Below are 72,089 nucleotides of genomic sequence, written 5' to 3'. Positions count from 1 at the left end.
TATCAGGTTGCTAATAAAAGCACAAGGGGAGGGCAATAAAAAAGATGGCATCCTTAACTTAGGCAAATGGGTCACAGTTGGAAGACCACTCCTTGATTCTTTTATTTACTAGGTGACCTTAAAGGTCATTCCAAAACTGTTTTCCTGCCATCACCACACTTGGTATCTCAATAGCAGAAGTAACAGTTCCACAGATTCAGAACTACCCCTGTGAGTGATTGGTAGCCAAGGTAAGACTGATAATGTCTTCACCTGCCACTAAAGGTTTCCAATGATCTTGAAGCCATCCTTGGATAGAAACACATAACAACCCTGTGGTGTAGGTTAAGCTGAGAGTAGATGACGTGCTCAAGGTCACCCTGTCTGCTTCATGGCTGAGGAGATTTGAACCCTAGTCTTCCAGGTCTTTGTCTGACACTCTAACCGCTACATCACCCCAGAGTAGCAATGCAGCAGACTATTGCACTGTAATTCTACCTATGAACATATGAAATGTGAGAGAGACTACACTTGGAAGACTTAGAAGTCACCAGCATTTATAAAGAAAAAAAATCAATTTGGCTAAATCATTCCGCCTGCCCCCTCCACTGCCTTTTCCTACTTGCCACCCCAAATGAATATGTAGATTAAGTTGGTCTATTTTTAGTGCTTCCTATTCATCACAAGCTGATTGCTCCTCCATTTCTCATTACTGTAATAAGGCTCTAAAAATCAAAGTCATCTCTCACTCCATGGAAGATAGTCCAGACCAGACAGCTGCTTCGTTCAAAGACTTTCTCTCTTCTTTCTCGCTTCAGCCTCCTCAGGGGATGCAGGGCTGTGTGGGGTACCAACTGTGAACTATTCATCATGGATCTTCTCTCTAAGGAGCCATCTACCTTGAACCATTTATTAACAGGGCAGTGTGTGTGTGTGTGTGTGTGTGTGTGTTGCTGTAGAAATAAATCTGCATGGGGGACACCAGATGCATCACATAGTTTGTGTTAATTTATTAAAGTGTGTTGGGAATTTGGGGGAGAGGGTTCAGCACAAATGAAGCTGTGAGAATGAAATTTCATAAATAAACATTAGAATAAGTGGCTAAGGGGCAAAGTAAAAGCAGACATGCCTAGGAAATCCAAAGCAATGGGGGATACAGTGTTTGTCTCTTACATTGCTATCCCATGCATCCTGACAATACGGAATTGTTAAAACAAAAAGGGGTAGTGAAGAGCTCCGAAAGGACCTCTCCCGAGAGAGTGAATGGGCAGTAAAATGGCAAATTCAATTATTGTAAGCAAGTGTAAAGTCAGGGCAGAAAAATCGTAATTTCACATGTACTTTCATGGGGTCTGTACTGGTATTGACTGGCCAGGAACAAGACTTTGGGGTCACAGTGGATAGCTCAAGGAAGATGTCAATGCAGTGTGAAGCAGCTGTGGAAAAGGCAAATTCCATGCTGGGGATCGTAAGGAAAACGATTGAAAATAAAACGGCTGATGTCATAAAGCCATTATACAAATCTATGGTGAGACCACACTGTTTACTCACCTTTAAAATGATATTCTAGACAAGGGTTCAGAAAGGGGCCACCAGGGTGATCAAGGGGTTGAAGCGACTCTCCTACAACATTTGGGACTTCCTAGTTAACAGAAAATGTGAGTAAGAGGCAATGTTATGTACTGTATGGAAAAAGTAGATACAGAAAATATTTCCTTCCTCTTACATAACACTAGAACTTGGGAACATTGAATGAATCTAAATCATGGAAGATTCAAGACAGATAAAAAGGAAGTACTTCTTCACAAAGCAGATAATTTCATTTCACAATGATGGCTATGTTCTACTTTCAGGGCTGGAGGCAGTACGCTTCTGAATACCAGTTGCTGGAAACTGCAGCAGGCTTCTTATAGGCATCTGGTGGACACTGTGAAAACAGGATGCTGGACTAGATGGGAACATTGGCCTGGTGCAAAACGTTTTTTCTTAAGTTCTGTTGCTTACTCAGACATAAGTCACACTGCATTCCATGGTGCTTACTCCAAGGGAAGTGTGTGTACAGTTGCAGCCACAATTAAAATGAGAAGCAAGATTTCCAGGAAAAAAATAGCAGGTATATAGGTTGGTGGTTTTGGGGGCTTGGATGATAGCTTGAAAACAAAACAAAACACTTGAGTTGTGATGCCACAGGACCCAGAAACCCAAGTTTTCCTTTCATATTAAGCTAAAGTTACACACTGTATGATTTTGAAAGTCTAACAAATGAAAAGCAGTTAGTCTGCCAACATAGAGAATTCATTTGCACAACTGCTTTGTCCAGCTGAAATTTGCCCAGTTTTGGTTCACGGAACCTGTGCTGACTTAGTATTTGGTTGTTTGCTCTTAAAGAGGCTGCCAAGTCCTGTGTTTACGCAGCAGTGGGCATTCCTGTGCCAAAAAAAAAAATACAAAATCCCATCTCTGTCCCTGGATTGTGGTGTTTCCTGCCCAGTAGTTTTGATTCAGACAAAATGCCTATCATGTGATCATTGGTCCAAGTGGGCCCACAAGTGAGCTGGCAAGAGCCCCCATCAAAGGAAGTGGAAAATGGCAGCAGCACATATCTGGACTGAGCCTTGTAGGGGCCAGAGGTAACAGTGCTCCTGAAATATGATCACGAGTGGTCTGAAAGATGGCAGTCCAGCCACCCTTTTGGAGGTGTTAATGCTGTGAACCCCTTTATCATGGACTCAGGTTGTATATACGTGTAAATAAACCAAATGTCATAATGACACCACAGACTCCGCTATGCCTCATTTCCACAGACCCCAAGTAAACGCCTGCAACCCCAGGAATCTCGCACCGCTCAGAGACTGGGGTGGCATGCAACACTCCATAATGAAAAGTGTAAGTTACTTTAGCCATACCTGCTGTTCTCGGTTTTCCTTGTTGAATTTCACTCTCATTCCTGACTCTGAAGTTTAAGGTGGCTAGGTGCAAAAGAGGACAGGGCTCCTGAACTTTTAATAGCTATGTAGTACAGTGGTACCTCGAGTTAAGTACTTAATTCATTCCGGAGGTCCGTTCTTAACCTGAAACTGTTCTTAACCTGAAGCACCACTTTAGCTAATGGGGCCTCCTGCTACCGCCACGCCGCCGGAGCACGATTTCTGTTCTCATCCTGAAGCAAAATTCTTAACCTGAAGCATTATTTCTGGGTTAGCGGAGTCTGTAACCTGAAGCATATGTAACCTGAAGCGTATGTAACCTGAGGTACCACTGTAGAGGTAATTGCTGCAAGTGTAACCTATCCTGTAAGATTCACCTGCTGAAATTCTCTCTTCTGTGGCCTATTAAATGTGCAGGAGCCCTGCCCTCTTTGCATCTGGCCACCCTCCTGGGTAGCCTTGTAATGTACATATGCCACAAGGAATGGGGAGCTTTCTGCAAGGTGCACAGTGCCGTAAAACCCCACTTGCACAAGCAACCCTACAAAGAGCTCAGCATTCTCTCACAGTTGAGGCTGTTGAAAGGGGTTTTTTTATGAGGTGTTGGCTGCAGTTTGATGCACACTTCCCTAAGAGTAAGTCTCACTGAAATCTGTGGGACTTACCTCTGAGTAAACATGCTTAGACAGGGGCTGCATGGATATTAGGCAATCCCTCTTGGCCATTGAGGAGGTTTGTTTGTTCTTCTAATAGAACCCAGATTCCAGCAGAGCGAGACCATTCTCTCCTGAAAGGCAAGCAAATAGCTGAGAAATGCTATAAATTGCAAGAATTCAACTTAAGGGCTCAAGAAAACATGATCTGCATTATAACTACCTTTCTGTCATGCACTACTTTCTTTGAGGAAAGTTCTCAGTGGGAGCTCAATCTTTTATCTCTGACTAAAGAAAAACGTATTTGGAGGGGGGGAAGGTTTGAATAAAGCAATTTCAGCTGGTTTTAATTTGCCCAGAAGGGAAAAGTGCATATTTCCCAATATAAACATGATTTTTTAAAAAAACAAAAAACTTGAGAAAGTACATGCTATGGAGAGTTTTATTTAGAATTATGTTTTACACACTGGTGCTGTGAGGTTTCTCCCACCCCGTCCCCCTGAAATATTTCCCCTCCAGGCTGTGAAGGAAGTTTGGCTCCAGTGGAAACTTTGTAAACCTGAAAAGAACGGCTCAGAACGAGCTGCTTCGATGCCAGCCCCCAAAAGACTTTGCCAACAGAAACCCCTTTCCGTTTACTAGGACTTCCCTGAGTGCAGCATTTTAACAATCAAGCTGATCCTTAGGAAAATCAAAATCATTATCAAACATTCTTTGTAAACAGTTTAAGGTTCAGCATGAGAGAAATTAGGCTGTCAGTTAACCAGTTATGTGGGACCTATATATTGTGCGATCCTCATAGGGTTGCCAGCTGGCCAGAAAAAATAGCAACCCCTCCGGAGCCTCCTCTGGTGCCTTTAAGGGCTGCCTGCACTCAAACATCAGCCAGGGTAAAACTTTTCACAGAATGGAGATGCCTGCTAATTATCAGCAGATTAAATTGTTTCTAAAGGTATTTGAGGGAAAAGGGGCTAAAAAGTTGACAACTCTGTCCAGTCCACAATTTCCATGTCCTCCCCAGTAGACCTGGTTGCCCACACTCCAGTTGGCACACAGGTGGCCACTTGCACATTGTCCCCAAAAAGTTCATACATCACTTAGGGGGCAGGACACAGGAAAAAGACACAAACTGTGTTCCATGTTGAAGGAAGGGCAGGGTGGGAAAGTGATTTAAGAAACAATGAAGCAATGAAAGCATTTTAAATTGCTGTTGAAACTTATGCTTTTAAAATTGGCTGAATTGAATTTACTGTGAGGAAGAAATAAAAACGCTAAAGTGGTTTAAGTGCTACAAAAAGGATTAAAAATTTGGGCTGTAACAAAGGGAGGTTTCCTTCTTTCATGGGAGAGACGATTACCCTTCTTGGGTAATTGGGGGCGGGGATCATGCAAAAAAAAAAAAGCAACTTCAGCCTGCAGCCAACTCAGATTGACTGTCATCCCATTTACTACACGATCCCTAATTATCTGGGAATGCCTATGTCACTCGCTACAAAATGGTGGCACAAGCAGCACACCAAGTTGGGGAAACTGTGGCAAACCATCATTGAACAAGGTAACGTCATATAATTTGATAGGAGGTTTTTTTTATAAGTGTTTCAGCTCTTTTGAAACCACTACCTTTGCCTTTAAAAAAGAGAGGAGCAACCTTATTAATGGTGGTGATGGTGACAGTGATGGATTAGTATAACTTAAGACCAAATCCCTCCCTGGCCATTAAATTCACACAATGGCCTTGGAAAATCACTATATCTTCAGAAGTACCTATATTTTCCAGACCCTGGAAGCCACGAGGACTGACACCCAAACATGCCAAACAGCCAGTGACAACACTATAACATTGGTTTTCTACCAAGTACACAATTTAGCTTTTGCAGGGCACTGCACACATCTTTAATTCCAGCATTGTGCCCAACGTTTAATTTGCAGTAAATTCTACACATGCTGCTAGATTCTCATTGCCACCTAATCAAAGGGCTGCTTGGGCTAGAAATCAGCCAGATTGCCTTATTTCCCCCACTCTAGCCAGCAGCTACCAGATGAATGACTGTGAGAATATGAACCATACCCTTGTGGTTAAAGAAAAAGAGAGCCATAAAGTGTTTTGTACACCAAAGCTTAAATAGAAATTTCACAGATAAAAGATGCCTGCCCTCAGGTGTGTTTACATAACAGACTCTGACTGGGTGCTGTTCTACAAGGATAAGAAGAGAATAGGGTATGTGGAAATAAGGCAAAGGAGGGGGTCCTTAAAGAAATCCACATATGTCCCATCCCATCACCTCCCATTTTCAGCCAAATTATGGTCATGCACTCCTAATATCCCTCAAAATACAGTTGTTATGGGAGCAATCACAAAAAGTAAAGGGTTGCTTCCCCTCTGGTAAGCCAAATACTAGAATGTGTTATAGGGAATTATGGATTTCGGAGAACAGTTCAGTGTGGGTTTCCAATACCTTTGAAATGAGCAGTGAATCTTATTAGCTTCTAGGGGCTTTTCAAAAGCCATGTGTCAGCCAAGCAATTATTCGCAAATTCTGTTGCCATTCCAAAGTTTTTGTGGAGTTGTGGGGAAATTATGTGCATATTTCTCTGAATTTTGTTTCCCTCGTCCCCCACCAGTTTTGAGTGTGTAGCTCAGTCATTAATTCTGGTAAAGAAAAGGATGAATGAGATGCCCTCTTCAAGGTCAGTAGTAAAAGGCTAGGCAGCCATAGTGCTCTTTTCAGGCACATTTTCTTTGGGGTTGAGGATGAACAATGTGTTAATGTCTCCAGCCCCACCCCCCAACCCGAACTTGTTAGCAAAACAGCAAACTGCTCAGCTGTAAAGGTCACCAGAATATTAATTCATTGGGCTGCCGACCCTTCTGATGCAGAGAAGGTGCTGTGTGAAGCAGAGCTAGCCATTTGCACTGCTGGGAACATAAACTGAAATATGGGCTATATATTCCTCTTGTTTTCATTGGAATTCTCTTCCAGCTCCTCCTCTATCACCTGGAGAAACATTTTCCAGTGCCCAATGAATTCACTGGAGGTAGTTTCAGCCAATGCCAACATTTTCTCAAGCAGCAGAGATTCCGTTTGCATGAGGCAAACTCCCACACCAACCTCCTTCCGAACATGGCCATACCGACACTATTTTTTTTAATAAGGCAGTGCCAATGAGTTCAGCTTCAAAACAAAGTTTGCAAAAAGGTAAAAGCACTCTATCCCACTTTTCCCTGATGTTGATGTTGACAAGTTCTGGGCAGCCAGATAAAAGGCTGTCTTTATACTAATATACTATTCAGATCAACATTACATCATCACCATCCACATGTAATAAAATCTAATTTGGAGTTTACCGGCAGAGTCCAGCTCTCCCACTGTGATTCTAGACTTATGTTTGGTCTCTAACCCTCTGGAGGCACTAACTATACTTTGACCTGTTTGCCGGATGGTACAGACCACAGTGTTGATGCATAACAGGAACATGCCTGCTGCTGCCACTGTTCTGTGTCATGGACGTTGAGGTAAGTTGGCATGCATAAAGTCAGATCCTGCTGCTTATCTGTTTTCAGGTCATAAATATTGCGGTGCTGATTCTAGCTATATTAATTTGCTTTGGACTTGCTGCAAGCGTTTCCTTCCTCATGTTCTTCTAGCACTCTTAGACAATTTGTCATAGCTCAGGATTTCTGTTATAACCCCACAGCCCTTCCAAAATAATTTACATCCTTTGGCAGGTGTAGGATTGGAGATACGTCTGACCTTCATAAAATGGGAACATTGCACGTGCCCCTTACTGAGGCCTGCCAAGCTGTTCAGAACCTATTAAAAGGTAAAGGTACCCCTGCCCGTACGGGCCAGTCTTGACAGACTCTGGGGTTGTGCGCCCATCTCACTTAAGAGGCTAGGGGCCACCGCTGTCCGGAGACACTTCCGGGTCACGTGGCCAGCGTGACATCGCTGCTCTGGCGAGCCAGAGCCGCACACGGAAACGCCGTTTACCTTCCCGCTGGTAAGTGGTCCCTATTTATCTACTTGCACCCGGAGGTGCTTTCGAACTGCTAGGTTGGCAGGCGCTGGGACCGAGCAGCGGGAGCGCACCCCGCCGCAGGGATTCGAACCGCCGACCTTTCGATCGGCAAGTCCTAGGCGCTGAGGCTTTAACCCACAGCGCCACCTGCGTCCTCAGAACCTATTAGCAGTATCCAAATATTAACTCACAGTTTTACAAAGCATCCCTGAGTCTTGTCCTGAAATTTTCAGAGGAATCAAAAGTCATGGGCAATACCTGCAGAAGGGCTCCTCCTGAGAGCAGCAGGGTTGGTGTGTTAATGGATGTGTCCACACTACAGTTTAGAGTGGATTTAATGCATTCCATGTATGCATGTTTTTCTCATTGTCCAGGATGTCAATTTTGGGTCTATCCATTTCTCATTTTTTTCCAGTCTTAAATTCTGTTCTCCACATTTCTGCCGCAATTTGAGAATTTTGTTTTCAAAAATCCTCACAAAAATTATTCTAATGAAATATCTCCTAATAAATATATTTGTTTGTAGTTTTGATTAATGTACACACTTTTACAATTTCTCCAAAGGTAAAGCATTATCATATGTTATTTTCACTAATATATTCATGCTGTGTACACTTTCCCCTAATCTATGCATCTTTGAAAACATCATTTGGTTGGCAAACTGCATTGCAAAATTCAGAGAGGTGAGAATTCTGAAGGCCAGCTGTGCTTCTGGTCTCATACTGTTTCGAAAAGTGCAAGTATGATAGAGCCAGATTTACACGTGAAATAAATTGTATTTCTTTTTTTTTTTATAATAATTTTTATTAGTTTTCCAATTTTAAAACAAAACAACAGCAACAACATAAAAACGTCAACAAATACAAACAAACACACAAATATAAGTTCTTAACCTCATTTTCATAAACCTCCTTTCTCGGACTTCCCCATACCTCACCCTTTTTGCATCCTTATTTTACAGTTTTTCAGCAACCCTTTTAGCCAATTAAATTTAAATTTATTAAATTTCTCAATTTCACTTTAAGTCATCAAACATTTTCAGCTGTAATTCTGCATCTTCCTTCCCCTTGACATTTTAACACTGATCAATATTGTAACAGTTCTTAAGATAAGCTTTAAACTTCTTCCAATCTTCCTCCACCGTCTCTTTCTCTTGGTCACGGATTCTGCCAGTCATTTCTGCCAATCCCATAAAGTCAATCACTTTCGTCTGCCATTCTTCCAGTGTGGGGAGTTCTTGTGTCTTCCAATACTTTGCTAGAAGGATCCTTGCTGCTGTAGTGGCGTACATAAATTTATTTCTTTATGAAATAAATTGTATTTCTCCGCCATCCCTAGCATGTACTTTCCTCCCATTATTCTTCAGATAATCAGATTAGGAAAAATAAGCCATTCCTCATCCACACACCACAGGGAAGCCAGTGTGGTGTAGTGGTTAAGAGCGGTGGACTCGTAATCTGGTGAACCGGGTTCGCGTCTCCTCTCCTCCACCTGCAGCTGCTGAGTGACCTTGGGCTAGTCAGACTTCTCTGAAGTCTCTCAGCCTCACTCACCTCACAGAGTGTTTGTTGTGGGGGAGGAAGGGAAAGGAGATTGTTAGTCGCTTTGAGACTCCTTAGGGTAGTGATAAAGTGGGATATCAAATCCAAACTCTTCTTCTTCTTCACAGTCACTGCTGGGTGGATGCTTCTTCAGAAATCTCTCATTGCCCAGAATCTTAATAGCAGGCCTGGTGTCATGAGTGGAAGACCCAGCAGAACCAGCACCAACCACCAGCAGGCTGAGAAGCAGCAACAGCCAACACTGGCAATGAAAAATGCCTCTCCAAGCTGTCATGGCCCTCCTTGAATGGGTAAACCCATCTTCTGTGCCACACTGCCATATCACCCAGATGGAGAGTCTGCTTCTTGCCATGGTCATTCAGTTGCTCACTCAAAAGACGTGAAGGAGGTAAAGGTGGGTTAGAACTTGGAGGATGAGGGCATAGGTGTGCCAAAACCCTTTTGCTGAGAGCCACCCCACCCTCCACCCCACAAATAGATCCAATCTGTCCTGTTTAATAGTAGGTTGTAGGGTTCACTTTTGATTGGAAAACCTGATTGGCCTTTCACCATATCGGCACTGAAATCTGGAACCAGATAAAATCCCTTTGTGTCTGTATGTGGTTTGTGTGAGCTGCTAACTGGCTGCCCCCCTGCAAAGTCAATGAATTCATCTCAATGCATGCCGAGTGGGACCTTTGAGACCTTTCAAGTGGTTTGTATCTGACCTTGCTGAGCAGGCCTGAGAACATCAGCCAGTGTTACTGAATGTGAAGTGTTCGCATGCATTTGTATGATGCCCTGGGAACAAGTTATTTGGATGATGTAGCTGTTCTTCTCAGAACATAAAACCCAAGGAGTTTGAAGAGAAGTTGAATTAATTTTTTTAAAAAACGTATACATTAAATCATGCCAGGGGCAGGGAGAATGAAAAGAGGCTATTTCTGGGTGGCTTGCTTCTGAGGTAGTTAATCCTTTGGCTGCTAAAAGAGCAATCCCCATGGTAAAGATAAGAATACTCTAAAGGCCATGAAGGCCCCAGAGGTCAAAAACATGAATCTCAAAAGCAGCTTAAAAGAAGGCTTATTTCATGGAAACAAGCTCAGCTAAAATGGCAAAGCCTAACAGAAACAGTGGTGTTAAGCATTGTGCATTGTTTGTAGGAGAATCAGATTGAAAGAAATGGTGCAGATCAAACTGGGGGGGGGGGTGGCAAATGAAGTTAGGTTGATTTGTAAAGCTCTCAGTTATTTTGGGTCATCAGCACGTCAAGCAACATTATGAATGTATTTTTGCAAAGAGTTTGATGGCACAATTACATTCCTAGCTGACTGACTGCTTGACGGAATGAAGCTGTGACATGTTATGGAAGATGCTTCACTATTTCAGTCATTGTTTTTAAATATCAGAGAAGGTTTGGTTTTCTTTTCAGATGGTCTTGTTAACCATCCTCTCTGTTCTGAACAAAAAGGAAATTCATTCTTCCTATAAAGGAGATGTCTTATTAGCTCTCAGGTTGTCATTCACAGCCATACTTCAGCCACACCATTCACTATTCTGTGAAAGTGGGGAAAGGATGGTGATACGCAGTTAAAGGGGACCCATAAATTCATCTGAATTTTTGTTGTTTAAAGGCTGCTATGCAATTCAAACTGTGTATTGACAAGGGCAGAGGAATTTGGGGTGTGCTTTCTCTCTGCCAATATATCTATCAGATATATGCAGTGGGGGGTGGGGCGCCTGCAATGAAAAGCAGAATGCACGCACCACAACAACCAGACCACCTGGGTCATGGAGAAGATGGAGGAGCTCCAGATGGGTCTGAAGAATTCGTTGTTATTTATACAGCCAGCATAAATGTTTTTCCCGAGATAACATTTCTCCTGGTATATTGGGACCACCAACAAAAGGAGGAGGGACTGAAATCTTGCCGCGTTAATAGCGGTGGTGTTTATGGCTTTGGCATTTATTAACTTGTGGGAGCTGTTTATTGGTCCATAAAATTTACTAATGGGGATATTATCTGTAAATTATATGCTTCCTCTACTGTTCAGGTTATTTATAGTGGCATGGTTATAGTTTATCACTATTTACCGGCATAAATCCCATAAGGGGACTTTAATTGCAAATTGCTTGTTTATGCTGTGAATAAACTAGAGCAGTAATGTACAATATGTTGAGCGTGCACATATACACTTCCTTACACAACTACCTCCCTCCACTTTATATTATACTTCTATAGTACAGTCACAAAAATCAACCTGGACCCTATGCAAACTCTTATCTTTATAAACAGTTGGCATTTAAGCCAGTACTTCAGTGAATTGCAGAAAGCAGGAGTGAATGTTTTCTGTAACAGCAGCAGACAGAATAGTCTGGCCCAAATTCAAAGCCCTCTGGAGAAATTGGTGTCATTTAAATTGAGCTTTGAAACTGGTCAATGCCCAAGTTTGGAACGTCTCATACACAAGATGTGATGACAGCTCATGAGGGCAATCTAGTGTGAGAGTCAGTGTGATGTAGCAACTGCAGCAGGACTGATGTAGTGTCTCCAGATGTGGTTGGAGTCCCAACTCCCATCAGCCATAGCAAGCACTGCCAACCATCAGGGATGATGGTAGTTGTAGTTCAGCAACATATGGAAAGCATCACATTGGCTAGTACCATAAAGCTCACCCTGGGTCAGCCAAATTCTCTCCTTAACCTATGTCACTGGCTTATTTGTTGTGATGTTATTTTATCACCTTTCCACTCTGAATATAATGCACTCAAGGTGGCTAATGTCATACTGAAGAACAATACATCTACAATGAAAAGAAAAAAAGAAAGCAAGTCCCATCCCTACAAAACAATGGTATAATGGTTTGTGTTTATGCCCTAGTTTGAAGCCCTTCAAGCTTCTGATCACAGTCCAATCAACTAGAGATGCATACAGTGTTTCTGAATTTGATTTAGCTGAGTAACCTGCTCGACCAAATGATTACAAACATTTGTGAGCTTCTCCTTAGGCTGTTTTACTCTAATTGTTCCACAAGTTTGCAGATGATAAACCAAGGACTGTAACCAGTGAATTTTTGTGATATTGGTTTATTGTTATTTGTGCTCTTCCTTTTAGTTTCCTGGACTTGTAACTTTATTTCCAAGCAAAATTCCATGTCGGCAAAACAGTCGCAATCAATAAAACTTTGAAGAGAGCAGATACAAGAACTCAAAGGCAAGGGATACAAAGCAAGACAAAAAGAAACACAAACAGCACCAGATGATTCTTAATATAAAGAAAGCAAAGCATAAAGGTACATTGTCAATTTTATGTTTCCAATAATGAATAAAAAGCCAAAATTCTCTAAATTTCTTGAATAATGGAAACCTTTCTTTAATTCGCTTGTATTTAGTGGTCTTCAAAAATCTGCCCACATTCCAAATTCCAGTTGTATATTCATAAATGCTTGGAACAGAAGTGCTTTTCCAGTTAGGAGCTATCATGACCCTTTCCTGGCTGCACAAACTATATATGAAAAATGACCAAATTGCAATTTTCCACCCCCACCCCCAATAAACCAGACAAGAAATTGGCCAATAGGTCAAAAGGAAACTTATAATTTGCAATATCCTTTCTACTTTCTATCATTTGCCCGCCTTGATGTTTCTTTGTTTTTGGATAATACCATAAATGTGTATCTTATCTGCCACAGTCTTACCACATCTCCAAGTTAGAGTTTCAAATGCCACTGAAATTATGTTTTAGATTTTTTTCTTCTATTACCATATAGATATTAATACTGAGAGAAAATTATGGTAGATCCACTGTTATATTTGTCGTGGGACTGCATAATTAAAATTTATTCCCAACTATGATAGAAGTCTGTTTGCAAAAACCTTTTTTCTTCTTTCAGAGGGAAGCATTCAAGCACACAAGCCCTTACCAGAATCTGAAGCTGCAGAACCAGAAAGTGTGCTTTCACTTCATCTGGCATTTGCTAAAACTAGATCATAATGGGGCAATTTGCAGCCCTTACAACCACAAAGTCAGATCACTCAGAACACTCAGATCTGTAAGCCGCTACTTGCAGATCTGGAATGATACTGCAAGGCACAAGATTGCCATCTGAGAGAGGACTAGGCCTGTGTCCAAGCTCAAAGTAACGTATCATGTTTTTATTATGAAAGCCATCCTACTGCAAAAGTGTCCGTATCTTTTCCAAGTTGCATAAAAGGCAAGAGTTTTGCCAGGCACATCTTTTCCGAGTGAAGATATGCAGTGATGGGAGGGTGGTCAAACTGTTTCTTCTATGCAGCTTTTAAAGGGTCAGGAGTCGTGTCAGGGTCTGGATCAGCATGGCCACTATCCCCAAGCAATTTGTAAGAAAACAGAAGGGCAGCAGAGTCTGGCTGTGTGCATGTGCATGTGGTGGTGGTGAGGGGTACGGTCCTTAGCTAGAAACTTCACAAAAACATTTGGAAACTCTTGAGTTACCCAGTGCTCACCGCACATATAACAACTGAGAGTAAAGGTAAATTTAAATGATTTTAATTGAGAAAGTGCATGTACAGTACAGTCTATTGAAGTTTGAAAGAATTACAAAAGTATCTAAATTATATTTCTACAATAAAGTAAAAAAACCAAAAACTTACATTTCCCCAAAAATCTATAACTGTGATTCTTTTATTTAAAAAAGCATGTACAGTAAGTCTCCAGAGAAAGGAAGTTGCAACATTTATCTGCAAGAGGTGCTAAGAATCTTCATTACCAAAGAGATCCACCATGAGAGGTAAGTATTGAACCTTCTTCACTGGAAGGGTGGGTGGCTCCCCTCTCCATTCATCTTCATACTAAAAATAATAGAATAAGTGGTCAAAACACATTTAGGGCTGAAATGGAAAGCAGCCAGAAATGGCACAAAACACAATGAAGCTGTGCTGTCCTCATTTCCGTCCATAAATCGTTATACAAACAGAACTGTGGTATTATAGAGCAACATTAACAAGAATATGTTTAAGCTTAAGAAATCAGGTGCAAGTTTCTAGAACAAATGGCCTTAAAACAGAGAAAGAGACAAGGAGAAACCTCAGCAGCATTAACACTCACCTGGGGAATACAAAATCACTCTAATCAGCCTTAATTTGAGGAGAATCAGTAACAGGAGACTAGCAAAATCTTAGAGGCTACTCTGAAGGCAGGATTGAATATTGATTCCCATGCTCAACCTAAAAATACACCACCACCACAAAAATCCACTGGTTACGTGCAACTAGTGAGGAGCTTGCTCTCCTCAGCCCACCTTGTAATCAACTTGGGTTTCCATACTTTCTTAGAGAACCTGCAGAAAAAGCTTGAGCTTTCCATGAGCTTTCCAAGAAAACTCAGAAAGATCAAACCCAAAGAAGCTCTCCACAGTGCTTCCTCCCTCCATGCTTTCCTAAAACTTACCACGATAAAAGGGTGTTGGTGCGAAAAACAGCTGAGCTCAGCAGTGGCAGAAGCCTCCTCTTTAAACCAGACCTGGATGTGCATAATTTCCCAGTGCCTCACAGAAAACTCCCCTTTCCCAGGCAGCATATAATGCTCCAAAGGCATGCCCAGGCCCATCTTAAGGATGAGATCTCTGTTGCTCCAGAAGCTCCCTGAACTATCTCTCTTTCCATTTGAGAATCAGGGCTATAAAAACAGAATACATTCAATATACTCCACTAACAATATATGACCCAGTTGACAGTTTGATGGCTGTCAGGGATGGGAGAAGACCTCATCTTTAAACCAGGCTTTGGAATTTTGGGACATAAATTGTTTAGTTTTTGCTAGAGATTAAGCTAGCTGGGGAATAGTGATCTTCAGTACAGCATTCTTGGAGAAGATATCAGGGCAGTAAACTGCATCTATGAAGCCATGGGACCAGCGAGGAGAAGATTTATTTCCTGGGACCTGTTAGCTTAGAAACTGGTAGACAGATTAAATAAAACTCTCTGGATTCAGTTAGTCAATGAGAGCGCAGCCTGAGGTTTCTGTGTGTCAGATATAATCATCAAGCACTCCAGAAATACTCAATCCTAAATCACAAGTGAGATGAAGATATAATGGATAAAGTTCAAAAATACAACAGGGGGATTCAAATTCCATTCCTTCCTTTAGTTTCCCTCAGGACCCCCTTTTCATTAAAATGTACTCATCAAAATTATCTTCAGCAATTTAAACAATTAAAACAAGGGGGGAAATACACCAAAAATACTTTGAGGCAAACTGAGCATAGATTTTTACTTTCAATCCAGATGTCATGCAGCAGCAGGAAACAGGTTAGAAATTTGATGTACTGAGACACCCAACATGTGGCTTATACCTCATCAGAACAACGTGCAACCTCAACAGTCAAGTAAGAAGTGGCCCTCGGAATATGAATATAAGCGTAGTGAAGTTTCAGATTCCACAAAATGTTTTGGATGTTTTGTTCTCATTTATTGCTAAGTACATTTTTTATTATTTGACTGCAATAATTTTTTGGACTTCCTTTGAAAGCTACAGTAGGAGGTTCTTGTTTGTGTAGGTCCATTAGTCAGAAATACTTTTGGCTTACCTGTAAAGGCATCAAGATGGTTTGGAAAACTGGAATTGGATGATCTCTCCAGTTTAGCCCATCGACTAGTTTCTTATAATTTACTTGCTCTTTGCAATCTTCACACCTAAAATCAGATTGGGAATGCACATATTCAGGAAGTGACTGGCTATTACTTTGCTTAACACAGCAATGATTTTTCATCCTTTACCTAGAAACTATCTTTTTGAACCCATAAGAACCAAATGGACATGAATTCATGATGTGTGTGCACGCGTGCGCGCAGAGGGGGAAAACATACCCTTTGTCACTCACTGACAGCCAATCCCTCAACGAAAGGTGGTGGGGCCAGTGGGGGGGGGGTATAGCATGTTTCATCTCCACAAAGTTGAATGCAGCTACAACAGTCATGATTCCATGGAACCCCTTTGCAACCAAGCTGTCTTGGTTATAGTTTTGAAACTATTTTTCATGCTGATTAACGTCTACATACCACCTTGTAAAAACAAAATCTACTGTGAATACTATCTGGACAGAACTAGAGAATTATATAGAATCCCTGGAATCCCTATATCCTACTGCAGTGTTTATCATTGCAGAGGATTTTAACACACGTATGGGAGCCAACGATGTTAATTTGTATACCCACTACAATCAGATTCTGGAACCAGATATCTACTTAGCCAGAGGTACCTCCCATTTGTCTAAAGATCATATTTACAGTAGCCGAAATTGTAAGGCGGATGGACTTGCTAATATTAAACGGTATGATAGAGGGAGATAGGCCCGGGGAATATACCCACTTTACAAAGCATGGAGGCAGTGCTACAGATTACAATCTCACAATCTGCATATAGGTTTGTCATGGTGTTTGAGGTGGGCCCTTTTCCCTTCAATATATATTACCTTTAAATAAAACCTTGTAAAAAATAATTTTATGATGATTTATTACAATAGTTAACTATTTCTGCTTTTTACCTCAAATGCAATGGATGGAATGTTTATTATTATTATTATTATTATTATTATTATTATTATTACTATTATTATTATTATTACTGTTATGATTATTATGACTACTTATTGAATTTATATACCGCCCTATGCCCAGAGGTCTCAAGGCAGTTCACATAAAAGGACCACAGTATATAAAATTAAAATAAAAGCAATAACTCAATAATATCCCCCAAAAAGAGCCACATTTTAAAAGGATATGGAATGTTGATCAGGTCAACCAAAGGCCTGGCTAAAAAAGGAGCGTTTTTGCCTGTTGCCTAAGGTACCCCTGCCCGTACGGGCCAGTCATGTCCGACTCTAGGGTTTTGCGCCCATCTCACTTAAGAGGCCGGGGGCCAGCGCTGTCTGGAGACACTTCCGGGTCACGTGGCCAGCGTGACAAAGCTGCTCTGGCGAGCCGGCACCAGCGCAGCACACGGAAACACCGTTTACCTTCCCGCTAGAACGCGGTACCTATTTATCTACTTGCACTTAGGGGTGCTTTCGAACTGCTAGGTGGGCAGGAGCTGGGACCGCAGACAGGAGCTCAAGCCGCCGCGGGGATTCGAACCGCCGACCATGCGATCGGCAAGCCCTAGGCGCTGAGGATTTACTCACAGCGCCACCTGCGTCCTGTTGCCTGTTGCCTAAAAAGGTAAAGGTAAAGGTACCCCTGCCCGTACGGGCCAGTCTTGACAGACTCTGGGGTTGTGCGCCCATCTCACTTAAGAGGCCAGGGGCCAGCGCTGTCCGGAGACACTTCCGGGTCACGTGGCCAGCGTGACATCGCTGCTCTGGCGAGCCAGAGCCGCACACGGAAACGCCGTTTACCTTCCCGCTGGTAAGCGGTCCCTATTTATCTACTTGCACCCGGAGGTGCTTTCGAACTGCTAGGTTGGCAGGCGCTGGGACCGAGCAGCGGGAGCGCACCCCGCCGCAGGGATTCGAACCGCCGACCTTTCGATCGGCAAGCCCTAGGCGCTGAGGCTTTAACCCACAGCGCCACCTGCGTCCCTGTTGCCTAAAGGTGTATAATAAAGATGCCAGGAAAACTTCCCTTGGCAGAGCATTCCATAGATTGGGAGCCACTGCAGAGAAGGCCTGTTCTCGTGTTGCCACCCTCCGGGCCTCTCGAGGAAGAGGCACACGAAGAAGGGCCTCAGAAGATGTTCTCAGGGTCGGGGTAGGTTCATATGGAACCTTACCACTGTAGGAGTACCAAATGAAAATTCCAAATGAAGTGGGAGTGCCAAATGAAACTGTTTAGGTGAGTCTAGTTTGAGCAACCTGCTATTATAAGAATTAACAAATGATGTAGAATAAAGTAAAATTAAGCTCTTCATTTATTTTGATTTCATATGCTTGGAGTAGACACTGAATTATATCTGGAATTCTCTTATGAAAAAAGGATGAACAGCTGGTTTGAACTGGTGTTCATGTTCCCTTCTCCTCTGTCTGGGAGGGTACGCAGTGAGGAGGGATGTGGCAGGAGTATTTTCTGAATATTGTGCTGGCCTGCTTATGTTTGCTTTCTCTTCCCCGGGCAATTCATGCCTTGATGCTACTAGCACAATTTAATGACAGGGATGTCGTGGTCCCTGTAGCTCCCATGCTTTAACTATCATAAGGGAATATTTCTTATAGGCCCGATTCCTATGGGACTCATTTCTGAATTTAGAAGCTGAATTCCATGAGGTCCGACCATCCTATGTGAAAATTTTAAAAACCTTTGTTTATCAGCAGTATGCAACTGGTTTAGGGATGTTCATTATGTTCCTGTGTTTGCTTGCTGATGGGGAATCTGGAAAATTGCCACAAATATGTTTTACATTATAATTTTTTCTTCTGGTTTGGGACAAGTAATCACTTATCACATAAAAATATTGAACCAATAAATAGCCAGAATTTTAGAGATTATATCCAAAATCCTGGATAATAATTATTCCCAATCCCTTATGTTTAAATAGCAAACACACCCAATAAAAGTCAACAGGCATTAAACCTGATTTACACTTCAGTCTAAGAATAAAGTGTATTCTTTCAGTAAGCTCTATGGCCCTTGTAATATATTTTGTGTCCTTTTTTTTTACAGCTACTACTACAAGCTTTCATCACAAAAGTATCTTTTGGGAAAACACTAGATGGCTACACTATGCTAACCTCCTGCAATTTTATTAATAAGTTTTTGCCATTCTCTGCTCACAGTATGCTTCTTTCGGCTGGCTTGGAAAAGACCAGAGAAAAATGGAAGAGATATAAGGTTCTAAGGAAGAAATGCTTGCAATGCATGTACAGTGTCTGATGAAAAACTTCAGAACTCAGGAAGGGACTTCTGGTGGTTAAGCAGAGGTAATGGTCCAATGCCCTGAAAAAGCCTTGTTCTTCTCCTCAAATAGCTACCATTCTCCAGCCTCTGTCCCACAGTCCACCTGTCTCCATTTTCCAGACCCTTCTCACCTTCCATTTCCAAATCATCACCCCAAAATGAATCAGTCAGTCAAAGTTAACCTGGCTACCTAGATCTCGGAATCAGAATCTATTATGCAAAGCAGCCATATGCAGATTTGCTTAATTTGTGTCGTGGGTTTTTGAATAGAAGGCAATTTTTAATACATATAAACCCAATTGTTTATTATTTTCCACTGGAGGGTATGCAATTTATTTTTTAAAACAAAAACAGAAAGCAGTATTTTTGACCCTGTGCTTCTCTTAACTACCGTACATTGAATTGTTGCTCCATGCATGCCTTTCCAAACAGAACCTCAGATTACCCCTTTCTGTTAACTTCAGGTGCTTTTGCACGCCCATCAAGTTTCTTCTTCTCCATCCACACTTCCTTTCCTAGTAACTGATTTGCAGTACAATCTATGAATGTTTACTCAGAAGTCTGTTCAATGGGATTTGCTCCCAGAAAAGTAGCAATCTAGCTGCTGGGTTCTGAACTTAAGTTTCTGAGCACTCTTCAAAGGAAACTCCCCAAAACACACCAAAATAGTCTAGACCGAAGGTTATCGGAGCACAGGTAACTGTGGCCAGGCTCGCTCTGTGCAGAATGGGATTGTGCCCTAAGAGACGGCGTAAAAATCTTTGAAATAAGTGAAATGGGGAGGGGAGATCAAAAGCAGGCGAGGGCCACAGGGACCAGTAGTGTCAAAACTACCTCAAACTGCACCTCCTGACTATGTTCCTAATCTTTAACAGGTAATGCAGCCCCTTGAAGATGGGGCTTCTACCTCCTTTTTCACTGTTCCTATCAAAGCCTGAGTTGTGTGTTAATGTGCTTGTGGAAAAAACAGTGCATGCTTTTTCTACCCCTGTAAAACTAGTACTGTATAACTCAAGAAATAGCTGGGGACATGCTCCAGTTTTCAAATTTGTTGGATCAAGTTTTCAAAGAATATTCTAACAAGTGTGGCACAGTAACATGGGAAACTATTCAAGCCCTTAGCCTTCATTGCTATCAAATAACCACAGCAAATTCAATTAATGTCTGTATTTTAGATAAGTAATGCATTCCTTTGCCCCATTTCATATTTCGCGATATGAAGCCCTGTAGTTTATTTTCAGATTAATACGCTGATTTTAAACACACTGTTCAGAGAAAGCAAATGTGGGCTTCTCTTTCAGATAACTGGTGCAATACAGTTCACTTTATGAAATACATTTAGGATCAGGGTACACATCACAAATACAGTTTCATATTATTGCTCGATGGTTTATAGATAACAAGGCCCCCATGTTTAATACTTATTACATTTATCATAGGTGATAGAACATAACTCTCTTTTCTGGTTGCATCTATTTAATTACTGCTTTCCAGAAGTAGGAGAGAATTCTTCATTTCACTCCTGGATTCTAGCTGTCCCAGAACAACTTTTGGCAGTTCAGGTTAGTGGGAGTTCTAAAAATGAATTATTTGACTCCCTTTGAGTAATGCTCATGAGCAGGTGTCAGAAATGATGAATGTGCAGCAAATTGCAAAAGTCATCCATCTGCCTACCGCAGGGAACTCCCTGAAAAGTTCTTGTTTTATCGAGGCACCAGATTTTTTAATAACTGTGCCTTATTTTTATTAGGCATTTCAGAAAAGAGGGAAAAGACAAAAGGTTACCTACTGCTGTCCTATGACAGGCCACAAAGGGCTTTAAAAGGTGAGGAACCATTTCACGTTCTGAGAGGTTTCACTTTTAACAAGGCAATACAAGGCAAGTCTGGCATTATATAGTCTTTTAATTCAATATCAAAGCCCTCAGCAAAACAGGAGATGAGGGGGGGAGAGGGGGCTGTTTGGTAAGGAGGAAGTGACCTGAGCAAGAAGCCTCATAGCTCCTGAGAGCCCAAGATGGGTTAGTTAGGAGGAGGAAAATCTGGGCATCAGCAAGGGATGACAACTTGGGTGGCCTTGGGCCAAGAGACGGCATGCTTCTCCTCCAGTGTACTGCTTTGACCCTTCCTTACACAGAGGCTTCCCTCGTGAGTTTCACAGCACATCTTGAGAAGCCCATGCCAAAACACAGTAAAACTGCAGGTTCATTCTCCCCCACCTCAATGCAAATATGGGAGCTATAAACCTTGTAATATTCCTAAAGTCACACAAGTTAAAGCAATAACCCTACACTCTCATTTTGCAAGCAGGTTGCTCAGTACAATAGATGCCCAGCGGAACTCTGACATCTGTGCCGTGTCGTTTTCAATCTGAGCAGCCCCACACCTCAATAACAAAGGCCCCTCTTTTCACTGAACGTTGTCAGATTCAGACCGCATTTGCAATCTGTGTATTATATATATATTTAAACCGTCACTATTGAAACAGCTGTCTGAACAGCACAGTTCCTAAACAATAATCCAGGCTGTTTCAGCATCTCTAAGACACTGAATCAGAGTGTAATGTACACACACAGAGCTCATGTGATCCATCTCGTTAATAAAAAGTTAAGAAGGGATCCACAGAAAGACTGTTTGCAATGAAGACAAAAATGAAACTCTCATGAATATGTGAAGCGATCAACGGGGAGAAGCACAACTTGGCAAACTGCTGACAGCTTGCCATTTTATTCAAGTCAGGCTAAAGATTCTGGCGACAATTTGAAGGTAGCTGTTTATTGTGGGTACACTCATCTCATTTTCACCTCAGATAAACAGGTTTCCCAGGTTTTCCCAACTGTTTCAAAAGTTTGCAACAGGAGGCAGTTCCCTCTGTATTCCCCAACAGCCTCAGATGGAGAGGGAAGGCTGTTTGCTTCAGCCTGAGTGAGCTGCTCCTCAATCCCTAGTCATGCAGGAATGCTTTGAAGTTGCACCAGGCATGCCTCCTCCTCAGCTGTCTCATGCAACCCTTTGACGTAGGGGTGAGGAACCTCTTGCCCCACCGGCAGGGCCAATTTGGCCCACAAGGCCATTTCCCCCAAACCACACCCATCTGTTAATCAGCTGACATCACTCTGATGGGGGAGTGGGGTTCAATAATATATAACTGGTGCATGCAGCCAAACCATCAGGATTTAACACCCCATCAATTCAGCAGCTGATGAGAGAACTGGCAAGCACAGCCAACACAGAATTGCACCCTACTCCCACTCAGATACATGGGTGGTTTGAATCCTGCTCAGAGCCTAGCAGAGAGCAAGACTGAAGTCACTATTCATCAGCTGGTGAGCAGAGAGTTCAATCCTGTTGGGTACTGCTTCACCAGAGTGTTTGTCCCCTGCAGAAAACAGGCTGGTGAAGCTGACTTCACATGTCAACTCTAGACAGATGGGCAGGGCCACAAAGCTAGCTGTCACCTGATGTTATCATGATGTCAGGTGATTGGCTGGTGGGTAGCCCTGGCCACCTGTCAAAGCTGGACTTCAGGGGAGAGGGAGAAAAGGTAAAGATCTGGACTGACTCATGCTTGAAGGAGAGTGCAGCAGACTCCCTTTTGCAGTATAGCTGGAATTTTAAGAGGGAACAGCACTTCTCTCACCGTGGCAAGATTGTTAGCTTCTACCATGGGTCATGGCCTATCACATTTCACTTGTTGACCCCAACAAAAACTGCTTTAGGGAACCCTGTACAGGATTAAAATCTTAATGTGTGAGACATCTTAGTGTATTTTTGGTCTTTGTGGAAGCCGCCCAGAGTGGCTGGGGAAACCCAGCCAGATGGGTGGGATACAAATAATAAATTAGTAGTAGTAGTAGTAGAAGATTGTTGAGGCACCCCTTGTTCTACTTCCGGATATCAGCAAATCCAGCCGCAGCAGTGAGACAAAAGAAACGTAGGTGTATGCCCCGGGAGGCTATGTCTCCTTCAAACCTCCTCAACTTGCTTAAAAACTGTTCCTGGTTTCCAGCATTCCTGACTCAACACACCATTTACATAAATTCATATAATCTTAGATTGAGACTTACGCAGCCAATATCGCTCGCAAAAGATCATCTGCTACTGGTAGCCTGAAGGACTTGCATATGGTCCTGCACTTGTCGCTGGCCAGCAGTCCGCATCTGCACAAACAGAAATGTTTCTCATGGAATTCATTTTTTAAATGAAAATAGAAAAATGCTTGGTTTAAGAGGTGTCAATATCTGCATTTTAAAAATAGTAACCTGGAAAAGATGGTGGGAAAGCTTTTGGAAAGGAAAGCTTCTTAAAATGCAGTCCAGTGACTGTTCCTTGCCTTCAAGCTGCTCCATTGTGTGGAGCTTTGAGTACCAGGGAAGACTAATACTCATGCCTACTTATTAGGGTCAAGGGCTGCAGCTCAGAGGTAGGACATCTGCTTTAGCTGCAGAAGGCTCCAGGTCACTCCCCAGCGCCTCCAGATCCTGCTCAAACTCAAAAGCTAGGTGGGCCATTGGTCTGACTTCCTGTTCCTTTTTCCTAAGCCACCAGTCAACCTGTCCATCTCAGTGCTTCTGCCAGGGCCTCCCCCTCATGCACCCTCAGAGAAGGACTGCAGCTCTCTGGCTCTTCTGGCAAAGGAGAGAAAAGTAAAAGAAGAAACCACCACTAGGCACCAGGCTCATCTGCCCACCCAAATGACACTCACGCCACGCCCCAGAAATCCCGCTTGCTCAAGCACTTTGCCTCCAGGATGCTAAAATGTGCTGAAGGCCAGTGGGAGACAGACGGATATATTCTCTTCCAAACCTGGAACTTTGAATTAACAGATTGCAGACCAAAACAATTAAGTCAATAGGATTTAAAAATCGTTTCCCTGTAGTAATTAGATTCAGACCATAACAGTGACACTGGATTCTCAAAAGGACAAGCCCTGCCCGACAAAGAAATGTACACAGTCATTCCTTACTTGCTCCGGTCGTTGTACACAAGCACTGCCAAGAGTTGACCAAAATTCTCAAAGCTATTTTTCTTAAGTTGTTCCTGGGCCACTGCTAGAAGATAGGTGGTATCCATTTCATTCTTATCTCTCAAGCTATAGTATCGCCCAAGGGTCATAATTTCATGTTCTGATAAATTTCTATCTGAGATATTCAACAGCAAATTTCTGAGGAAGAAAAAAAATGTATATTATAACTGCTTGCGTGAAGTGTACCTGAAAAGAGCAACAAATGTATACAGCATTTTCTGAAGTGGCCTTGCATTAGTACAAAACTGCGTTGGCACAAAACATACTGCTAATTTTTAACTAGCATCTACATTAAATCCGGGCAAATCTCCAGGGCCAGACGGGCTAACCTCCAAGAATTATAAGATATTAAAAGACCATTTGATTCAACCACTGATGGAGGTTAGCAATGAAATTATGGAGGGGAGGAGGGCGCCGGAATCGTGGAAGGAAGCTTTCATCACATTGATACCAAAATCGGAAGCTGAAAAGACACAACTTAAGAACTACCGTCCCATCTCCCTTTTAAATGTGGATTACAAAATCTTTGCAGATGTTTTGGCAAGTAGATTTAAAAAAGTTCTAAATGAAGTAATTCATAAAGATCAGGCAGGCTTTCTCCCAGGTAGACACATGTTTGCTAATACAAGGAACATTATTGACATTTTGGAACTTTTGCAAATTGATATAAATACAAAAGCAGTGTTAATCTTTATAGATGCGGAGAAGGCCTTTGATAATATCTCTTGGAAATTTATGAAGGGAAATTTAAAAGAAATGGGAGTGGGTCGGGGTTTTGAGAATGGGATTGATGCAATATATTCAGAACAAAAGGCTAAATTGATAGTAAACAATGTGGTCACTGAAGAGTTTAAAATTGAAAAAGGAACACGACAAGGCTGCCCGATTTCCCCTTTGTTATTTATATCAGTTCTGGAGGTGCTCTTGAATATGATTAGAGGGGACCGGTTGGTGGAAGGGATTCAGGTCGGAGTGAAACAATATAAACTTAAAGCTTTTGCAGATGACCTAGTTTTGACCCTGCAGGAGCCAGAATCTAGTACAAAAAGAGTATTACAACTGATTCAAGATTTTGGTCGGGTGGCAGGATTTAAACTAAATAAACAGAAAACTAAGGTGTTGGGGAAAAATCTGACAGATGTAGAGTCGGAACAGTTTCAGAGAGAAACGGAACTAACTGTGGTTAAAAAAGTAAAGTACCTAGGGGTAAACATAACAGCAAAAAATCTGAGTCTATTTAAGGATAATTATGAAAAATGTTGGTCTGAAATTAAGAGAGATTTGGATAGTTGGACAAAATTGAAGCTTTCTCTGTTAGGCCGAATCGCTGCTGTTAAGATGAATGTATTGCCAAAGATGTTGTTTTTGTTTCAAACATTGCAGATTGTGGACAAGACAGAGTGTTTCCGGAAGTGGCAGAGAGATATATCTAGATTTGTCTGGCAGGGCAAAAAGCCCAGAATTAAGTTCAAGATACTAACTGATGCGAAAGAAAGAGGGGGCTTTGCCCTGCCAGACCTAAAGTTGTATTATGAAGCCGCAGCCTTTTGCTGGCTAAAAGACTGGCTACTTCTTGAGGACACTGACGTATTGGACTTGGAAGGGTTTAATAATGCCTTTGGTTGGCATGCATATCTATGGTACGATAAGGTTAAGATTAATAAGGTCTTTAAGAACCATATTGTCAGGAAAGCAGTTTTTAAAGTCTGGACAAAATACAAAGACTTATTGGAAAATAAAACTCCGAGGTGGCTTTCACCTCTGGAAGCTAAGGCCCGAAAAAGACTCAATATGGAGGCCAACTGGCCAAAATATTGGGAAATATTAGAAAAAGATGGAGACAATTGGAAATTGCAGAGTTTGGAGAAAATGAAGGATAAAGTGCGAGACTGGTTACATTACGCTCAGATTAAAGAAGTTTTTAAAAATGACAAAAAGCTAGGGTTCCAGGTGGAGAAATCGAAGTTGGAAACAGAATTGTTAGAGCCAAAAACTAAGGTTTTATCAAGAATGTATAACTTGCTGCTGAAATGGAATACACAAGACGAAATGGTTAAATCGGTTATGATAAAGTGGGCTCAGGATATTGGGCATAATATTATGTTTGAGGACTGGGAAAGGTTGTGGACCACTGGGCTGAACTTCACTGCATGCAATGCTTTGAAGGAAAATGTAATGAAAATGATATATAGATGGTACATGACCCCAGTTAAACTTGCCAAAATATACCATTTGTCTGATAATAAATGTTGGAAATGTAAAGAACATGAAGGAACATTCTTTCACCTCTGGTGGACTTGCCCTAGAGTGAAGGCCTTCTGGGAAATGATTTATAATGAGTTGAAAAAGGTATTTAAGTATACCTTTACTAAGAAACCAGAGGCCTTCCTTCTGGGCATTGTCGGCCAGAAGGTGTTAAAGAAGGACCGAACATTTTTTATGTATGCAACAACGGCAGCAAGGATACTCATTGCCAAGAGCTGGAAAACTCAAGATCTACCCACACTGGAAGAATGGCAGATGCAGCTGATGGACTATGTGCAACTGGCCGAGATGACTGGCAGAGTCCGAGACCTGGGAGAAGAGAGGGTTGAAGAAGACTGGAAGAAATTCAAGATTTATCTACAAAAGTATTGTAATTTGGTTGAATGCTAAGAAGGATGCTAGATCATAAATAATTGCCTACCACTGAATTAGATTGAACTTGACGATAAGTGAGATTGAGGGAAACATAAACTTGTGGAGAATAGATTAAATTAACTGAATAAAATTTAAGAATATAAACAAGATGATAAATTGCTGGAAAAAATTTACAACGATGTAAGTGGAAGTGGGAGATGCGAGGGAGTCCAAAGAAGTTCTGAAAAATGTGTTATGATCCATGTTATATTGTTTATTATTTTTGCATTTTGTATTTTAAAAAATCTCAATAAATATTTATAAAAAAAAAAAATCTTATTTTTGTTGAGCTTCAACACAATGAAATGGAATGGAAATTAAAAAATGAAATGGAAAAATACATACAGGCATACATCATTTTATTTGTAGGCAGCCTTTTCATAGTTAAAACCATGCTCAAGGTGGCTTACAACATGAAAAAGAACATAATTACAAAAATATCAAAGGTAGTCATAAACAATGAATGAATCACAGCAAAAAGTACACAACCAAATCAAACAATTTCCACATAAATCATAAGATCTAAAAATAAAGATACAAAAAATTAATATCAATAACAGCAACAACCCCCCTAGCAAAAAAAATATTCCCTAAACAATACCCCAACTCCAAAATGTCGTAACTGCTCATAATTGTGCTTTTTGAAGCTGTTTTATCTACTCATCCAGCATAAACACTTTTTTGAATAGCTGCATATAGAAATAATGACTAATTCATATAACATGGAAACAAATATATTAATTTTTTTCCCCAACCCCCCCCCCAAAAAAAACCTTCAAAAGTTGTTATATTTAGGTGATGCACAATCTACTGATTTGGTAAAAATATTTTGTTGTTGTTGTTTTGCTTTCCAGTGTGTTCTGAAGTGTCTTTGCATTAAGAACAAAAAGTAAACTCAATCTGTGTCAAGGTAGGGGATTTTCTTAAAGCTATCGTGTTGGTAAACTGATTGCACTATGATTTGAAAGTGTTAGTTTGCAAAGTTCTCTTCAAGTTATTACACATGTTAAAAAGCACATTGCACAGGATGGGTTTAAGTCATAACAAAAGCCAAATATTTCAAAAAGATGTATGGATGCTTGCTCAAAATCAGTATGACTTTTCCTGATATAAGAAATTCTCAGAAATATAAAACCGCAATATGTGCATGGTACTTTGCCATTTGATTTTCATTTCAATACAAAGACACAACAATCATGCACATTACTTTAAACATCCAAACTGAGTCCCTGGATATGATAAAGATCCATCTGTGCTTACAAAACAGTGCCCAGTTGTAAAATATGTTTGTAGAAAATGGATCAAACCAGGCCATTAAAACATAATGCCAAATCATCAACTGGCGTTACGAGAACAAAATTTGGGGTCGCACTTTAGCTTTCAAGGAAAAAACAAACAAATCATCTGTTTCCAGGCTAGATGGAAAAGAAGATAAAGGGCAGGGGAGAGAGCACAGTAACTGGAAGCTTCAGAGCAGAGTATAATTTTTGCATATTTTCTGCCCAGATGAAAATGACTTGGAAGTGAGTTTGAAGATCCTAGTTTAAACATTTTTACTGTTTCAGGCCAGTGTCCTGCAAAACACAGATTTGCAGGAAAATACCCTTAATGAAAAGACAAGGAGAAAGTGAAAAAAGTTTGCGTTTCCACAGGGAGGTTTCGTGTTTACTTTGACAATATTTCTACACAGATCTGTAATTATTGCATGTATCAAGAAAAAGGCAAACACGTATGCATGTTTAGTGACAATTAAATGTGTTCGATGGGATTTATGTAAGTGTGCATAGGCTGCAGCCTTAAGGATTTCAAATGACAGAAATTGTTGTATAATGAAAGAACAGGACTGGAAATCAGGAATAGAATATAGGAACAATAAAGTGGGTTTGTCATCTGCTTCAATTTTGCACTCGTCAGTGAGGCATTTGTGTAAATTCCAACAAGAGCCTTAGGAACAGGGTGAGGTGTGCATCATCAGAACATGCCAGCAACCAGAGTCAGGTGTGTGGACCTAGGCTTGATACCTTACACTTCTTTTTAAAAAATGGATCTCAGGCAGCTGGAAAACCCTCTATCTGAATCTTTAGAGAGCAGCTTCTAATCAGAGTGGGAAACGCTGATTAACTGGATGGTCCAAAAGTGTGACTCCGTGTATGGCAGCTTCACACATCTGAGGCAGTATACACACCGTAGATTTAAAGCACACCGGCCCTCCCCATAGACTACAGTGGTACCTCAGGTTACAAACGCTTTGGGTTACAAACACTTCAGGTTGCAGACTCTGCTAACCCGGAAGTAGTACCTAGGGTTAAGAACTTTACCTCAGGATGAGAACAGAAATCATGCGCCAGCGGCACGGCAGCAGCAGGAGGTCCCATTAGCTAAAGTGGTACCTCAGGTTAAGAACAGTTTCAGGTTAAGAATGGACCTCCGGAATGAATTAAGTTCATAACCAGAGGTACCACTGTACTGGGAACTGTAGTTTATTAAATGTGCAGGGGGTGGGGTGAAAATGTGCTTTAAGAGTAGGGTGTGTATGCAGCCTGTGTGTATTCACTGCACCTATCATTTATAGCAATGAGACTGCCAAAACTCCACACAATATGTCCATCCTACCAAAAGATACAAATTCAGGTCAGAACAAGACTCCATAGGTGCTCCACAGGTACCACTGCTAAGGACCTTGTGTTAGTTAACCTGTTTGTGCTCTATGTAATAGAGAAAGCCAATATCCAACATTCTCGTAGAGTTTCTCTCTCTGTTATTGATGATAGGAACCTCACAGAAGATACCCTAAACTTAAACTGCCTTTTGTCTAGGCATTCAGAGACTTACCTAAATTCATCATAATCAATAGTGGTGGTGTGTTGAGGATCAGCAGCTGCAAAAATCTGCTTAATCTCTCTTGCTCGAGGTTCTCCTATCGCCTTCAGTTTGTCCAAAATTACGCAGATATTGGCCATAGGAAACTGTAAAGAAAGGGTCCAGGTGAGACTAACAGAACATATATTTAATACATACAAAGTACTAATGCACAGCAGCTTGAAAACTACAGTAGCTAGTTATTCATATCCTTTATGACAAAGACATGCATTAGTTGCATTATATTTGCATTATTTTTAAAACACCAGCAATGAATCCCTAAGTAGCTTTTATAAAAAGTTTTCAAAGTGATGCCAAGTTCAACCTGAGAAAATCAGTGCCAGTCAAAGACATTGTGCTGCATAAGATGTGGCACTCCCTCCACATACAGAAGCCAATTGGACTTGTTGCAGAATCTTACTTCAGCACCGGAAATAGAACAGCATTCACCATTTGGGGACCTTGCACAACAAATCAGAATGAATGTTCAATAAATAGTGGTTGGCATCTAATCTCCCTGCAAACTTTGCTCAAGCACATCAGGATGAACATTCAGTAATAGGTTGTCTGTAAGTGACCCTAATGCAACTTTATTGGAACATGGCTATTTCATTAGCATATGTTACGTAGTTACCCATAACATACAACTTTTTAAAAACAGTGCCCCTATGCTGTACTATCCTTTTTCAGGATCCTAATTTTATCCCTATTTGGTTGTTCCTTCTCCCAAGGGCTCTTGCACAACTCCTTTGTGGAGAAGGAACCATAACAACTATCAGATGTTCTTATGAATTTTGTTTGGTTAGCTTCGACTCCTTTATCTTTTGCACGGGAAAATTAACTGGTACAGTGCAGACTGTATCAGCAGTTCTCTTTTTTTGCTTTTGCTGATTTATTCTTCCAGGAACAAAGGCAGGATTAGGACATTATGAAAGTCAATCTGCGAGCCTGAATCATCGGGCACAAAGTGCACTCCATGACATTTACCAAAGACATTATTTGGTATGTATCTCGCAGAGAACAGGTTGAGAACATGGACCCGTTTTTCTCACCGGGTCATTTTCAAATGAGACAACGGTGGCTCTGTGTTGATCTTGGGGGTGAATAAACAGTGGTTTTCAGAGCCACCATTATTTAAGCAAGATAATAAAACTCCATATGCTTTAAAGGCCAAATAAGGATTGGAAAGCACAGCTTGCCTCATTTGCATGTTTCTCCATGTAGTTGAAAGCATACTCATCAGCATCCACCAAAAGAAAGACGTGTCCATGGAAACACACTTTAGCTCCGACATACAGATCCTTTGCTGTGTAGTACTCAGACAGTTCAGCCTTATATAGCTCTTGCCCAGGCTTCTTAACACGACCTCTTTCCAGGAATTTCCCACCAACTATCCCTGTAACAAGAGAACAATAAATAACAAGTTGTATATTTCAGAAAGAAACCAAAGAAACTACACCCTCAAATTTCCTATCAGCCAGCTGGCCATACCACAATATTTATTTCCACCTTTAAATGCAGATTCCTTGATATGGCCATTTCAGTGTCTGACAAAGGAGTTCACCCACAACAGCTAAGTGCGTCCTTCATGAAGTTTCTCCTGTGGGCTGGGAATGGTGTGGGATGTGGTGCAGGAGCCTGCCAGGGAGGAATACGAACGTGACCCACTGATTTCAATGGGTTGGATTCCACATTATGTTAACTTAAGGAATTCCTGGAAGTAGGGGAATGGGAAACTTTCCTTCCATCAATTTCTTTAAGTTATCTTATCACCCAAGCCTAGGGTGATTCCTATCAGTCTCCCACACCCCGTCACACATTGTTCAGGAGTGTCTCCAGCCCTCAGGAAAGGTTTTTCAAGGGGCTCCCGTGACTGAAAGGAGATGGGAAACTTTCCTAAATTAGTTTATCCTAGAATCCAAGTCATTGAAATCAATGGGGAAAGTTAGTTATCCCTGACCTTTGGGCCATGCAACCTGGGCCGATGAAAGCTCAGTTGAATAACATGTGGAGGTACCACCTGGTCAACCCCAGATTTACTAAGTACTTTTATTTTCTGCCATTTTCCATTGTGGAATGGAAGTCTTTATGCTCTCAGGGAGTCCACTATCGTGTCACCGACCCAACCAGAGACCCTCTTAGCTTCAACTAAGTGGCTGCTGTAGCATGTGCCCTCAGATCATGCCCTTGGACATATAATACTTTGGGCTGAACAAGCAGTACATGAACTCTGGTATGCCTGTGGTTCATTTCCTGCTTATATCTGCACTCCCAAACCAAAAGCCCCAAAGCATGCATTAGGCATCATAAAATGTTTCATATGTATTATTTGGTGATATAAGTGTCATAAAAAGGGATGGGCAATGCAATGAAATTCCATTTAGAGTCCAAATTGTAAGTAAATGCAGAACCTGTAATGCTTTATTCAACCTGAGTTTGGTTCAGAAATCTTTCTTTCACAATAAAACTGAAAGGTGAAAAATCCATTAAAGTAAAATTCAGGATCTGACTTAAGCCTGTAAAAGCATGAAAATTTAAGAGTCAAGAATAGAAGCCAGGTCACAACAGCTTCCTCCCATCTAGTTACTGATGCATATAAGACCATCAGTTTGAGCAGACAGCTGCATTATCTAGTCAACAAAAGCTTTTAATGCCATTATTGGTTCTGGGTTTCTTCACTTAGAGACATTTACTTTCTAACAACTATAAAATAATTTTTGCAAGGAAAAAATATATGGAAAAATAAAACCAATTATTCAGAAGGTACTGACAAAGACAGCAAAGCCCAAACTTCCCTCTCTCTCTCTCTCTCTCTCCCCCCCCCCCCCTCTCTCTCTCTCTCTTTCTCTTCCACTAGTGTAAGGATCTGGGAGGTTGGAGAAGGTGCGGTATTTTGCTTTCAGAAATACAGCACAACACAAAGTATACCATCTTGTTTACCCGAGCACAAACAGCACCTAGGAAAGAGTTTCTATCACTTCCTCTTGTTGCAATTCCCCAGAATGATGGAGTATACCAGACCCAGCCTTCTTGTATGAATTTTGATGGTGATGATAAACAAGTCTGTCCCCATTCCTATCGCCACTAGCTGAAGAAAGAATGGCTACTAGTCTTATCAGCTGTTATCACAGATGGGGAATTTGTGGCCTTCCATATGTTGGTCTTAGTCTGAACTCCCGTCATCCCCAACCAATGGCCATGCTGCCTGGGGCTGATGGGAGTTGGAGTCCAATAACAGCTGGAGGGGCACTGGCTCCTAATCCCTGTGCTATCCGATGGCAGTAAATGTCTCTGAACACCAATTGCTGGGAATCACAAGTTGGGGGGAGGAGTGTTGTGTTCAGGTCCCACTTTCAGGCTTCCCAAAAGGATTTGGTCAGCCAAGCACAAGAGTCTAAAAAAAGAGCCAGAAGCCAGCTCACAGGATTGCCATTTTCATTTCCAATGGAGCCTTCACCCTATTCTTCACACACCAGCAAACTACCCAACTTATTGTCAAGTCTCCCAACCCGTTGGCAGTACCCCCATCTCAAAAGATATGCACAACTGCCTCTGAGGCAACAGGAGCCACAAAGTGCACCAGATAATTATCATAAACACAGGGAGAGAAAAGGGTATAATCCCTTTCCATCACCCCGGCCCCACCCACCAACAATGAACCTTCATTCAAATCCAACAGATTCTACCACCTGCGATCCATTTAGGCCTGGGAACTGCAGTTGCATTGCGTAATCTCCTTAAAAGCTAAACTGCATTAAATTCTCAGACCACCAATACATTACTGAAGCATCAGAAAAGTGCACCTAAATTTGCTTTTCCCCGCCCCCCATACAGCATGCTGCATATTAAATGCCCATTCTAAATCAAGTACTCTTTTGCTACCGTGGAAAATGGTGGATTTCAGTTTAAATATCTCTATCCAGTTACGCAGTTTATGGCCAGAGACAGCAGGAGCTTTTATTGGTGATTAACACCTGAATAAGAACAAATTGGGGTGTGTGTGATCTAATTGGAGGAGGTGGCTACCACAATTACAAAGCACCCAGATACTAACCAGAGGACATGCAGCCTCTGAGGTTGTGATTTTACACAGCCTTGTATTTAAGGATTTGCCTGCTAGCCATAGGATATCTCCTCATCATAGAAACACCCTCCTTTCTTCCTCTGCTAGCCCCCAACAGACTAGCAAAACATTATTCTGCAGGGCAGGGACTTTTGTAGGCTTGTAGACAAGACTGAGTAGTAACCTATGTGTCCGGAGCATAGAAACATGCTACAACAATTTGGGTTTTTAGAAATAAGCATATGTTTAAAGCTTCCTGCACATTCAAGTCTTCACGCTCAAAGGAGTTTGGCCACTGCATCTCTGCATGATCCATTGTTATGATGGCACTAGTTCGTTCCAATCCAGCTCTGCTAGGGGTAAGTAATCCTGGGATGGTGCTACCATTTCTAATGCAACAGGTCTGTCTGCCTTCAAATGAATGTGTGTGCCTTGTGTGTCCTTGCACGAGTTATTTATTGCATTTATTTCCGCCCAACTGACAAAGGTTGTGATCCTTTAAAATAAATAAATAACTAAGGCCCTCTGCCCTTTTCACTAGAATTACCTAGAACTGAATCTGCCTCTCACCTGTATTTCGTTGGGGAGGCTCAAACACTTGAATGGTGTCATCACTCAGATAATAAGAAACAATGAACTTCCGGTCTTTGTCAATGGGATCAGTAGTAATAAATTGTGCAAGAAATCGCAGTAAATTACTTTCGAGGCCTTGCCTGTAATAGCAGAAGAGGTACAAAGTCAAGATTTGTCTCCTTTCCCTTTACATGGAGAAGTCCTGCCATTTGTTTAGTAAAACGAATAAAAAGTTAACAGTCTTTGGTCAACTTTTACATCAGTTTGAACCACTGAGAAGATTGCCATTACCCATGCCCAGGTTTTGCCTTTAATGAGTTTGTTTTTGTGTTTCCAAACACATTTTTGTTTGGGGGAGTGGGGCGGAATAACCAACCTAAGCTTAAGCAGTAGCAAAATATCAGAAGCTGTTTACCATTCTAAAAAGTGTTCACTCTGTGAGGTAGCTGATTAAAAAAGCAGCATACAATTTTACAAACTAAAACAATAAATTGTAAATGGCACTCCAATAACAATGTACTCTATACCACACCAGACAAGAAGCACATGATTTTATGGATCTGGAGTTACTTGGCAGGACACGACCACACACTACCCCCCGCCCCTGCTCAGGTGAGCTACCAATAAAGGAGACCATACAGTTGAATGGGATTAAATCAAGCCACAACCTTATTGCCTACAGATGAAATGGTTTGGCACAGGCACTGGGTAAGCATTTATTTCCGGGCTGCCTACTGGAAATGACATCAGGGCCAACCCAGCAGCAGGGATTCCTATGACTTACATCTAATAGGGGGATCCCCGCTTCTAAGAGTGCTGAGGCCCAAGCCCCCCATCTGAGCAAATGGTCAGAAGCAACTCCATCACGGATCCCTTTAACGGGATACCCTATTTCTGGAGGGGAAGGCGAGGTACAACCCCCCCCCCCCAACCAAGGCTAAAAATCCCCCGGGTCTTACGCTGAGCTTGAGCCAACTAAGCCCGGCAATTGTGATCCCACAAAGAAGAGCTGGGCATCAGGGGCTGGTGTGAGCTATTTTAAATCCCTCAGGAGTGGGCCTGAGGGAAGCCTGATTGTTCCCGAGAGCCTGCCCCCTGAGAGCCCAGCCCTCCACACCACTGGCCAATTTGGCAGGCTGACGCAGAGCAGGATTTCAAGCCAGCAGTGGGAGCTGAACCTGTGCAGGGATCAGACCCTGACACCCAGCCCTGCATCGTCAGCAAGAGGGGAGGCACTGGCTGTCCCACAAAGCTGCCGCACCACCAAAAAGGGGGTAAGCGGACATGTCTGGGCTCTCCCTCCATCATTCTGCTAATAAAAACTCCCAAGCAAACCACAGTAACACAGAAGCACTGATTCCAAAAAAAAGTTTAACAAAACCCAGAATCCCTTACAAAACTGATAAAGCATCACTAGGCAGCACAGCATGTGATTAGACAGTGGAAACAGGAAAAGTAATTGGGAAAACAAAGGAAGGAGAGAACAGCATCCCTCCCCCGTTACATACTGGACACTAGTGTGTCACTATTGTGGTTCTTGTTATCTCTTTTAGAGCTAAGCCTTTGAGATTAATGAAAACAGGCATGTATGGTAGGAACACGGACTCTAAATTCTGAAAATCTATTATCTGTTTGATTCATAAGAATTATGAATATTACAAAGCCCTTTTGTAAAATCGGTTGACATAAAAACGTTTAATGGTAATTTCCCTCCCCCTCTCACTTTCCATTTCAGGAATCGAGGGGAGGGGTAGGTTCCAAATATTGCCTTTGCTCAGGTACCTGTCTTTTTCCATGAATTTCTTGAAGTCTTTTTGGGGTGGTTTGGGAAGCAAGCCCGTGCAGGAGCAAAGGGAGTCCTCTTCAGAGCCAAATCCATGATACGGTGGGAACTTTCTTTCTACTTTCGGAGGAGGTGGCGCTTTGTACGGAATTGGAGTAAAGTCCTCTGTAACACAGAATTGGCAACTGACATTTTACTGTTCAGTTCCTGAATATGTTAAGAATGGCACTGCATTTCAAGATATGAGTTCTCAATCTAAGGAAACAAAATTGCTCTCCCCTTTTGGCAGATATATTACTGAAGAATAACGTGTGCATTTTAGAAAAGCAAATGTTTCTCCTAAACAGGAAAGCCCAATTTTGAAAATATTTTTCAAGTTGTTTCCTCTGGGAGCATACTGTGATTGATATTTTTCTCTGCTTTCTGTCAACTTCTCTCTATGGATGGGAAAAACCGAAATGTTTCCGTGAGCCTTGGGAGACTGCCAACAAACAATAGTCCTCCTTATCTTTGCAATGGGCTCAGCCTTTTCAAACCTGTCTTTTCCACTCTGTGTTCTTTTCTTAAATGCTGCCTTAATCCCAGTGAATTGATCTGCACTCATCTCATAAACATAATTTACTCGTTGACATCATTACCATAGTCAACAATGTGTAACTTGCATGGGAGCACCCAACCTTTTACATAGTGACTGCCGGGTTAAATAAAACTATTTGGGGGTTAAGCCAATTCATTTCCATTGAGTTCACTTGGTTTATATCAGTACATTTTTGCTGTTTAAAAATAATAATCATGGACAGACATCCACACATGGCGGTTGAAAAAAAACAAACAACCAGATCTGAGAAGGATGCGTGTGCAGAATTAGAAAGTAATGGTGGGCATGTGTCCTTTGAGAAGAAAGAAATGTAGCGTTTTCCAATGTATGGGTAGCCTGGTGCATCTGGGTTTCAGGGCTTGCATAACAAATACGACTCTGATTACAATCTCTCTTGCATACCAACAGTGCCATCTAGTGCAACGCTAGCAGATGCACTAAAAAGAACTTGCATGTTGAAATGGCGTCCCAAAGGAGGCCAAAAAGTGGATGGGCTGGGGAACAGCTTACTTTCCTCCTACAAGGCAGTTCACAGACTACACTGGCTTCAGTCTGAGATCAACAGGGATATATTGTTCAATGGGCCCTGAATTAAGAGAAGCTGCTTTCCTCCCCCACGAACATTTTTGCCACTTTGCTTGCTTGGGAGGTGGGTAGTGACAAAAGCCTTCCCCCCAAGCAGCCGCAGATTGCCTTTAGCTGAAGGATGCCAGGTAGAAACACCGAGGCAATGTTAGAGACAAGGAGGTATAAATCCTAGGAAAAGTTAACAACCTTTTAATACCACTTATCTGAATTATTTAGGGTGATGCTTAAATCTCCAACTGCATTCAATGATAATTAAAAGGGTTGAACTTTAACTGGATGAATCTGCTGTTTTCATTTTTCAGTCTTAAGTGCAGTATGCCCACACTTCCACATCAGTTTATGCTTTTTATTATTATTAAAGTGCTCCCCAAACTTCATATGCATTTTAGTGCACATTCCTCCTAATACAGAGATGCATAAAATCATGCATAGTGTGGTTACAGAGACAGATTTTCTCCCTCACTTGTAATATTAGAACTCGTGGACAGTGAAACTTAGTGTTGGAAGATTCAGAGCAGACATCAGGAGGTACTTATTTACACTTGTTGGCATCCATCTGTCAAACCACTGGAGTATCACAGCACCCATTGTGTTGTGGCTGCAGAGACCAGTAACTCATAACTGCTGCCTCCCACATTGTTTTTGCTGCTTTGGCAGCACTGAAGTTATCTCTCCGGGGCACAAGCCTGGGCAGAGTGTATGGAGGTCCTGGGCTGCCCAGACGACAATTCCCCCCTTTTGGCCTCGCTGATGTGGTCCAGTATGCCATCTACTTCCTCGCCTAAGTAATCAATGTTGAAACTTATGTCAATCTAATCCTGAAATAATTGCTGGGTTAACTTATATAAATAATTTACCACACATAGATAGGAGCAATCTAGGTAAAAGTAATTTATACTGCATAAGAAAAACTGCATTATATGCAGATTTAAGTATATTTACTCAGAAGTAAGTTTCATTGATTTCAATGAGACTTACATTCAAGGAATTATGTTTAGAACTGTAGTTCCAATCAGCAATATATTCAGAAACTGATTGGGGTGAAGTCAGCAGAGAAATACTTTTTCCCCTCAAACTGTAAAGTTATCCTGACATTTTCTAAAGTAATGAAAATATAACAGCAAATGACAACAGAAATGCCAGTAGATTTAGTGCAATCTGTGATAATTAGGATTTCACAATAGTACAATCAACTTGTTATTTTCTCTAAGCAGTGATGTTTTTAAAAGAATGTGACAGAGAACAGCTTTAAAAAGATTACTTAATATATATCTCTGTGCTGAACACATCTGTCGTCTTTTGGTGAGTGGAGAAATTTTCGTTTTTGAACTCAAGTAATTTCTTGTCAGAGAGATAATGCATGGCACTTTGCCAAAAAAACAAAGCAAAACTTCCAATATATCCATCATATGCAAATATATAAACACTGGCTTTAAAAGATTACTCCAATTTATAGTGCATTAAAAATAGAGTTGTTGGGAAATTATGCCTCGAGGGGAATCCACGCAGCCCCAGGTTTTGTGGGGAAATGTAATAACATCTGCCTAGAGTTCAGTTGTGTTCCAGAGGTTTCCCCTGTCACCTGGAATTCACTAGAATCCTCTAATCATGAGGGTGCATAGGAAGCTGCCTTGCGCTATTTGTAATCTAGCCCACTATTGTCTTCTTTGACTGGCAGAGGACTTTCCCATCGCCTTCTAACTGACCTTTTAACTAGAGATGACAGAGGTTAAACCTGGAACCTTCCGCATGCAAACCAGGTGCTCTAAAACTGGAACCATGGCCCCTTCCCATAACCCCGTGATGGGCTGATAATATAATTGACTATTTACATAGTATCTTTTGTACCCTGACATAATCTGTCCAGAGGTGAGCACAGTGCAGATTCTGCTCTTCCTCCTGTCCCCAATGAGTTATTTATTGCATATATTTATGATCCATCCTTCGCCAAATGGTCCCCCAGGGCAGGAACGTACACATAGCATTAAAGCTAAGTTTTATGTTGTTTCAAAGCTATCGATCGGGGCAGGCCCTATGTATTTGGTGCGGCCGACAGCAAGTGTGAAGGGCACAGATTGTCCTGCCCGAGCATAAGAACTGCTGTCTGCCCACAAAAGGCTTCGTTCAGAACAGAAGTCATAAATACGTAAGCTTGCTCAGATCAGTCACAAATGCCTGGCGTAAACAGATGGTTGAGAGTAGCAATCAGGTTAGAGAAGTGCCAAGGGGGGTGGTAAATGAAAAAGAGGTCATATATGTACAACTGATCTGCAGAGCAAGAAACTCTGGCTGGCGCTTCTGAGACCAAGAAAGCTCTCTTCTTTCCTCCTGTTACTCTGGCTCACACAAACAGAGCCCACATGTGAGCCGTTAACAACTTGGTCACCACAGGAAATAATGTATGAGGTGGCTATGATCCCTAAAACACACAGTCAGTTCAACATAATTAATATTTTTTCCCCTAGCATATTTTGTTGGTCCAAATTCTCTCTGTGTATGTTATTACTCAATACAGTGCCTCAATACAAGGACCTGGTCCAGATTCCAATGAAAGAAATGTAATACCACTGAGTGGAATTCAACTAGGTTTTACACAAAGTAGACCCGCTGAAATTAATGGACATGACCAAGTTAGGTCCATTCATTTCCATATGTCTACTCTGAGTAAAATGTTGTTGAATACCACTCACTGCTTTTAATGGTTCTGGATAGCATCCTTCTGATCTAATCTAGCAGTTGGTATCATCAGTGGTAAGACTAGTAAGGTCTTCTCCATCCGTTTAAATGGTGGACCCATATCTGCATTGTACAAGTGGAGCTGTTTCATTTGCTGAAGCAACTAAGGCAGCCAAAACTGCAGGAATTCCATTATTCCTTCACTGGGCATAATCTACATTTTTGTTTCTTACTAAATATATTGTTTACATAGATTTCAAACCTAAACCTGTCCTAGGAATACAAAACTACTCAAAAATATTTCTACCCAAAAAAAAGACACCCCCCCCCCAAAAAAATAGCCACTCCATGTAAATCCACAGTTCAAAATTAGTACATAAAAGTATCAGTACTGTTACTTACTGACTCCATACTTTGTCCTATAATATTCTTTGGTAAATTCATCACAATCGCAGAGAACTATCTTTCTTCCCCAAACATTGATTACTGACCCTATGCTCAGGTCACAGTCTTTATAAAATTCCTGGTGCACTGCTCCTGTCTAGCAATGGGAAAGAAAAATACAAAAGTCTGTATGAATCTCACATTGAAATGAAAGCTTTTTTTGGAAGTGGAAACTTGGCATAACATAAAAGAGGTGAGTGTAATAAAATGTTTTATTTCACCACCACCACCACCATTACCTTCATTCCAACAAATGCTATAATACAGAAACAGAAACATTGGATTTTGTGGTGTGCATTTTTTTTTTTTTAAAAAAAGGAATCTTGCTTGCTTCACATAGCACATACGTGGAGATCAGAAACAAATGAAGTTGCATTCTGTAAAGTATAATTACAGAAACTAGCTTACCTTACGATTGTCCAGGATGTAACGGCCTTTATTTCCTACTAATCCTCCAAACACATTCAGGACTGTCCGATCTGTGATTGTACCAGGCTGGTACAGTCCAATTGGACCATACTGGGGGCGGGGAAGGGAGAGGAATAGGCTGTTAATATCTGTAACTGTCAGGAAAACATAAGAGAATATCCTGCATTATCTGGTACCTGAGGTTCTACAAAATACAAAGAGGCCACCTAATGCCAGGTCAGGCTACCTGTCCACCTGGCACAGCATTGCCAACTCAAGCAGAGGTCTTTTGCATCACCTGCCAGTGATACTTTCAGCTGGAGATGCAAGAAAGTGAACTTGAAACCTTCTGCCTGCAACACATATACCACTGAGCTACAATCTGCACTCTTATTCCATATCACTATTATCTTACTTATTTCCTTATATTTCTATATATTTCTTATATTTCTATATATTATATTTTTATATATTTATATTATACATTTCTATATTTTCTTATATTTATATTATCTTCTGCTTTCTCTTACAACCTAAGGTGGCATAATGTGGTTTCCCTTTCTAAACCACTGAGCCTCATGGGCTTGCCCATCAGAAGGTCGGCGGTTCAAATCCCCGCAACGGGGTGAGTTCCCATTGCTCTGTCCCAGCTCCTGCCAACCTAGCAGTTCAAAAGCACGCCAGTACAGGTAGATAAATAGGCACCGCTGCAGTGGGAAGGTAAATGGGATTTCCATGCGCTCTGGTTTCCGTCACAGTGTTCCGTTGCGCCAGAAGCGGCTTAGTCATGCTGGCCTGGCCACATGACCCGGAAAAAGTGTCGCGGACAAATGCCGGCTCCCTTGGCCTGAAAAGCGAAATGAGCGCTGCAACCCCAGAATCCAGGGGTCCTTTACCTTTACTTTACCCATCCAGGTACTGAATAGAGGTAAACCTGCTTAAAATAACCAAGGTGGGAGCCTCAAGTGCCTTCAGACCACGCCCTGGCCATGCTGAATAAAATGATATACGTGAGCTTCTGAATCCACTATGGTGTTACCACGGACATCAGAGGCCAAGCATGATAAAGGAAGAGATGGGTGAGATCTGCGGCTGTTGCTATGCAGGCAACAGAACTAACAGGCCATAAAGGATATTTCTGAATTATGAATTAAGCCACTAAGAGTTTTGCACAAAGGCAAAATTCAGTGTCACCGCTTGCATCCCATTCTACATCGTAGAAGAGGCTCCTCCTGCTGTGCCCCCAGGGCTCTGCACCCAGTGCAGCCAAACCAGTCTCACTCCCCTAAGTCCACCTCTGGGAACAGATTAGAAACTACCTTATACGGAGTCAAATCATTGGTCCACCCACCTCAGTACTATAAACAGTGACTAGCAGTTGCTCTCCAGGATTTCAGACGGGGTCCCTACCAGGCCTACCCAGAGATGCTGGGGATTGAACCTAGGACTTTCTGCATGTAAAGTAGATGCTCTACCACTGAACTATGGCCCTTCCTAAAGTAGAACTTTCCAACATGGGGGGAAACTCTTAGCTTCCCTGAAAAGTGGTCTTGACTTTTACTCAGGGCAACTTATTAGTCACTATGGATAGCAGGGAGCTGGACTCAATGGGCCTTTGGACCTTTGGCCTGATTCAGCACCGCTCTTCTCATGTTCTTCTCCCATGGAAATGAATAGAACATGGACCACAGGTAGGTAGTTAGCATCTAATACACCCCAGTCATCTTAGGAAACAAATGAATAATGACTACCATAATTTACCTTAGGTAGCTTCTTCCTATTGAGGAATAAAGGCACGGCATCCCGACCTGAATTCAGTGGTATCACTTCTTTTATTTCAATGGTGTCATCGGCCAAAAAATAATGTAGCACCACTTCTCGGACATCCCCAAACATGCTTTCTGTGTCATCCCAAACACCATAAAAACGTAAAACGTGTCCGTCATGCTCCAGAAATTGTTGAAGTGTATCAAAGCGCTCATATGGACGTAAAGGTTTCATACTATCTATCAACTGCAGGTCAGGAGAGAAGAGGTAAAAGCTTTTCTTGTGTACAGAAACATCTAGTTTTCGTGATAAGCATTATTTCTACACATTTCAGCAGCTTTTAAAAATGTATTCCTTACAGGAGCCACAAGGGTTCGAGTCAGGAACGCCCACTCTCTTTTGCCCCTTGTGAAAAGTCATTCAGGATTTTCACAATGGTGGGGTATATGTCAATTGGGTTAGAGCAGGTGGAATATATGCTCAATGTAAACAGGCATCTAAATAGCACTTTCACCATTAAAATAGTTTCCGTAAAGTGAGGTGCTTGAAATCCACTTTTAACACTAACTTATAAAACTGAAAACCCTCAGTAAATAGCAATACTTCTATGACTACCTTACCATCAGGCAACATATTTTTTTTAGCTATGTAATTACCTGTGGAAGGGGTAAAAGGTATGGCTTTTTTTCTTCCTGAAGTTTTTCCTCCCCATATAAAGCAATACTAAACAATAAACTAAACTGTGCAGTCCTTATTAATCAACTGAGGGTTGTTTCTGTTCTCAAAGGGGACCTGTTAGTATACTTTAAAATTATTAACTTAACTTGTTAGATCAGGCAGAGCATGATATGGAGATGGCAGAGATAAGGACAAAGAAGAGTCAGGAGTGGTGGGTGGAGGGGCTGGGAAAGAAAATATGTGAAGAAGAAATTGTTCATGTCCAGAGCTGGAACATCCTAGTGATGAGACAAAACAGCCTATGGGAAGTCCATGTGGCTGTGGACTACAACTCCCATCAGCCTCAGCCAGCATGGTCAACACCAGGGATGAGAACTGTAATCCAAAACACCTGAAGGTTACCACATTGCCTACCCCTGCCCTAGGCATTGTACGAGCAGCATCAGAATAAGCTTGTGTGCTTTCAGACAGCTGAACTTTTACCTTCAAATTACACTGAAATAAACCTGGGTGAATTGGGGGCAGAGGAAAGGAAGAATGAAGGAAGCACAAAGCAAAGAGAACCTTCTAATTTCTTCAGAACACTTACTGCTGATATTGTGACATCACAGAAGCAAAATGCAGAAAGGGCAAGAGGAAGACTGGGAAAGGAGTCAAGGAGGAAGCAGGGATCCAAGATAAGAAGGGATGGGAAAGGAGATCTTTTTGCCTCCCTATCAGCACACGGGTCCCAGCCACTGGTTAATCTGCCTTGATGTTGCAAACTCAAAAAGTAATCATCATAAAACATTAAAAACTAATGCAACAGCTGTGAGGAAAGAGAGAATTTAGTTTAGTTGGGAAGGACGTAAGTGGTAGGAGAGCTGTGGATATAGCAGGCTAATAGCCAAAGCAGTGTAGTAAATAAGAGCTCTGGACTTTGGCCAGGAGGAGCTGAACTGAAATCTTTTTGCTCAGCTATGAAACTTAGTGGGTGGCCTTGGACAAGTCACTATCTCTCTGCCCATTGCACAAAGTTGTCGTGAAGCGAAAGTGGGACAAATTCCAGGTAAACCAGCCTATGCTCCTTGAAGGAAAGATGGAATAAAAGCATGATGCAAGTAATAACCTAGAAGATGTCAGTACTCTGAGGAAAGTTTCTCACAGGGCCTGGGAACCTGAAAGTACATGCTGCTGCTAAAGGGAATGAGTATACAGAGTGCAGGGACTTTGAATTTCACAGACAGACAATAAATCATTATACCTTGTATTAAAGATGACCATAACAAACCAATATTGCTGTTGTTAAACAGATATTTCACAAGATACAAAGAGATGAAGACATAAAAAGTAACAATATGGTAGGTGTTCACTTGGTGGAGGGGGGGAACAACCCATAAAGAAGGTGAATCCAGGGTGCCACCACTGAGAAGGCCCTTTCCCTCACTTCATTTGGTGGGGACACACAGAGCAAGTTTCCCATTATATGGGGTTTATGGATTGCTTGTGTTTATTTATTTCATTGCTCATTGCTACATGTACATCTCCACTTTTCCCTTCAAGATGGCATGCACGGTTTTCACCCCCACTCCATTTCATCCTCCCAACAACTCTGTGAGGTAGTTTAGGCTGAGAGATGATCACTGGGACAAGTTCACCCAGTGAGCATCATGGTGAAATGGGGATTTGAATCCGAGCCTCCAAGTTCCTAGTCTAACACTCTAAACACCACACCACATCAGTGTTATTGACTACTACTATGCTTTTCATGTCTTTCTTCTGTGTCTAATTTTTATGTTGTCTTTCGGGGGGGGGATAGTTCTTTGTAACTTGCCTGCTTTATTGATAACAGCTTTAAGTTTAGTTTTCAAGAAAAGTAGAGTGTAAATGCCAACACACAGAGCTAAAAGATACTACAGACGCCACTCACTTATCAGTGAAATATACTGTTGAAGGAGTTATATTCTACAGTGCATTATTATAACAGAGAGATGAACAATTCTCTAAATCTGCCATGGACTGACGCAGCAGTCCTCCTGGAGAATAGATCACAGTTAGATTTGCCCGATTTAGCTGGGCTTAAGATATACATTCCCAGTCAGTTATTTTACATGCCAGCTAAAACACCAAGTATGGTAAATAAATAACAATGGCAATATAAATAGAAATATAGCTTCCCCAGCAGTTGTTATATGTAGTTCAACTAAAAACAGTTCCATCACAATTCCTTTTAGAGACAGAGGAACGGATAAGGGAGGAAGATTAACAATGCAATTCCATACATGTCTACTAATAACTACCTACATGTCTTACTCAGAAGTAAACAGACATACAGGAGATTACACTGTAATCCAATTAAGGCAATATAAAGCTATGCTCTGTGGCTTATTGTCATCAATTTGCAGTGCAAAAGATTTTTATTTGTTTATCAAAATTTGCAGTTCGCAAAGGACAAAGAATCATCACCCTCTTCCTACAGTTTCTGATTCCTTTTGCCTCATGTCATCCTGCAAAAGAACTGTAATGCTGGCATAAGACAGGACAAACAATACCATAGAAAGTGGCTTTGAATGCATCTAAACGTTACTAGTATCAATATGCTTAAACTAGGATCACAATAAAATTTGCCATTCAGAAGGTTGCCATTCAAAAGTTAGATTGTTGTCATCCCAAAATATATTACAAATTGGAACTATAATAATTCTGCATGTTCATGCTCATATTTTAGACTACAGCTAGGTTTCTGACAAACGACACTGAAGGTCATCAGTAAAATGTAGAAGGCAGGTTATGCTTGGCCAAGATATGACAGATCAGGAGATTTATTCTACTTAATCTCTCTCTGGAGTATTTATTTATCACTATGTTTCTCTCCCAGGCTTTAAAACAAACTTGCTATGAATACATTACACCCTCATTCAGCAAAACAAAATGTCTACCAAAACATTCAGTGGGATCAGCAGGAAAACAATTGAATTGGAATTGTACTACAAAGGATATATAGATGGACAAAGTAAAAGTTTCATATACTGGGGGCTTTTTTTGCATTTTTTATTTATTTTAGAAACCTGAAGGCCTACACTCAGCATCAATTGCATCAGTAAGTAAAATCTAGCTCACATCTTCATAACAACTTTACACTGCCTTTCTGGTTTTTGCACCCTAGAACCTAGGTATGCTTTTCCCGCAACACTCAATGACTATCTGCTTTTCCTGGCGGATGCTACCCTGATTTTCAACATTCCATGACTTAATCTGTCTACTCAGGAATAAGAATATATGAGAATATTCTCTGACATTACAGCTACTCAACCTTTGGTGACAAGAGAGTTGCAGAAACAGTAGGAAAAATTCTAGCTGCTTCTTGCCCGCGTCTCTACAACCCATTTCCCCACAATTATTTCCTTAGCTCTCTGCTTCTATATGTACCTCTTCATAAATTGTTCAATTTCCCCAACCATGTGTTATCTGTTACCAAAGAATCTATTTCCCTCTTCCTCTCAACAATATCTCACTTCCCATTACTTCAGCTCTGTAGTCTGAACTTTCTCCTCTTCCAATCTCCTCTTTCCTCCACTCCATTATCTCTTACTACTCTTCCCTTGACACCCATTTCCTATGTCCCTCTTCACCCTTTTCATCATCATTGTTCTTCCTTTGCTTGCTAAATTCCTTGTTATTTCCCCTTCAGGCTCCATCTTTAGTCCCATACTCCAATCCACCGCTTTATTTTCCAACATCTTTCCCTAGTTTTCCCTCAGGTACAAGAAACCTAGGTATCCTTTCCCTCAGTTTCGCAGGCCCTCTGGTTGCTTACTGGTATCCTGCAAGATAAACTAGCGCTTTTGTGAAATGAGTGGTTTTCAGCCATAACATGGGACCTTTCCTCATCTCTCCTTTTTTCGTATTGTGCTTATCAGCCCATTCTTCCTTCAGCTACTTGACTTGCACCTTTATTCTCACTCACCTCCCTAGATTTCTTATTCATCAATCCCTACTCTATTCCATGTGAACAGAACACAACAATTCCTATCCCTGGGAACTGGATGGGATCTTTCAGCAACCTCATTTCCTTGGAGTCCCCATTACTGCAACCCCCTCTTGCTTCCATCCGTCTTTCCCTTAGGTTTCTGCTTCTAAGGCCAGGGGTCGCCTACTAGGTCCTCATCCCTTTACCCACTCTGCCACTGGACCGTCTTTCAGTTCCCTACCTCCTGTGTCTCCTCCTTATTCAGTGTCCCCTCCTTAGCCTCATTGCCTACCCAGAGCTCCAGTCTCTTAGCCCCACCATCCTGCCAACAGCCCATCATTTCTCCAGCACTTAAGGCCAATGAATCCAGATCTCCATCAGTTCAACCATATGGGTTACTATCATCTAAATGACTGTTTATCTGACAAGGCTACCCTTGCCATATTATATTACATATTATAGACAAGCAGGCATTAGACATCAGTAAACATTCAAGATTTTTTTTTTTTTTTTTTAGAATTCATCTCTACTAGAAAGAGAGCACATCCCTGTGTCTGCTCTCCTTCTTTTCTGCAAATGGTATTTATGCGAACATGAGATGGGGTACCTATATGTCAACTAGTCACATTTATTACTGAATTAATCAAGTTTTTCAGCTCAAATAGCACTGATCTGTATACATAACCAGTTCTGCAAAGGCTCTGGGGAGCTTAAATAATAAACTGCAAAAACCTTTTTGATCATCGGTTGAAAGGTCTCAAAAAGATGGGGAATAGGGTCTGTGTGTGTGTGTGAGCAATAAATTGATTAAAGTAACAAATCACATTGCTTTTTCAGGGAGCTTTGGATTTACAGTTCATTAAACACCATTTTGGATGTCAGATTCATAGCAGGGAATATGGTATATACATTTTAAATAAATAAATTCAAAGAAAAACAATTTCTCATAACATGTACTGTACAAGATTGTGAAGTTCAACTCAGAAGGAAGCCTCATTGTGTTCAATGGAGTTTATTCCCAGGTACGTACACAGAGCTGCAGTGTTAAAAAATAATTATAAGCATTTTCTTTTCTACTTTTACAGTTTTCACTAATCTGCTGTTCAATATTTATTTACATATGACAGCAGTATGCTATATAAATGCACCGGACTTAACAATAGCCACTAATGTCTACCGATTACAGTAGTATGCTATGCACAAAGCAAAATGAAAGAAGGAAACCAGATTTTAACAGTCTCATTCATCACCGGATGGATTGAAAACACTGGATTTTACATCAATGGTAAATATAACACTATGCAAACACAAATTGTGTGCTATTTTGCATCCATCATCTGCTCTGCATTATGAAGAGAACAGAATTCAAGTCAAGAAATATGCTCAACAGTTTTGGGCTGAAATCTTATGCACAGTTATCTGGGATCAGCAGTGGCCTGTGTGATGGGGCAGCGCCTTCTCAGCACAAGCATCGCTGCAGCTTGCCTAGATGATGCTGAGGCCAGGGCTGCATAGATGCACTGGTAGACTCAATTCAGCGGCTCACTCAACTCCACTGCCATCCTACCCCATCCCAGTACCATACAGTAGCAGTGGCGATGGTGTCAGGACGATGGCTCTGCAGCTCTGCCCCACCATACTGCTTCCTGGGAGGCATAAGCTCCATTGAATACAATGGATCTAACATCTGAATAAATATGCATGGGATTGTGCAGTTATTACATTATGTGGCCTGTTCAGATAAACTTTTTACCTTAACCGGCACATTCTGGATTTGTTTTTCTTCTAAAATAAAATAAATTCACAATGTTAACAACTCTGCATTTGAAATCCCCTGGTGTCAGGGACTGGGCAGAGGAGGAATGATGGAGACCACCTCCCCATCCTGGCCCTCCCAAGGAGGAGGGAGAGAGTATAGATTTACAACAGGGGTTTGAGAGAAGTACAGTGGCACCTCGAGTTACAAACACCTCAGGTTACAAACGCTTCAGGTTACAAACTCCGCTAACCTGGAAGAGTTACCTCGAGTTGAGAACTTTGCCCCAGGATGAGAACGGCAGCAAGAGCCCCCATTAGTGAAAGCATGCCTCTAGTTAAGAATAGTTTCAGGTTAAGAAAGAATTAAGTCCGTAACTAAAGATACCACTGTAGCAGCTCAGAGGCAGATGAGGGGGAAAGCTGGGAAATCATGGGAGAGCCAGAAAAATACCCAGCTGGCATGTTGTCATTAGAAAGCATTCCGGACTAGGAAAAGCCAGATTGTAAAGATGGGAGCCTGGCCTGGTTTGGAAAAGGAAAGTGGGAAAGATCCCCTTATGCAGGGATCAATCGGCTTTTGGGATATGGATTTGGGCCAGGAGGAGCTTGGAGCTTTTGGGGCCTTTGGACTTGGAGGAATTGTGAAACAAGATTTGGAATACTTTGTGGGCCCTAGCCTCAACTATGGAAATCTGGCGGACTTGTTAAGAAGGAATCTAAGCATCTTTGGGCTGGAGCTCCCCCGAGATCTGCTTTTTAGCATCAAAGATTATCAAGAAGATTGGCAGAAGGGACGTCAAGAAGAGTTAAGAGCCTCGGATATAAGATCTCCAGGTTGATGGACTGTTGGAGGTTGATGGAACTGACGGCAGGGGCCGAGACCGGGGAGGGGAGACGGTGGAAGAAAATTGGGAATTTGAAGTGTATATATGGAGATTAAAAAAAAAAAAATTAATGAGAGATGGAAAAATCGTGGAATGAAATTTTTATGACCCTAGGGGAAATGTCTTAAGAGATCAAGTTCAAATATATTAGTTTTAATGAGAAATAAGATTAAATAAAGTAAAAATGGATGGTTAATTGGTGAAAGAAGAGAATGTAAAATTACAGTATATTAAGATAAATTATTAGGATAAAAACAAAGATGAAGGATTTGCTGAAATATTTAACTGAACTAGAATACATAGAGGGGAGGTGTGAGGAGGTCAAGGAAATAAGCTAAAGAAAGTAAGTTATGTAAAGGTTTAATTTGTCCTTTTTTTGATTGTATGTATTTTTTTCCCTTTTTTATCTGTTTTTCTTTTTTTATTTTTTCTTTGATGTGACTTGTTTTTATGTATTGTTTTGTTTCCTTTTTTGTTTCTCTTTGTAACCTTTAAAATTTGAATAAATATCATTTTTTTAAAAAAAGAAAGCATTCCAGACTCTCCATCTCCCAGAACTTGGCAAGCCTTAAAAGTAGGAAAGCAAAGAGCTCACAGACAGAGGGCATGTAGCAGCACCCGTAGAGGAGATGATGAGAATGATGAATGAGGAAGTGGGAGAGACGGGGGGTAGAGATTCACTCAGGACAACAACATTATCCAAGAGACTGGGTCCTATAGCCTCTCTCTGTAAAGATTGAAATAATAAAGTATGGTAAGGTAAGAAACTTTTCCTTGTCTTTATACTTTCCTGGGCAACCAGCCGGGAGCCATTGACAGCATCCTGTCACCTGTACGAGAAGGGGTTTTATCATAAGCATGCTATAAAAAAACATTCCGATTATTTGGGCAATGCAACCAAGCATGTACTTAACCAGCACTGCTAGAGCTAACCTTCTGACGTTCTTTGGTATAGGGATCATCTGGACACTTTACTGGACAGTTCAATCTGACTCCCATTTTCCTCAAAAAGTTTTTGGTGAACTGATCACAGTCTATAATCCTATATCTTCGACCATAAAAGATTAGATCTGTATCGATGTTGAAATTATCTACAGTATAGAACTGATCTTCATTAGGAGGCGGAAGTGGAACCCGATGACGCCGAAGAATTGTTCCTGTATTGAAGAGGAAATGCAGTTAATATCATATATTCCAACCTCTAACATTACACTAAAGTTACTTGATATGGAAAATACTGTTACTGATATGAAAAATTGAGACCCCCAAAAGAATCATAATAATTCTAAAAGCAGAAAACAAAACAGTTTTTAAAAAATTATAAAGTTATAGCACATTAAAGAGATAAGAAAAAATGATATTCTCTTAATACTTGTATTCCAACATATTATAAATATGTACTTTTACTGAAATCTATCAGTCTGCATTCCTAAAAAATGAACTGTGAACCAAAAGCTAACAGTAGTCACAGCCAAATAAAAGAAATTAATTCTAACTCCCAAAATCACCGTACCAGTTTATACATTTGACAGAATCAATTGCTGAATCTCTTTCAGGCTTCATCAGAAAATTCAAACAGTATCACATATTTGAATACTTATCCATCTTAAAAAAAGAAAAAACATATAAAATTAACATATCAGAGGATTTAGCCTAGGTTCATTATTAACATGCTGTTTTTCTTTGTGCAGCGTGTTTCTTTTACATTCTCTGTAGCTGCTCCTGGTCAGTGAAACTCCCTGCCTCAAGAGACTCATCTGGCCCCACTTCTTATGGCATTCTATTGCCAAGTTAATAAGTTTTCATTTAGGCAACCATTTGGTTTGCCTTCTGCCAGAGTGCTTAATGTACAGTGATGTACAGTGGTGCTGTGCTATGTTTTTAGTTTAGCTTGTAAAGGTATAGTTTGATTTTAAACTGCATTTAAACTGAATTTTTCATATAGTGTTGTGAGCTGCCTTTAAAGAGTAGAAAGGCGTGTTATAAATCCAATAACTGAATACACACATAGATAAAATGCAACCATCCACATGCAACTAGAAGTGGTTTTACAGCTTGATATTTGAATAACTGCAAGCCCTGAAAAAGTGGCCCTATGTCTGAAATATTAGCATTGCAGTGAGTGGGGAGGAGATTCAGGGCAGTGGCAGAGAAGAGAGTCATCGTAATGATTATGAAAGTTATAATTTTTTAAGAGTATTTAGGAGCATTTATTTATTTATTTATTTATTTGGTCTCCAACAACAGACAGCATATTTAAAAACCACAAACATAAATACATTACAGTACTACTGACACATTCCTACAAAAACACATGCCAATTCAGAAAAAATATACAAGGCAATCCCACTCTGTAAAAGCCGCTGGAAGCTTTCACAGCATACTGACTGCAACATCATTATCATAGTCCATCAAAAACCACAGGGAAAAATGTGATTATTTTTTTTAATTTGGCACCAAAAATATGTCAGCCAAGGTGCTGGGTGGACTTTGCTGGGAAGAGCATTCTACAGATGAGGAGCTTAACTGAAAAGGCCCTCTCGCTTGTCAGGGAGAACTATCCATTAAGTTTTTCTATAAACCTCCAACACTTAAAATTGATAATAATATCAAAACAAAGCTTTCATGGTTTTTGCCAAGGAGACAAAGGTTTTGGAATAATGAGAAAATATGCAGAACACAATGAATAATCACAAAGGTGGCAGAGCAACTTTTAAACTGCTTGCAGGGGAAAAGCCAACAGGAGCTGAGGAGGGTGTGGTTTAGAAAGAAGATGGAAAACTTTATGATAGTTTAAATGGCGGAGGGATAGAACTAGGCATTCAGATTACAGGGCATGTGTTAGCAATTCAGAGAGGCCAAAGCTCAATAGCCTAAAACGCAAGCACAGAAGACATTTGGAGAGATATACTATATGTAAGTGTATATATGCTAATGCTATAAGCCTCCAAGCCAAGATGGATGAACTGGAATGCTTGGTCTTAGAATACAGTTTTTATAGAGTGGTGGAACGAAGAGAATGGTGGGACATCTTGTCTGTGGATACAAACTTACAAACTCTACAGGAAGAGGACATACAGGCAATAAGTGTTGTTCTGTACATCAAAAGACAATCTAGAGTCCAGCAAGCTAAAAATCCCCAAAGGGGAAGAATCCTCCATAAAATCACTGTGGTTGGTGATGCAGCCCCCCAAGATTAGTTTAGTCCTGGTGGTGTGCTATCACCCCTTGACCAAAATGCTCAGAGTGATATTGAGATGGAGAATGAAATCAGGGAGGCATCCAAAAGAGGAAATGCTGCAGTAACAGATGACTTCAATTACCCTCACATAGATTGGGTACGTGTGTGTTCCAGTCAGGACAGAGTGGTAAATATTCTAGAGACACTAAATGACTGTGCCTTAGTTAGTGGGGCAGACACTATACAAGATATTTGATAGCATTTATTGGTGAATTCCACACTTCTTTGTTTCTTTTACATGTGCTTGGAAAAGGGATTTTGGGACGCTAGACTTAGTGATTGTTGGATCAATTCATCAAGCTCTGATGGATGATTTAGAAGGACTGGATCCGGCATCACTTTCGCTGCCTGTGTGTGCCAGTATCCATACTCAGCAGAGTTACATCTCAATGCAGCTCCTTCCTTGGAAGTGTCTTCAGGGTTGAAGTAGGCAATAAACACTCATGGACACCAGAAAGATTCAGTCAAGTATAGAAGGTTTACTTCACAGGCATAAAAGCATATTGGTAGCAAATATATACAGGCATTCACCACTGCCGTGGTCAAGGCATGCTTAGAGTCCAACAAGAGTCCAAGACTCTCTCTCTGTTTCTCTCACCGCAAGGCGCAAGCAAGAGACTCACAACAAGTTACACAGAATCATTGTTATCAGCATTTCCTATCACACTGCACCTATCCAAAGAACAATTCCCACAGAAACTGTCCTAGCACAGACAAAAAAATCTCAGCCTTCTGCTGCTTCTTGAAACTTCTTCTGTTTCTAGAACAAATAATTCTCACAGAGAGAGAGAGAATATCAACACCCCCTCTCATTTTTACAGAAACAATAGGGACCATGACCATGTAAGAAGTACTTACACATCACGCACTGCAAAACCCCAACATTTTAACCAGTTCAGCATGTCTCTGAAAAACTAAGATTTGGTTACACACCAGCAGTAATCAGTTTGCTTCCTGGATGTCCACCACACCGAGGAATCGCCAAACTGAAACACCATACTCGACACTGACTCCCAGTCAGGCAAGCAGGACCAGTCACTTTATACAAAGCACGTCAGCTCCTCAGGTCTTGAAGATGACCACTTAAGACAGTAACTACAAATAACAAAAACATGTTCCAGCCCCCTCCAGACTATTACAGTGCAAGTACTTACAAACCCTACTCAGGACCCTAACAGAGTAAATTAATCTGGTCTACTCTATTGAGAAATATACAGCAAACTTCCAGTACCAGAATGATACAGCTCAAAATCCAATGGCTCTGAGCTATCCGCCTCAGTCTTGACACCACTGGCTGTACACACAGTTGCCAGTCAGACTTCCTGACACTGACAACTTGGAACAGCTACCTGGCTCCAAAGAACCTCAGAGACACCTCCAAAGACACCTCTTCACAGCCCATGGTCAAAGAACAATGAAAACACTTGCGCAACCTTTTCAGAGCTACTTTTCCTGTTACTTTAGAATTGCTAGCTTCTCTGCCATACCACCACTTCCTAGTGAGGCAAACATAGAAACTTGTGATACACAGAACACCATCTTTCCATCTCTTTCTCTCTGACTTTCCTCCTCCCTTCACGTTTGGGAGAAAATAGACTCTGCCTTTTGGGGAAAGAGCTGAACACCTCTTGGCTTCTTCACTAGCCTAAGAAGAATAATCACAGAGAAAATTGCTCCCCTTCTGGGAATTCTCCTCCCAGAATACCGAGTCCACTCTGGCACAGAGCAAGAACCCCCTCTGTAAATAGCAGACATCACTCCATATGTTCCTGGAGATTTAACAGTTATGGGCACTATACTCAAACTTGACTGCACAGCTTGCACACTTGCATCCCGTACTGCTCCAGAGGGATACAAAACACTCCTGCTTTCAACTCTGCAGGAAACTGACCAGCATTACTAGACTGCTGTTGGAGCAAACCAGCTACCATCTACACAGCATCTGTGGAACTCACTGCCACTAGACTATAAACACCACCACTTCGGCAAAACCACTGACCAACTAGTTATGCAAAGCACAAGTCGGCTCTTCCTGAATTCACCTCAGGAAATGGGAAACACTAAGCATCCAGCTGTTGTCTTTGTCCATGGAGTTTTCTTGGCAGGGATACTGGAGTGGCTTGCCGGTTCCTCCTCCAGCCGAAGAATTGATGCTTTTGAATTATGGTGCTGGAGGAGACTCTTGAGAGTCCCATGGACTGCAAGAAGATCAAACCTCTCCATTCTGAAGGAAATCAGCCCTGAGTGCTCACTGGAAGGACAGATTGTGAAGCTGAGGCTCCAGTACTTTGGCCACCTCATGAGAAGAGAAGACTCCCTGGAGAAGACCCTGATGTTGGGAAAGATGGAGGGCACAAGGAGAAGGGGGCGACAGAGGACGAGATGGTTGGATAGTGTTTTCGAGGTTACCAGCATGAGTCTGACCAAGCTGCGGGGGGCAGTGGAGGACAGGAGTGCCTGGCGTTCTCTGGTCCATGGGGTCACGAAGAGTCGGACACGACTAAACGACTAAACAACAACAACAACAAGCATCCAGCTTAAGCCCAGAAAACACAGCTTGTACAAGCTTACCCCACCTGTTGGGTACCCCAAGATCTACTTGGCACAGCCTTTAAACAAACATTGTCAACCACCGACAACATCACCATCTAATCAAACTGCAGTACCCCTCAGGGCAATACCTCTCCCCTCTGGGAGTGGGAGTGGCACCTGCTCCTTGCTGAGTAGAGTGTGGATGATGACACCAGCTCTTTACCATGGTCTGAAACTGAAACCATTTGAGCTGTTACCTGGAACTAGCCAGTCCAGAAACGTCTGGTAGCTGAATCTGGCCCAATTCCAGCCAGTCATCATTAGAGTGAGATTGATGCCCTGTCGAAGGCCTTACACATCTTCTCCCTAGATGCAGACAGACTAAAACAAGCAAACTTCCAGCTTGTGAGCCTGAGGGGAAATCAACCCCCTTCTTCTGCTTCTGCCTATCACACACCAAAATAAAACTCAGCCTGAGCTAGTTATTCAAGGCAACTCTGCATTTCAAAGCAGAAAAACAGATAGATAGCCCTGCCAAACTCGACTCAGCGATATCAGACACCACTTTTCAGTTGTGAACTCCTGAAGTTTTGTCCTCTATTTTGAGAGAACTCCATAAGCAAAATATATTTAAACAGTACACATTATATACACAATTAAAACAGGAGAAACTTCAGCAAAAAAAAAACCCTCTCCTCTCCCACTCACAGCTTGCAGACTGTATCTGAGCTCTACATCTGAGACGGTGAGATTTATTGCAAACTTTACTCCCCCCTCTGAACCAGGGGAAAACCAATTAACATTTTACATTTTACCTTGTGTAAATCGGAAACTATTGCCCAAGGCCAATGAATTATGTTCTGAATATCACCATATCAACAGAATTCACATCTGAATTCACATCTGAAATTCAAAGGTATCCCAACTGACAGACTTAGTATTGTGAGATTGTAAAATATAAAAACAAGAAAACTTAATCTAGTACAAAATGCTGTCTTTCTACTGTGTCTCAATCAACATGATTAAAATCTGCCTGCTGTTTCTCAGAGAAATGCATACATCTGATTGCAGACTGTGAGGTCTCTCAACTATCAATTTCATGATATCATAATTCTTGTCTTATGACCGGGTACACTATGGTTCCATCTCTACTACTCCATTTAACACTGCTGGGGTGTTGCGAGTCTGCAATCATCTAGAAGGGGAATTTGAGTGATATTAAAACCTGAAGTGGCCAGCCACATAGCAAAGAAAGGAGAAAATGCCTTCTGCTAAAAAGGAATGAAGGAAGCACTTTCTGAGTATTCTTTTAAACTATTTTTAACATTTAGTAGCAGAATGCTGTTCTACACTTCTACACTCTGCATCACATTTTTCCAAGAACTGCTTTGCAACAAAGGATCCAGGATAAGCAAAGGGTATCATTCTGGCTCTTCTGGCTCCAGAGAAGAGCAGGGGACTCAACACAACTCAGACCCAATTGTTTTGTGATGTCCTTGCAGCAAGACTGCAAATCAATACTTTCCCTTTGGATGAACAAATTTTTAAGAAGGTACACAGTGCAGTGTGGTGCTTTGTGTAACCTATAAATTTCTGAAGCAGATGTTCTTCCTCCAAATTTAGCTAAACACCAATTAAAATCACTGGTGTTCTGGCTAGCTTTCCCTATGTTTACTTGGAACTAAGTCCCATGGATTATATAATAACTGTCTAGTAAGCAATACTGTCTTCTTACCATCCCACTGTACCTCCGTTCTCAAATAAGCAATAGTACACATGTGGGGATGTCTCCCTTGGCACTGGATAGATTTCTCCTTGCCTCCTTCAAGCCGTTTTTACAGACCATTCCTATGCATGTGTATGCGTAAGTAAGTCCTACTGTATTCAGCAGTGCCCAAAGAGACCATGGCTGCACAGGATCACAGGAATACATTAAGTGGCAAAACTCTTTATTAAAAGGTAACGGGAAGACTGTTACAGAACAGGTAGCAGTATTGCAAACAGAAATGCTGGAGCATTACCAAGCATGCAATCAACAAGCCACTCCTCCCACAAGGTACCTCAACAGTGCTCTTGCACAGGATGGGCTAAAGCAGCAATCATGCTCATCATCAGAAAAATCAACAAAAATCAGAAAAGAATGAGAAAAGAATTCAGAAATTAATAGCAATGGCACTGCCTGGACTCTCCACAATAACTGAATGAATAAAGGACTGCAGTTCTAGAGCAACCTACAGCTGCCACTATATATACACGGATGGATGAACCAGTTAGTAAATCAAAGCGTACTTATTATGGTAGGCTGTCCAACAAACAAGGTACAAAATATGAAATAGAAAAATATAAAATCACAGCCTTAATGGAACCAATTCTTAATGGTGGCTCTTACAAGGATAAACCCTTAAAACATAATTAAAAAAAAAATACTCATGCATTTCTTCTCCATTAAACTGCATACACTTGAATCTGCAAGGAAATATACTGGTGCTAATAGGCAAAGATGGAGAGGGGCAATGTTTTGACCCAGAAACATGATGTTAATAGAGACGTGACTGATTACTATACAGTACTGACAGCAGGTCAAACAGGGAAAATGCTGGTGTATAATATGCAGCAGATGAACAAAACTCTGGGCTCCATAAACAATTTCATCCATAAGCAAAATCTGAGCATTAGGGACAACCTTACTTTTAATGCTTGTTATACACATCAAGTCTGCATCTTTTCACAATTCTTCCAGTAATTATTTCATTACATCTGTATCTCCTCCAGCAATTTTCAGTGCTCTCGGTGCCAAATTAGGCAAAAAGTTACAACCCTAAACTCTTAACCCACTACACCACAAACACAGTTTTCAATCTGTGGCTTTAGATACATCCTGACAATAAACTGCAGAACATTCTGCCGAGAACATCTAGCTCAAGGTCAGTGGAGGCTATATTCCCTACCTAAATTCACTGAGTAGTAGTTCCTAAAGAGTGGAACAACAATTTCTTTGAGAACATGTTTCCTGTTCACCCAACAGCCTGTATGCCCTATCGCCCTCTTCCAGCTAGGATAACCAGACCATGAGTATACACAGTGCCAAGTTTCTAAAGTATTTGGGAACATCCGATGCCTTAAGACAATCAGTGATTCATTGAAGCTGGAGGATGGGACCGAGGCCTTATGTGCCTGACTGCACTTTCCTTTCCCGTCCAGCTGGCCTTGGGGAAGCCCGCCAGCAGGCAGCGTCTTTCTCCTGTTCCACTGGCTGACCTTGGAGAACTTGGCCAGCCCCTTCTGAGCTGTGCTCTGGATTGTGGGATCTGGACTACACCAGAAACTAACGTTAACCCTAAGGGATAGATATAACCCTTCCATATCAGAAAACATTAGCCAGCCAGTGTTCAGTTAACAAAAATAAACAGTATATGTATGCAAAAATTTCTCCATTCAGTCAAATCCCTGAACACAGATGCTTTCTTATTACCACTATGTTATGCATTCTGTCTTTGGGAAAGTAATAGAGATTTGAATTTATCTTTCAAGGTGATCATTCTCACCTTCAGTCCAAAATCTTGCATCCTCAGGTGTTTTGAACTAGTATTTGAAGCTTTCATTCTGCCCGGTGGTTTAGTCCTGATCAAGGTTACACACATTTCTGTCCCACATTGACTTTACAGTTTGAACTAGTTTACTTCATTTGCTTGTTTTATTTTTTGCCTAAATGTTTCCTACGAAAACAGAGAGAGGCTGAAGGTGACATCTCTCTCACCTAGAGTTGATGCCAAATCATACCACAAGGGGCCGTATTCATCTCAATCCCTACACTAGTGGAAGCCAGAAGAAGGATTCCCATTAGTGTGACAAAAATTCACCCCTCCTCCCACTGCATCATGCCCAAAATCTTTGGCGGTGGGTTGGGGAAACCCCAGGAACAAATGTAGAGGGTACATGGAGGGAAGAGAAGGTTCCATCACTCATAGAAAATCCTTACACTGACAGAACCAAAGTGCTACATTGCAGCCTTATATCTCCACTGGGAAAGGCATGCGAAAATAAATCTCTCTCACTGGTTTTGGCAAAGTTTCAGAAAGAGTCTCAGTTCTGATTGGGTAAGATTCCCAAAAAAGCGAATGAAATGTGTGGCCCATGCTATCTCATTCAAATAAGTTTAGGAGACACCAAACTGGTTACTGATTCACAGCTGGCCTTAACCTGAGTCACTGGAACTTGTGTTGTAACTGAACCTAAACTTGAACTTCTTAACATTTAACTGTTTCCCGGTTGTAAGCAATAATAATACTATGTAAAGAACAAACTGTATCAGACAGGCAAAGATTACAGTTTATGAAGAGGGAAGCTTCAAGGAGAGCATTTGTAACTAAAAAATACCTTGTGGAATTCCACTGTTCTTCACTTGGGGCTCAACCACCTGAATTGTGTCATCTTCCAGATAAAAATATATTTTACAATGTCTTATTCTGTACAGCTCTTGATTTTTGTCAGGAACTTCTTCATCAAAATAAGCATCAAAAGACAATACCTATACAAAAAACACAAATTAAAATCAACAAGCACTGGTTGTAAACAAGTAATGTGAAGCTGTAAATTAAATAAAGCAGTGCATTGAGCAAACGTAAGCACAGAGATTTGGATTTCAACATCTGAGCTTTCTCTGATAGTGCAATCCTATATATGTCTACTCAGAAGTGAGTCCAATTAAATTTTGCGTGTAGGACTGCAGTGTGAGTCACCCTTTTGCACATGTGATTTGAATTGTTTTCTACTTAGAGAAGTCCAATACTCTTGTAAAACTTGCATTGATTAGAGTGTAGAGATGTGCTAATCCCTACCTCATCAGCCAATGTGTGGACTCATTTTTTCCCTTCTATTTTCCCACGTTGCATGTGAAAGCAGGGCTTTGCTGGTACTTATCCCCTCCCCCCGCAATGAATTAGGCTGTGTTCATGTACTGCTCATCATACTTACATTTACTCATCTTCATCACGCTTTCATTACATAAGAAATCACATTTAATTAGGCCTTATATTTACCACTCAAAAAGAGTAGGGTTCTTTTGTTAACTGTGCATAATTAAAGAGTTGGCTGAGTATGGGTGATTTGTTGCCATAGACAGTGATGTTGTTTGGAAGCAACAATATCAACATAACATACACCAATTATGTTGTGTGTGTGTATGTTTCATGGAGCAAAAAACCACTCATTAATTCACCATGATTGAGCATATGAGATTGGGGAGGTGGGTAGTTGCAGGGCAGAAGCCCCATATTTGTGTTTGGATGCAAATCTGAATGATTTCTGCAACATCCCTGTAACAGTGTACAATCGAGTACTGTTTCCCAACTTCTCTCGTTGACAACATTCCCACATGGCACAAATAACATGAGAATATCACTTGAGAAAACAGTCGAAACGAGGGATGGGGAACCTGCAACTGTTCAGAGGCTGGCTGAGGCAGCAGGGAATCCAACAGCATCTGGTGAGCCACAGATTCTCCTATCCCTAGCCTCAATGCCACATTCTTACATTACCTGTCCCAGTGAACTCAATGGAGCTTACTTCTGAGTAGACATGTGTGGGATTACAACAGTCTGCAAGCTAACACATATTGTGAAAAGATTGGCAAGTATGTGAAAGTTGTGCAGAAATGCTACAAAATAGAAATTACAAAATAATGTTATTTTGACACACGCACTCCGTACACACACACAAACACACATTAGTTCTGTTCGGGCATCAGCTAAACTCTTAGTTGTTCTTGCAAGCCTTTGTAACTTAAGAAATGTTTCCTATACAATCTGCTATTGTACATATTGCTGATCTGTGGTTTTAATTGTGATTTTAAGACTGTTTTAGTGTGCCATTTTATTATTATTGTAAGCCACCCTGGGCTCTCTTGAGAGGAAGGGCAGGCTATAAGAAAAATGCATTTATTATTATAGTTAAATGATTAATGGTCCTTCCTAAATCAGATTTTTTCTGGAGCCAACAAGTGTTACAAAGTAATCCAGACTAGCTTCCTGATGAGGTGATCACCTGGGTGATGGGCCATTAGGGTGAACAATGGAAAGGGGCTCTGTGTGAAACAGCAAATGGATGAGGCCTCTCCCACAAATTGCAGCTAGTTAGAAGGCAGTTAGAAGGACAAACCCGGAATGGAGTGGTGTGAGCAAAAAGAAAAGCAGTAACCTAGAGTGAGCCAGAGTGATGTTTGTTTTCTGATTGAGTTTACTGAATTATTAGTCCGTCCCCAATATTTCAAGCAATAATACTGTTATGAGTTGTGAGGGGGGCTGTATGCAGAGAACCTCCAGCAATTTTCTTTTGTCAAGAAAGACCATGCATATCACACAAGAAACAGCCCTCCTCAAAGCCCCCACTGGCATCTACTATATACTCCTGAATCCAGACCAGAAAGAACAGCATCAGGATACAGAAGAGTGGACGATTCTCTCTAAGGATGGTGATCAACATTACATCTTCTTATTTGTGCTTTGAAAAATAAATGTAGGAAAGTAACTTTCTAAAAGCCAGAGATACATAAATATGGTGCTGCATGAACTCTGGCAATTCCCCAGGAGGTTTATGGGATGTTAATTTCACAGTGAGGCCTGATTCCTCCGATGCTGCAGAGATGTGTAGCTCTGATTATTTTCCAGCTTTGAAAATGTGCATTGGAAAATCTATTAATATAGTCCTAAGACAGGGGACCCCAAGCATGGACACCTATTGGGGAGTAAATCCCTTTAAACACAGAGGTATTTACTTCTGAGTAAACATATCCATGTTGCAGGAAAGATGAAATCCTGTAGTGTGGCTTACTGGGGGGGAAAATGCCAAAGTATGCCTTGCTAGCAAGATAGAGTGACAGCAGCTGTGGGGGTGAGAGAAGCTATTAATGCAGAGTAAAGTCTCGTCTGAATTTGCACTTAATGAGCAGATTTAATCTCCTAATTAGATAGGCTGTGCATAGATAATTAAACACTGATTATATGGCTAACATTACAAATATCAAAAGGGAACAACCATAAGCCTCGGCAAGAAGAATTTTCAAATTAGCAAAGAACTGAATGTTGCAGATTATACCTTCCGATAGCGATCTCTGAACTTCTGCAATATTCCTATTTCATGTACGCATATAACTTTTGTGACAAAATATCACCAGCTGCCTGGTGTTTGGAGTGTCTCTGTGTTAATGTTTATTCTCTCTCTTTAAATAAAATTAACAGAAGTTGTATATCAAGTAGAGATGATGGGTGGCGGGGAGAGAGAATGGAAATTAGCCAAGTCCTGTGGGGCACTCTGGAAAATGCATTATGTTTGGCTTGCTTGGACAGTATAATTTGATGAACAAATTTTACGAGGAACGTTTTCAAGCATGAATTGTCCCATATGCAACTTAACTATTTAACATCTTAATCCCAAGCCCAGTTAAGTAATTGTATTTGGATTTATGCTGATTGTGCCTCACTGGTTTCACAGGATAGGATATGATTTAAATCCAAAGCACGTTGGCTGAACTGGCTTGTAGATCACGCTGCAAGCATTATAGCCTTGTAGCAAGCATTACACAATGGAAAAACTAAACACACCATTTTATGTATTATTAAAATGAAATATGAGCATGCGCTTCTCCTTCAGCTTCATTTTAAATTTTCAGGAAGTCTACAAAAGAGGGACAAAGAGATACAATTCTTTTAATGCATAACTATTTCATAAACCACAAATTTACAATGCTGAAATACCAAGCCCAGAAGTGAAAGTACCTTTAGATGGCATAAGAATAACAGAACAATGCTTATAGTACTTAACATTTTTTTGTTTTTTAAAAAACATGTTATTAATAACACTATTTAAGAAGTGTAACAATATAAATTCAATAAATTAATAATACATTCATCACTCATATTACACTTTTTCCAGTGTTCAAAGCCTCTCATCTCTATTATTTGGAGGATAAGAAATAAGTATTCATGCACTCCACCCAAGGTCCTGCACTTTCCACATGTGATCTCCCTTTCCCCATTCCCTTCTCCCCTTGTATGCATAGCTTAACAGAAGCCTTCCTGGCTTGGATGTAGCAGCAAATCATGGTTGTCTAACTAAGTGAGCCGTCAAGGCCAGGATTGCAAACTACAGTTGGACCCTGGTTAGCAATCCTGGAGTAGAGCTCTTGCACAAACCACAGGGAGCAGATGAGCACAGAGCTCATTCCCAATCCTCCTTCAAACCATGAATATGATGCCTCGATGCAGTAATTGCCGTTAAGTAATCCCCACAAAAATGCTATAGGAATGGCTATCACAATTATTGCCCTCATCCTGGAGATGATGGGCAGAGGCTGAGACTGTGGCTTGCCTAAATCCACTAAATTCATTCACACTAAGTGAAGTTCATAGTTGAGGCTCTTGACTGTTCCACTACCCCAGTGCAGTTATTCATTTACGCTCTGTTTCCAAGACTAGAGGTGTCTTAATATTAGTACACAGGATGGGGTGGCCCAGCAGCTGCTGCACTTCACATTCACAAAGCACAGAGTCAGTGTTACAGCAAATTTATGCCACGATGTTTACATAATCAGTTTATCTGAAATAGCAAATGCTTAATTCTCTTCAACCTCTGATTTCTTTACAAACTGGAAGGGTAAATCCGGGGCTGAAGTGAATTAAATAGGACAAAAAGAACTTTTGGGGAAATTGGAATTCATTCATTTTTCTGTTTTCCTTGGAATAAATCACTGTGTAAAATATTGCAAGGCAGGGTGAGGTGTGTAGGGCTCTTTGGAATTAGGCAAGTGCCCAGGGAATGACATAAAACAGCAGCCAATAACATGGCAAATACTCTCTGGAATTGTTTTCCTATGTAGACAGAAGCTTCTCTCTGAAGGTGACAATTATGAGATGAAAAGCAACCTCTGAATTCTGAAAATAAGCCACAGTATCAGAGACAAAATGAATTTCAGGAATGACATTCTGGTGATCCAAAGATGCTAGAAGCCTGCAGCACAAGATCTGGCAGTTAAATTGCAATCCAGACCCCTTTACCTGCAGCCCATCTCTTTGCTGGGATCGCTCAGTCAGTAGAGCATGAGACTCTTAATCTCAGGGTTGTGGGTTCAAGCCCCACGTAGGGCATATGACTCCTGCCTTGCAGGAGGTTGGACCAGATGACTCTCAGGGTCTCTTCCAACTCTACAGTTCTATGATTCTATGATTCTTTGGAATCACTGGCTCAAGAGAGTAAATTGCTTAGAGGTTTTAGTCAATTAAGCAGTACATAAATCTTATCAAATAAATAATTTGAAATAAAGGTCCCCTATTCCCTAAAATGTCCCTTGTACATCCAGTCCAAGAGCATGAAACTGTCAGATGTCAATAGTATAGAACATCACCCAGTTGTGTGTTGCTCACCCTTTACACCCTTCTAAGTGCTACGCATATTTCAGGTTTCACCTAAGGATGCTGGGATGAACACACAAGCCACTGGAAACATACAAATAATGTGAACCAACAAATCTGTCTCACTGTACCTGTTTATCAAATGCTACCCACGAAGGCGCATCACATCCAACCCCTCTAGGAAACACACTGTACTTTGGTTTCAGCTTTTGTCCAGGCAAAGGTTCGCCTCCTATTCCAGGTTTGTCTTCTCCCACCAACATAGAAACCTTATTGCAGTAACTCCAGTGCTGAGATTTATGGAACTTTTCTTTCCCTAGCTGCAACCAAGAGGAAATAAATAATGTTTTCAGAAAACACAAAAGGGCATTTTTAGATTGCAGTTACAAGAATGAAACCTATGGATTCTGAATCACACAATTCAGAATCCATGAAGCAATGTTAATCGTGATAAAATAATAATTAAAGGGCTTTAAATCTATTTTAATTTCAATCTTAATGTCCATGTCAAATTTTTGGTCATTTTCTTGACTCAGATGTGATACACAGAATCAGTCCATCTTGGAAGTAGTTTTTCTGGGCATATCTGCCGAACAATTCCACTGATTTCTGCGGCACTGAGATGGAAAGCCATGAAATGAATGGGATTGCCCTCTTTAGGAAAAAACTGTAGAAATGGAACCACTGAGTGTTGTTGTGCTTGTAGGTCTGAAATAACAGGAATGCCGTGGCGTCTATGGCTCTGAGTAAAGCAAAGATGGCAAAACACAAGCACTCAGCTCTATTATTAGCTTAAAGTCTTCCATATTATCGGGTGTATGGGGTAGGGCACAACTGCATGGCATCAAAAACTAAATCACAAGTGGAAAAAGTAGTGGCATCTTATTTATGACTGCAAATGGGGGGCTAAATCTGGCTAGCCATCTTGGCTGTGAGCCCTGGAAGACCTGCTTCTTGCCTTGCAGTCTTTTCCACCTAGCCTAGGAGAGAAGGGCCCTGACTGACTCCAGCTGCAAAAGCTGAAGCTGCTGAACAGACTCTTGGACATGGGTATTGTTTAGGCGGAGTCCTTGGGGGTTGTTGTTGCTGTTATTGATCTTAACTTTCCGTATATTTATTTTAAATCTTCTTACAATTTGTGTGGAAATTGTTCAATTTGATTGTGTATTTTCTGATGTTTCGTTAATTGTTTGACTACTTTGGTTATGTTTGCAATTATGTAATCTTTTTCATGTTGTAAGCCACCTTGAGCATGGTTTGAACTATGGGAAGGTGGCATACAAATAAAATGATGGATGGATGGATGGATGGATGGATGGATGGATGGAGCCTCAAATTACAACATACAGTAGTTATTTGTCAGTTTCACCACCACCACTGTTTCCAGCAGGGAGTCTTAAGACTTTCCCTTCAGACTTTAGCTGAACTATTAAAATTGACAAAGGGCCTCTCCAAACTTGGCTTTGAGGCAACCTGCAGTCAAACTACACATTACCTTAAATACTACAGAGAAGTATGATCAATGCTATTTTTTTCAGAACATGCAGGTTAGGCTTGTTGGGCAGCTCAGGGTGGAGAAGGGTTAAATCAGGTATAGGCAAACTCAGCCCTCCAGCTGTTTTAGGACTACAACTCCCATCATAAGGGGACGCGAGTGGCGCTGTGGGTAAAACCTCAGTGCCTAGGACTTGCCGATCGTATGGTCAGCGGTTCAAATCCCCGCGGCGGGGTGAGCTCCCGTCTTTCGGTCCCAGGTCCTGCCCACCTAGCAGTTCGAAAGCACCCCCAAGTGCAAGTAGATAAATAGGTACCGCTTTATAGCGGGAAGGTAAACGGCGTTTCCGTGTGCTGCGCTGGTGCTGGCTCGCCAGAGCAGCTTCGTCACGCTGGCCACGTGACCTGAAAGTGTCTCCGGACAGCGCTGGCCCCCGGCCTCTTAAGTGAGATGGGCGCACAACCCTAGAGTCGGACACGACTGGCCCGTACGGGCAGGGGTACCTTTACCTTTACCTCCCATCATCCCTGACCACTGGCCCTGTTAGCTAGGGTTGATGGGAGTTGTAGTCCCAAAACATCTGAAGGGCCGAGTTTGCCCATGCTTGGGTTAAATCAAAAAGAGCTGTGTGCTTATCTTTTTGGAGACATACTGACAGAATAACAAACAAAGGAAAAGAAGAGCATTGCAAAAGAGCAGGAGCCATGTGTCCATGCTCCATAAGGAGATGCTTGTGTATTGTGCCATCAAAACCAACATGCTTTATTTTCAGATTGGTCTTGCTTGTAGTGCCAGCACAGACAACACTCAAAATATACAGCATGTTTGTTTTGATGGCACAACGCCAAAGCACCTCCTTCTGGAATTTTCCTCAGATTCAGTTACCAATTTTTGATTCAAGTTTGTGACAGCATAATGCTTCATGATTTCTGAAAGCTATCACATCCATCACAATGCTTTTTCATAAGAAGGCTAGTACTACACACAGGCAGCCCAGCCTGACAAAGCTCTGGGCCATATTTAAACAATGGGACTTAAGCAGGCGCTTGACCTTACCCCAATGGCTAGAACTAAGCAAGGTTCTGATGATATCAGGAAGTAAAGGGCAGCTTATGCCTTCAGTTTTTGAAAGTAGTAACAGATGGGTAGTAGTGACTGGTAACAGCAGGTGAGGAGGATGAGAATCTCACCCCCATCATATCACCCCCATCCAGATAGTGGGTGTGCACAAGCTGTTTCATTTACACATGACCATCATACACCAAGCTGCAGCATCCAATAACAAAATGATTTAATGTGTAGATCATGCTTGCAAGGTCATGAGGCAGATTTTTTAAATAGTGCTGATCCTGGCTGTTACATTTGGATTAGCAACAATCAGCACAAAGACCGGCACATCCAGAGACACAAGTTGATCATGCTATCACACCAGCGTGCCCAGTACTCACAAAAGCAATACACTCGCTGAGGAAAGTAGCAATCTTAAAATGAGATCTACCACCACTTTGTTGCTGAAGTGGTGTAGAGTTGTATCTTATGAAAACGAAGCTAGTGCTCTTTTCATTACAAACCTATGGAGTTGTCATACAGCATTATTGCTCATTGGGGAGAGAGATATGTCTTTCTTCCATACATTGTTGGACTCCATCTCCCCTCAGTCTCAGCCAGCCTGGCCAACAGCCACTAAGCTGCCACCAAGGTCAATGGCTGCTGTAAAATGAACTGCAAAAGAATAAGAAATCTCATGCTCAATGAAACTGGCCAAAATCAGCTTTTGGTCTAACAGACTGCTAGTAATTTTGGTTTATTATAAAAATTGCTTTGTGGGATCTGACCCAAGACCATTCTGTTTCTAACAGATACTAAAGGAGCAGTGACATGAGGCAACAAAAGAAGAGGCAAAGCTTCAAAATGGTCCTGGAAAATAAATCTCTATCAAATAATAATACCCCTTGGGAAACAATAAAATGCTCTGACACATTTTGGTAAATGGTTACCTTCCTCAGGGGGAAGAAACATTATTATTTGATAAAGAATCATTTTTCAGGGTCATTTTAAGGCTTAGCCTCCTCTTTTGCTTCCAACAGAAAGAAGTTAGCCAGATGTCTCTGAGTCTGGGCACTCACAAACAAAACACAAAGATAATAGTCCTGTTTTGTCTGGCTTTGGCATACGATAGTCAGAGGTGTTTGTTGCTACTGTACAAAGGGACAGGATCTAAAAGTGCCCCAAACCTGGCCTAAACAGAAGACATAAGAAGTTTCTGTTCAGCAGGGAATAATGTTAAGTGGCTGCCTAGCTAACAATCCATCACCAAGGTGCCTGTGGAAACACAAGTAAACACTTAACAGTTCCTTACAATGCATTCTGCATTCTGCTGAGTAAACCAACTATTTTTAATAACCAAGACAAACTACAGTATTCACAAAAAGTCTGGAAAAGCAACATTTCCTTTAAAACTTCTTCCAAAGAACTACAGGAACAAAGCTCAATACAGAGCAAAGCAGAAGCCTGGTTTAAATCCAGCCCTTACTGTATTGGATAACCCTAGAAATAACTCCTGAACCTGTCATTTAACAAATAATCCCTGCAGATAAATTGTCGCTGCAGATTTATGCTTCTTCCAATAATAGTACAAATCCATTCATAAATATTTTCTTGGAACACACACAGATATATCTATGACTTTGACTTCAGCGCTCACTGAAATCAACAGGATGTTGTCATTTTTAGACCCAGCTTGGGCTTCAAAAAAACAAGTCATGCCAGACGAATCTCATTTCTTTTTTTCTTTTCTTTTTCTTTTTTGATAGAGTTACAAGCTTGGTGGATCAGGGGAATGCTGCAGAGGTACTGTAACTTGATTTCAGTAAGGCTTTTGACACAGTCCCCCATGATTGTGGAGAAGCTGGTAGAATGTGGTAGATATGATAGCCATCTTCAAATATCTAAGGGGCTGTCATGTGGAAGATGGAGCAAGCTTGTTTTCTCCTGCTTCAGGCGGTAAGACCCAAACCAATGGCTTAAAGTTACAAGAAAGGAGATTCTGAGTAAACATCAGAAAGAACTTTCTGATAGTAAGAGCTGTTTAACAGTGGAACAGATGCCCTGGGAATGTGATGGGACTCTCCTTCCTTGGAGATTTTTAAGCAGAGGTTGGATGGCCATATGTCATTGATGTTTTAGTTGAGATTCCAGAATGCAGGAGGTTGGAGTAGGTGACCCTCTGGATCCCTTCCAACTCTACAATTCTATGATTCTATGCCCATGCAAATCATGCTGCTTTCAAGACACAAAAATCCTTACATTAATCCAATAGTAACTGGTACCCATTGGGACTGACAGGGCAGAAGGCAGGGAGACAAATAGTGGGTGGAGACAGAGCCAATAACAGACAGAGCCAACAAATTATAGCTTTGCCTCCAATACTTTCCCTGGTTCGTTTTACAGAGGAAACAATACTAAGGAAGAGGAAATGAGAGCCTGGAGTGTTTAAGGAAAAAGCAAGACAAAGGGGGGGGCAGGCTGAGGTTTGTAGGGCAGTGCCTCATTCACCCTAATGGGCCTGCCTCCCCTGCTGAAGTATTCCTTTGATGCATGTACCTTTGTGTTGAATATGGAGGTGTGAGTGGCCAGTAACGCTTGGGGTATATTGAAGACTGAGCTTGCAAAAGGCCCCATACACACCATGCATTTAAAGCAGATGTCTCCACACCAAAGAATATCAGGAGCTGCACTTCATCCCTCACCAAGCCACAATTTCCAGCGCCCTTAAGTGACCATTCCTTTGATGTGAACCATGTGCTGAAAATGCATGTTGCATGTGCAGCCGAAGTTGTTATAAAGTGTAAGAGGGTTAAGGAAAGACCTCTCTGCCTCTGCACAGCCACAGGCAGCCAGCACATAGAGATAGCAGGAGATGAACTACAGAGATCTATCAAACAAGATGAATTTTAATAGGGAGAAATGTAAAGTATTGCACTTGGGCAAAAAAAATGAGAGGCACAAATACAAGATGGGTGACACCTGGCTTGAGAGCAGTACATGTGAAAAGGATCTAGGAGTCTTGGTTGACCACAAACTTGACATGAGCCAACAGTGTGACGCGGCAGCTAAAAAAGCCAATGCAATTCTGGGCTGCATCAATAGGAGTACTGCATCTAGATCAAGGGAAGTAATAGTGCCACTGTATTCTGCTCTGGTCAGACCTCACCTGGAGTACTGTGTCCAGTTCTGGGCACCACAGTTCAAGAAGGACACGGACAAACTGGAACGTGTCCAGAGGAGGGCAACCAAAATGGTCAAAGGCCTGGAAACGATGCCTTATGAAGAACGGCTAAGGGAGCTGGACATGTTTAGCCTGGAGAAGAGGAGGTTAAGGGGTGATATGATAGCCATGTTCAAATATATAAAAGGATGTCACATAGAGGAGGGAGAAAGGTTGTTTTCTGCTGCTCCAGAGAAGCGGACACGGAGCAATGGTTCCAAACTACAAGAAAAAAGATTGCACCTAAACATTAGGAAGAACTTCCTAACAGTAAGAGCTGTTCGACAGTGGAATTTGCTGCCAAGGAGTGTGGTGGAGTCTCCTTCTTTGGAGGTCGTTAAGCAGAGGCTTGACAACCATATGTCAGGAGTGCTCTGATGGTGTTTCCTGCTTGGCAGGGGGTTGGACTCGATGGCCCTTGTGGTCTCTTCCAACTCTATGATTCTATGATTCTATGATCTCAACGTAAGGCATTTCCTCGTAGAAAAGAAGAGTTCTATGTAAAAGTGATGTTACAAATCACACAGGGAGGGCGAAAGGAGAAAGGGATAAGTGAATCATATCTCTTCCTCCCCACCCCACTTCTTAACACTTTTCACCTTCTGGTGCTGCCCCACCCCACCCTATCTGCTGAATGACAAGTCCCCAAACCTGAGCTGGGGGGGGGCATTCCCTGTCCAGCTTCATAAAGGGAATACAAGGAAAGTGGTTCTGCCATGCAGTGGGAGCCCAGTGCAGCGGGAGGGGGGGGGTGTTGTTATCACGTCTCGGGTTTCATCCGTGGCGGGTCCTCCTGAGCCGGATTTCGGGAGGAGATCCGCGCGAGCACGTGGAGGCGCGGCTCCCGCGAGGAGGAGGAAGGCAATGCGCGTTTCGGGGGGCGGCGCCGGAGACGTGGACTTGGGGAGCCCCCGGGCGGGGGAGGAGGAGGCGGCGGGAACCGAGCCGACCCCCCACTTACATTCTTGTTGAAGGAGTTCCCGGGCAGGAGCGGTAGCGCCATGGCTGCCCCGGTCCCGCCCGCCGCCTCGGGCTGGTGTTGCTGCCCGAACCCGGCCGGTCGCCCTCCGCGCTGCCCAAGGCCGGAGCAAGCGCCGGCGCGCTGTTTGGAGTCCGGTTGCCTGGCGACCCCCCTTGGACGTCACAGAGGGCTGCCGGGAAGGGGGCCGCCGCTCGCTCCGCCCTTGCTCTCTCCCGCCCCCTGCAGTCGCACGCCGCTTGCTGCAAGCTCGTCAACACGGCAAGCCTTTGCTCCCCTCACTTCGCAGCTGCTTTGCTCCCCTCGCAGCAGCCGCTTCCAGTCTGGAAGCTTAGGTCCCACCCGCGACTTCGAAACAAGTCTCTCTCTTCCTTTTCTCCGCGCGTTAAAGCTACCTCAGAGACTCAGGCAGTCTCAGAGCATAATAATAATAATAATAATAATAATAATAA

General features: G+C 41.7%; 1 protein-coding gene across 1 annotated transcript; it reads right to left on the bottom strand.

The window, feature by feature from the left end:
• Positions 1-13,765: 13,765 nt before the first annotated feature.
• EFHC2 (EF-hand domain containing 2) lies at positions 13,766-71,772 on the bottom strand. Its single transcript, XM_079974517.1, has 15 exons — positions 71,620-71,772; positions 65,028-65,216; positions 59,870-60,020; positions 50,653-50,876; positions 42,445-42,696; positions 40,684-40,794; positions 40,234-40,372; positions 35,969-36,134; positions 34,184-34,326; positions 30,750-30,946; positions 29,524-29,657; positions 23,953-24,150; positions 23,054-23,146; positions 15,687-15,792; positions 13,766-13,950 (listed from the first exon to the last, which is right to left on the bottom strand). The coding sequence occupies exons 1-15, from the start codon at positions 71,659-71,661 to the stop codon at positions 13,852-13,854; spliced, it is 2,244 nt and encodes a 747-aa protein (XP_079830643.1). The 5' UTR covers positions 71,662-71,772; the 3' UTR covers positions 13,766-13,851.
• Positions 71,773-72,089: the final 317 nt, after the last annotated feature.

This window comes from Podarcis cretensis, assembly GCF_951804945.1.
Source record: "Podarcis cretensis genome assembly, chromosome: 4".
Classification (NCBI taxonomy): domain Eukaryota; kingdom Metazoa; phylum Chordata; class Lepidosauria; order Squamata; family Lacertidae; genus Podarcis; species Podarcis cretensis.
This window is presented reverse-complemented; position numbering and strand designations above follow the sequence as displayed.

Bases quoted from the DNA above. Each gene is read 5' to 3' on its own strand.
- EFHC2 (XM_079974517.1), bottom strand. From the start codon at position 71,661: ATGGCGCTACCGCTCCTGCCCGGGAACTCCTTCAACAAGAAT. The intron at 60,021-65,027 runs GTACAGTGAGAC...TTTTTTGTATAG, and splicing joins GGGTAGCATTTGATAAACAG to GTATTGTCTTTTGATGCTTA. The intron at 24,151-29,523 runs GTAAGTCTCTGA...TTTCTTCCTCAG, and splicing joins ATTGATTATGATGAATTTAG to AAATTTGCTGTTGAATATCT.